Source organism: Leucopleurus acutus (assembly GCF_964270905.1).
Source record: "Leucopleurus acutus genome assembly, chromosome: 2".
Classification (NCBI taxonomy): Eukaryota; Metazoa; Chordata; class Mammalia; order Artiodactyla; family Delphinidae; genus Leucopleurus; species Leucopleurus acutus.
Window position 1 is genome coordinate 176,525,739 of NC_139143.1, and position 62,224 is coordinate 176,587,962.

Below are 62,224 nucleotides of genomic sequence, written 5' to 3' on the forward strand. Positions count from 1 at the left end.
GTTCATCCATGTTGTAGCAAGTATCTGAATCTCCTTCTTTCTTAAAGCTGTACAGCATCCCGTGGTATGGATATACCACATTTTGTTTATCCATTCATCCATCAGTGGACATTTGGGTTGCTTCCACATTTATGCTATTGTGAATAATGCTTCTATGAACTTGGGTGTACAAATATCTCTTCAAGACCCTGTTTTAATTCTTTGGGGTATATACCCAGAAGTGGAATTGCTGGATCATATGGTAGTTCTTTGCTCAACTTTTTGAGGAATCGCCATACTGCCTTCCACAGTGACTACACTATTTCACATTCCCACCCAGCAATGCCCAAGGGTTCCAACTTCTCCACATCCTTGCCAACACTTGTTATTTCTGGTTTTGGGATAGCAGCCATCCTGATGGGTATGAAGTGGTAACTTACTAGATCTTGATGAATGACTGCATGTGAGGAGTTGAGGCAGTAGGAGGATGAGGAAAAGGAGGAGAATGACTTCAGGGTTTGCAACTTGGTCAAATAAGTGGATGAAGATTCACCAGCTGAGCTGGGGGGCCTGGGAGGAGACACTGGCAGGAGGAAGAACTCGGGGGCCACAGAACTGAGGGTTCTGGTTGAATATTGGAGTCTGGAGGTCTGTGCTGAAAATTGTAAGTCACCAGCATATGATGTGAAGCCAGGAGCAATAACAAGATTACTTAGGAAATACGGGATACAGAAGAAAAGGGAGGCCCAGAACAGAGGCCTGGGGTCCCCACAAATGGAGAGAGAGTGGTAACAGTCTGAAAGATAGGAAAGCCAGGAAACCATTCTGAAGTTGCATAGCCTAGGATTAGATTCTGCTGTAAGCGACAGAAAACCCAATCAGCGGCTTAATCAAGATACAGGTTCTATTTCCTCCTACATAAAAAGAAGTTTGGAGGGAGGCAACCCACCATCATCAGAGACTCGGGCTCTTTCTGTCTCTTGCTCTGTGCTATTTTTAGCGCTGATTTCCACATTCAAGTTCGCTTCATCATCAAAAGATTGCTGCTGCAGCTCCAGCCATCATGTTCACACTCCAGAAGCAAGAAGGAGGAAGAAACAAGAGTAGGAAATTTGCCTCCTTGCTGATACTGCTCGGACTCTGTAAAACAGATTTCCTGGAAGCCCTTTCCCATCCTTTCCCATAGCTTCCACTTACACCTCATTGGCTACCCCAGGTGCAAGGGAGGCTGGGAAATGTGGCCTTTTAGCAGAGCACATTGCTTTCCAAAACAAAACCTGGCTTCTATTAGTAAAGAACCAGGGGAGAATGGCTCTAGGGGAGGCCATTGGCAGACTCTAAAACAGAAGGGGGCACTTTCCAGAAAGGAAAAAAAAATGGTAGGATGCATTAGCTGAGGCATAAAGGGTTAACCACTGGATTTAGCAATGAGGTTACTGATGTCCTTCTGCAGGATGACTTGGGAGGGTGGATGGCAATGCCTTGAAGCATGAAAGGGGGAAATGAAGGCATGTTACCTGACCACACTTGGGAGGTTCCAGGTGAAGGGATGAGCTTGGTACCTAGAGACAAGACATGGGATCAAGCGTCCTTTATCTTGAGATATGAGGACTTAAACATAATAATAGGCTACAAGGGCTGAGCCAGAGAAGTGGGGTGAAGGGGTCAAAGAGAATGGGAATTACTGAAGGTGCAAGGCCCCAGGGGAGATGGGAGAGAACAAGGGTCCAAAAGAGAGTGGGGGGAGCAGCCATCACCAGGCAGAAGGCCTCAACCTGGGGGCTAGAGGACAGAAGGTGAAGATGGTGTGGAGAGGGGTGAGGGGGTGGGAAATCAAGGACATTCCCACCAAGCCCTGGGGGTCTTGATGAGGCAACAGGCAAGATCACCCCTTCCATGTGAGAGGGCTGGAAACAGCCAGGGGCCCCGAGGAGGGTGATGAAGGCCAGGTGAGGTGATGAGGGCCTGGAGAGGGGACCACCCGCTCAAGAAAAGGGCCTGAAAGGAGGTGCTGAGGGCCCAGCTATGGCTGGAAACCATGCATCTGTAGCAGCTGTGACCCATCAGGCAGCGATTTTCTTCAGTGATGCTCAAGTAAGCAAGCAGCAGAGAGAGGAGGGGGGGGGTGATCAGGACCAGGGGCTCTGGGGGCAGATGGAGGCCTGGGGGAGGGAAAGGAAGGGCTCAGGAAGGTGCCAGCTCAGCGCAGCTGTCGGTGCAGGAGGACGGGAGCTGCTCAGCATCAGGGAGTGGAGCTCGGAGTAGGGATTCAGAGGAGGCAGTCCTGGGGGATGATGAGGCCCAGGGTGGCCACGGGGTGGGCAGGTGGAGGGAGTGGAGCCACTGGAGACAAGGCAGTCCAGGAACTGAGTGACTAGGTGCTAGACAGGCCATCCACAAAGTCACTAAAGTCACCCTGGATGACAGTAGGATGGAGTGGAGGGAAGGGCGTGAGCCAAGTCTTCAGGGAATGTGCAGGGTGGCAGGGAGGTCAGCGGGACAGCAGTGACAAGGATCCCAGCCTGCCAGAGAATGGCAGGGTTAGGAAGGCGTGTCCCCAAGGAAAGCTGGGTCCTATGAGGGGGAGGGAGCTGGTGTCAGGCTGAGAAGGTGGCGGAGCATCTGTGAGCTATAAAGACATCCAGGACCTGCACAGGGGCCAGAGGCCTGGGCAAGGATGGTGTCTATGGTGAGGGGAAGGAAGGCAAGAAAATGGGAGGATGAGACTGCATTATCCTACCATACAGATGAGAAAACAGAGGCCCAGAGAGAAGAGACTCACCCAGGGTCACACAGAAAGTGACTGAACTTGAACCGGACCCAGGCCTTTGCTCCGGCCACTCAAGCCTACACAGATCCCTTCACATCTCTAGGCCTCAGTTTCCCCATCCATCAAACAAGATCAGCAGGTGTGGTGGCTAGATCTCAGCCGCAACCCATGAAGATTTGGGGGTTACACAAAAGTTCTTGGGGTGAGAGATCCCCTTCTCCCAGCCCTGCCCATTTAACTGAGTCACCTCCGAAATGACAGAACTTCAAAACTTCCCCCAGCTCTGTGTTAGGTCATCAGGGGAACTGAGTCACAGGAAAGGTGGAGACTACAAGGAAGCTGTGGTTGATGCAGGTGAAATCGGGCTGCCACCAGGACCATCACACAGGTGCCCTCTCTCACAAGAGGTGGCATCACACCCACCCTTGGTAACCCACCTGTGTTGATCTGGCCACAACAAACCCTGTAGAGTGAAAGGGCCTCAACACCAAAGGCTTATTCCCCACCTCCCTGCCTGTCTTCATCCCACCCCAGTTCCTCTACAAGCCTCTGGAGCCATCCTCCCACGGCTTGCTTCTTGTCCCTCTCCTGCTGTAGTCTTCCATAGTGCCCCATTGCCTATATAAAAAATCAGGTTCTTACCTAGCATGCCAGGCCCTTGTGACTCAAACCCATTGCCCTCCACAGCAACACTATCCAAGAGTCCTCCACTCTAACCCATGCTTCTCAGCTCCAGGCCTGGGTCATGCCATTCCCCAGCCCCACCCCCATCCAATAGGGAATAGCGTTTCCTCTCTGCCGATCCAAGTCACACAAATATAAAAACAAAACCCCAATGTCACCATGTCCTTTAGGTTCACCGTGGCCTTAATTTCAAAATAAAATCATTCAAAGCCCTATGCCCCATACTTCAGAAAGCCCAAAGCCCTTCTTGATGTTCCTGGGACCTTGTGAGAGGGTTTAAGGTTCCTGTCTCCCTCCACTCCTAAATCTGCTCTTGGCCTGAGCCACGTCTCCACTGCATCCTGCTGTCTGCTGCCCCTCTCTGCTCCCGTGTGCAGCCTCTGCCATGACTCTTTCACCCCCAAAGGCCACGGACACAAGGCTGTGTGTGCAACAGAACCCACTGAAGGGTCAGGGAAAGAAGGGAGACTCCTGGACCTAACCAGCAACACCACCAAAGTGACCAGTTCACTGTTTGGGACATTCCAGGGCCCTCACTGCCAGCCCATTCCCTGACTCTGGCTGCTCCCACCTTCCCAAGCCCCTGTCTACCAAAGAGCCCACTGCTCATCCCCACCCAGCTTTGAGTCCTGGGCCTCCCAAAATCTCTCTCCAACGGCCCAGAGGTGACTCCCAAACTGCTCCTCGTTACACAGACCCACATCCTTCACTTTACAAGGAACTTCCTCTTCTAGACCAGGCCCGATGGGGGGTGGGGTGGGGAGACCCTGCCCTTTCATAACCAAAAAGGGCCTCTCAAGGGGTTTTGGCGCAGTGGTTAGGAATCTACCTGCCAATGCAGGGGACATGGGTTTGAGCCCCGGTCCGGGAAGATCCCACATGCCGCAGAGCAACTAAGCCCGCGCACCACAACCATTGAAGCCCGCACGCCTAGAGCCCATGCTCCGCAGCAAAGAAGCCACCACAATGAGAAGCCTGCGCACCGCAATGAAGAGTAGCCCCCGCTCACCACAACTGGAGACAAGCCCGCATGCAGCAACAAGACCCAACGCAGCCAAAAATAAATATGTAAATAAATTTATTTTGAAAAAAAACATTTAAGAAAGAAAAAAAGGGGGTTTTCTGAAGTGAAAGTGCAGCCTCCTTCTGTTACAGCCCCATCTCAAGTGAGGAGCAGCTGCCCTCAGTCCTTTATTTAAGTAGCAGTGTTCTTGTTTTCGTAGAATGGAATTTTAGAGTCAGAAGCAGGACCATCAAGTCCAAGGTCATCATTTAACAGATGAGAGGTCGACAGAGACCCAGGGGTCAGGATCCCACCCAAAGAAAGCCCAGCAATTCAATGCCAAGCCTGGGGCAGAACCTAGTTCTCTGATTCCAGGTCTGGGGCTTCTCTGCTCCCCACACCACCTGCTCCTTCATATCCAGTACAAAGCAGGGAGGTGGGCAGGAGGGACCTGACATTTACTGAGCACCTACTATGTGCCAGGCACTTTATGTGCATTATGTCATTTAATCCCCACATCTACTCTTGAAATGGGAAATGCTATTATCCCCATTTTACAGATGAGCAAACTGACACCTGAAGAGGAAGCCCATGGTCAGTTGCCCAAGGTTCACCAGCTCAGAATTGGAATTAAACCAAAGCCAACTCTTTAGGAAACTGACCAAGCTTGGTCTGAAGCAGGGTTCTTATTCTTTACCACAATAAAAGCAAACACTGGTGGACTCTTTGCTTGTGCCAAGCACCCGTATAAAATTTTACATGATTCATCCTTGTTTACTCTTCACAATAATCCCGGGATGCACGTAGGATTATTCCCATTTTACACACAAGGAAACTGAGACTCAGAGAGGTAAGGTGACATGTCCAAGCTCTCACAGCTGATTAGGGGCAGAGGTAGATTCAAACTTAGATCCACCTGGCTCCAAGCCTATGTTCTTTCCATTTCTCTTCCCCCAGGGCCCTCACCACCCCCTTTCTGCTGTGGAAGGACAGGCGTGGACACAAAGGCCTGTGTCTGCCTCTCTCCTCGGCCTCGAACTAGCTTTAGGGCCTTTTTTCCCCCCCACTCGTGGATTCACTTCTGGGCACCAGAATGTGGCTATGGTCATGGTGCCAGCCTAGAAGGGGCAGTGCCCCCTTCCCTCCCCTGCGCCCCACCATCCCCACTCCCAGGTCTCAGCAAAAAGGACTAGGTTTGGGGTTAGGAGGCCCCTCTGGGTAAAGTCCTGGCTGCTTGGCCCAGGCAGCCCCTGGAGTTGGACACTGGGCACCACTCAGGGACTGAACAGCTGAGCCCTGTGGTCCCATCCAGGGCCAAGATGGGATCCCCCTCCGTCCAGACACTCTCACCACCACCTTCTCCTCCCCACTGGAGCCCTGACTCTCAGCTCCTCTATCCCAGGAGTTCGTAGATTTGTAGGGTGTGTGCATTGAATGCCAGCCACAGACTCCCCTTTGGCTTCCTTAAGCTTGAAGGGTATTTACTGGGGGTTGTGGAGAGCTCACAGAGTGGCAGGCAGGCTGGAGAACCAGGTCCAGACCCAAGTCAGGAGAAGAGGGCTTGGGTCTGTCCAGCAGTCCCAGCAGCATCTCATGATGTCCCACTGGCTCTGAATGAACCAAACCCTGTGGCTGAGGGAACACGATGACCAGGCTGGCTTAGGCAACTCACACGTTCCACCCCTAAGGGGGAAGAGTCACACAAGACAGTGGACTGAGAGGACAGGGGAGAATGCCCAGGGATCCTGGGTGCTGTAGGCATTGTTTCTTCCATCCACATAGACTAGAGGCTTCTCTGGCTTGGCACTGTGCCTCTCACATCATACTAATTGTTCCCCTAGAGCAGGAAGGGCCATGTTTCCACGTTAGAGGGAGGGAGAGAGGAGGGAGGGAGGATGGAAGGTGCACTTTTAAGCACTGATTATGCGTTTAACCCAGTGCTGGCCTCTTTCACACAGGGTATCCCTGCAAGTAAGGGAGGGTGATCCCAGGAGAGCAAACAGCCTGTGCAAAGGTACGGAGGCGTGACACAGTGAGACTGCAGAGTGGCTCAGGACTGAAGCCAGGGAGGTGAGGCAGGGGACGAGGCCGGAGAGGTGGACCAGGGTCTGACTGGGAAGGGCCTGGAACACCAGGCCAAAAAACTGGCCTCTCACTAAAGACTGGGCAGCCACTGGGGCTTGGCGTGTTCTCCTCCCTCCCAGTGGGGCCCAGAGTCCAGCCACCCCACAAAATAAGACCCTCCTACGAAGTGCTCCTGCCTGGGCCATGGTGAGAACTCCCCATCACCCAGGTTCAGACCCTCCTCCTGGTGAGGCCTTCATCCGGATACAGCCTATGCCCATGCCTAGTGGGGCTGAACAGACAAGTGAGGAGATTAAGCAACAAAAGACAGGAGCCCAGATGCCACCTGGGCAGCCTGTCTGCAGAAGGGCAGGAAGAGAGTGCTGAGCACAGATGAAAAGACAACAATGTTGATTTTTAAACTACTTTTATAAAGTTAAAAGTGAGCTGCAAAGCAAAATAATCACTGCTTTTTTAGCTAAAGACATACAACATTGTTCTTAGTTTTAACTCAACTAAGATGATTCTTTGCCTGGTGGCCACAGATGTGTTGTATGATTCGATCGGTGTGTTAACAATCACCAGCCCCGAATCTCTCTGCAATTGATCTGTACAGACGCCCACATGTCTCCATAGATTTGCCATCTCTTGGTCCAGTCAGTCCAAGATGCCTGCGACCTGTGAATACGCTACTGAGGCGTACACAGCCTGACCCACTAGGGCAGGACAATCAAGCCTTGGGGTCTGGAGTGAGTGGGATTGGGGTGGGTCTTAAGGAGAGGCCTCAGGACATATCTAGAGAAGGTGAATGACCAGGGAACAACCTGGACTCCAATCACAGCTCCACTTACAAGCCATGAAAACCTGGCCAAAGCACCTCACCTTTCTGAGTTTCAACTTCCTCATCTGTAAAATGGAGCTAACAACATTGACCCCTCAGAATTGTTGTAAATGTTAAGAAATCGGATGCAAAGGCGCCTAGCAAGACACAGCACACACAGTAGATCCATAGAATGTGGCCACTTTCCGGTCCTTAATCAATCCTGCCGGTTAGTTGAATCCATTCTCTTGCCTTCCCAGAATGCCCACCCCCAGCCCGCCCCAGGCCCCGTCCTCAAAGCCTGTGGGAAGATAACATTCCCTTATAAGGTGACTCCTGGAGCAGGGCTCATTAGATGGGTCCGACCAGCCTCAGAAGAAGACACGCCCAGGGCCCCAGCCTGGAGCCCATGGCATGAGGTGCGATGGCTGCCAGATGATGACCTACCCTGAGTCACAGCAAGAAACAAAGCCTGAAACTTCCCCTGGCAACAGCCCCACCACCAGGTGAGCCCATTTATCGGCAGCATCTCGGCAGAGCCAGCGCCGCCAGCGCTGCCAGGGCCGGCAGGGCACTTGATGAAAACCTAAGTCTGAACCTGCTAGGCCTCATAGGAAGCAGAGCCGCTGGGCTCCACTCCCTAGGCAGGGCCACGTGGGGCTCCAGAGATGCCGGAGGCCATTACAGATGGCAAAGGGCCCCACCATTCCATTCATTCAAAGGGGCTCTGATGGCAGCCACCATGCAGCTCACTCATCCTCTGGCCACTCTGCCTTCTCTCTCATCAGGACCAAGATTGCCCCCGGCCCTTCTCTCCTCTTACTCACCCACCAGAGGTCACAAACTGCTGGGGGTGGGGGGGAGGCCAGGTTGCAGATGGGTTCTGTGGATAAACGCATGGGCTCTGGAACCAGACTTGCCTGGGTATGCATCTTGCTCTGACCCTATCTAGCTCGGGTCCTTGGGTGAGTTACACAGCCTCTCCATGCCTGTTTCCTCATCTGCAAAACAAGATAAATTCCTCATAGAGTTGTTGTGAGGAAAAGGAGCTTAGAGCAACCCATAGTAAGTACTACCCAATTTTGCCTTTGAAGTTGAGCCAACATTTTAAAATAAGGCTATTTCACAGAAAAATCCAGATTTCGGGCTTTTCTTGAAAAAAATCAAGGGACTTCCCTGGTGGTGCAGTAGTTAAAACTCCACGCTCCCAATGCAGGGGGCCCGGGTTCGATCCCTGATCAAGAAACTAGATCAAACATGCACGCCGCAACTAAGAGTTTGCATGCCACAATTAAGGAGCCTGAGTGAGGCAGCTAAGCAGCCGGTGAGCTGCAACTAAGGAGCTCACAAACTGCAATTAAGGAGCTGGTGAGCCACAATTAAGGAGCCCTCAAGCCACAACTAAGGAGCCCGCCTGCTGCAACTAAGGAGCCTGCAGGCCACAACTAAGACCCAGCACAACCAAATAAATAAATAAATAAACATTCTTTAAAAAGAAAGGAAAAGAAAAATCAAAAATTTGGGAAGACACATTCCTGCAAGGCACCAAGTGGCATTCCTTTTGGACCACTGGTTTTCACCTCTGGTGATACCTTAGAACCACAGAATCACCTGGGCAGCTATTAAAATATTTTGCTGTCCAGGCCCCACCCTGGACCAATGAAGTCATATTCTCCAGGGATGGGGTCCAGGAATCGTATTTTGTAAAAGTGCCCCTGGTGTTTCTAGTGGCTAGTCTAGTTTGTTTTAGGCAGACTGTGGACTTTCCAGTTGGCCATGGAGACATTTGTTCTTCATCATTTCACTGGTTTGTTTTAATTAGAGAGCAATGGTTGGATCCCTGCCCTTTTAAAAATGGGAAATAGAAGCAGACCCACAAAGCCATAAGATCTCTCTCACATCTGACCAACTTAGCTCACTCATGTGCCCGCCTGGCCCCCAAAAGCAGCAGCCTGTGACCCTGGTCTCTGCTCTCTCCTTGGCCAGCCTCATCCCACTTGTAACCTCAAGACAGGCAACTTCCAAGTCCTCATCTCTAATCCAACCTCACCACATCAGGAACTCTTGCTTTTTAGTGGCTTCAACCGCTTTCCTGCCTTCTTTCCCAGTAAACTTCTATTCATTCTCCATGGCCCTGCTCAAGGGCCACCTCCCCTAAGAAGCCCTCCTCAATTTTCCAGGCAGAGTTGAAGTTTTCTTGCCAGGCAGAGTTGAAGTTTTCTTCCTCTAAGTCCCAGAAGTATATTGTATATCTCACTATCTGTACACTGAGTCCCAGTCTTCATTCCTTAGGGGTCTGATCCCACTAGACTGAGGGCTTCTCAAGAGTGGGATCTTATCTGGAGCCCTAAGACCTAGCTCGGGACCTGGTTTCCTGACCTCTCAGCCTCTTCTTTCACACAGCTTCCCTCCCTCATGACCCCCCTTTGCACAGCCCCTCGTGGCCTCTCAGCCTCTCTCCATATCTCCTCCAGCTTCAGATCCCCCTTCTGGCTGCCTCGGTCTCTCCTCATCTCGAAGCTCAGGTCTGGGATCTGCTCAGGCCAGTTTAGCTCTTCTCACTGAGTCACAATGAGATTCTGGCCCTGGATTGGCTGCCTTTGGCTCAGGACCCATTCCTGTCCAACGAACTGTGGCTGGGGGGGTCATGAGGTGCAAATGTGGACTCCTTGAGCAGGGGTGGGGATGGGACAGCTTCCTCTCCCAGGGGGTGGTAGCCACTGCAGGCACAGTGATGGCCATGCAAAGTATGCTTCCCCTGCAGGGCCTCAGGCTCCCCATCTGCTGACACCTTCGGTGATCCCACTCCTCTCTGCTCTCTTCCCTCCCCTCCTTTTGCTCCTCCCCAGTCACCTCTCACATCTCCAGGCTCCCTGTCCATCCAGTGACAGCTCGCCATGCACCATGCCTGTCTCCGCCTCCTCCTCACCTCGTGAATGAACCCGTCCAGGGTGACTTCAGAGGAAGTCTGGGGTAGGTTTTCCACATTAAACACAGGAAGCTCAGTTAAATATGAAGTTCAGATACACAATAATTATTTAGTATAATATGTATGTCCCAAATAGTGCATGAGACATACTTAGACTACAAAAAAAAAAAAAAAAGGATTTGTTGTTTGTCTGAAATTCAAATTTAAGGAGATGTCCTATATTTTTATGTGCTAAACCTGGCAACTCTAAAATGAGTCCCCACGGTGAGGTGGGTCCCAGTGGAATTCTCACCCCGCCAGGGGTGAGATACACCTCGGCTGAATTACACTGAATGTGCCCTTTCGAGAAGCAGGACTCTCTGGGGTGATGACAGCCGGATGAGTCTCAGAATCCCAGCACCACCTCTCCCATGCGTCCGTTGGGACCCCTGAACGGCTTAAGGAAACGGGGAGTCTTCGGCTCCTGTCACTGAGGAGTCCAGGGGCGGGCTGGCTCTGTGAGGCCTCAGCAGAGCCCAAACCGCCCTCCAAGGACCCAGCTCCTCCCGCTCCAGTTCAGCTCCCCTCTCCTGCGTGCTGGCCCTGTTCAGAGGCAAGTTCGCCCTCAGAACTTATCACTTTCGGCCACTACAGACCTCCACGCCTCTTCAGGTTTAAATCCTCCAAGTCACGGTGGGTGGCTCCTTCCCAGAAGCCCCAGCGATACTCCCGTTGCTTCTCATTGGCTCTGATTGGGTCACTTCCCCATCCCCGAACCAATCAGTGTGGCCAGGGAAATCCAGTGCTCTGATTGGCCAGATCTGAGTCACAGGCCACCTTTGGAGCCAGTGGGAGCAACCAGTCTCCCGGAGGTTTATCAGGGTGCAGTCCTGCAGGGAGGAAGAATGGGTCTTGGAGGCAGGAAGGACAGATGACCACTGCGGTCCTGCAATACACACCCTCGCCTCATCACACCCTCACAGCTGTGATTGTAACATTCTCAAGAGGAGCACGCCTTTTCCATATAAACGTTTTCCCAGATTTTACATTTAGTATTGATTAGACGATAAACCACCTAATGGTTTTTTAACATGTGAATTCACAAATTCCTTGAGACTAATTTGTATTTTATTCATCATAAAATACAAATAAAATTTGTATTTTATTCATTGTATTTATAGCATCATTATATATGTATGTATTCAGCCTGCAGACAATGCCTGACAATGCACTACGACTTTGAGGACACCCTTCACAATTACCCAGTCTGCCTCCCCAAGATTGGACCCACAGAGTGCATCGCTAGAGCCTTGTGGGAAATCACCCAGCCTGTGTTTGACGAGGCTTCTCAATGAATGACAGACTCTTCTCCCACCTTGCTGCAGACCCTTCAGCAGGTGTATCACTGAAGACTCGTTGGTTGTAAACAACAGAAATGAATCTTGCTAGCTTCAGCAAAAGGAAAAATATTGGAAGGCTGCTACTGGGAGTTCACAGGATCCACAGGGGGCCAGAGCACCAGGCTTGGGAACCAAGGATACTGCAGAAGTTAGATAGCAAAAGGTACATCGGGTTCACGACTGGAATAGTATGGTGAGGATCCTGACACAGAGATAGATGGACCAGCCTCTTCTGCTCAAGATTCCATCTCAGTAAAGGAGCTTTTGTTTAGCCCACCTTTGGCTAGGGAAGGTGGGACCCCTGCCATAATTCCAGGAAAAGAAACCAGAGTGCTGGCCTGCAGGGGAGGAGATGCTGACAGCCAGAAGCAAGGAATATTCCCTGCAAGGATGATACTCCCTTCAGGTGATTTAGATTGGGATACACCCTCCTCAATCAGGAGTGTGGCTGTCAATTATTTTGCTATTAGCGTTGCCACCACTTTTGGTTTTTTTTTTTTTCTTTCTTTCTTTTTGGTTATTCTGGAAGCATTCATTTGGATTTTTCCCTGCTCTGGTTTTCTTTATGTTTCCATAATCTTTCGGCTCCTGGGTGGTCTGGTTTCCAACAGGCAGCAGTGTCAGCTGGTTCTCACAGAGCCCATGTGCTCATGGAGGAAATGTGGCCTGAGCTGATGTCACCACACCCACAGAAAGGAAGTGACAGCCACACAAGGTGGAGAAATGTATGTGTTGTATCCGTAAGGGTGACTTTGGTTACTAGGAACAGAAAACTCAATTCAAACAGCCATAAATAATAAAGGCAATTTATTGGCTCACATGTTTTGAAAAGTCCTTCAGGAAAGGCTTGATCCAGCAGTTTAACAGTGCTAGCAAGGACTCAGTTTCCTTCTCTTACTCAACTTGCCTTTTTCAAAACTGGCTTCCCTTACCGTCCCAGGACACCTCCCAGCAGTTCCCAAGAAAAAGATCGCTTCATTTGTGATCAGTAGGGTATCAGAGAAGCATCTTTGTTCCAGAATTCCCAGCAAAAGTCCTAAGGTTCGCTCTGATGTGACAGGTCTAGATCACATGCCCAGCACAAAACCAATCACTGAGCCAGGGGGTTGAAATGCCCTTGTTGCCTTAGCCCTGCTCCTGCCTAGCACCAGCAGTGGAATAAGTCCCTGCAACTACATGGCTCCCCAAACCACAATCAAGGTTATCTGGGAGGGCAGGGGGGTGCTGGGAAAGCTACGCACTTGGCCCATTGCATTGGGCAGCCACCTGTTGGGTTGGCCAAAAAATTCATTCAGGTTTTTCCATAAGATGTTACGGAAAAACCCAAACGAAATTTTGGCCAACCCAATACATGGGAGTTAGTTGATTAATCATCATAATTGCAGCTCCCATCATGAACTGCATTAAGCACTTCACATGCATGAGTTATGTGATCACAGAATCCTGGGAGGTGGCCTTTTAATCCTATTTTGCAGAGAAGGAAGCAGGTTAAGTGAAGTGACTTGAAGCATCGTAGCTGGTATGAGTCAGAGACAAGATATGAACCCAAAATCTATCTGATCCCCCAATCCATTCTCCTAACCTGTACCCCATCTTCCTCTCAATAATGTGGAAGTCACTGCTGGGGACTCCAAAAAGGGAGCACACTTATTTAACAGGGCTTAACTGAGCACCTATTATGTGTCAGGCATCCTGCCAGCCTCTGAGTACTCAGAGGTCAGAGAGGTATGATCTCTACTTTCTGTGAGGTTCATGGCCTAGAAAGAGAGACAGGCACAAACCTATAATGACAACCCAATGGGAAGCACTATTTATTGCTATGGTGGGCATTTCACATACATTATCTCATTGAATCCTTAAATACACTCTGGGAAAGATGGTCTTATCACTTCTGGATTCCTGAATTAGCAGGGGGACAGTAAGGTTAAGTCACTTCAGGTCACTCAGCTGCCTGGGCAACTCTACCTGGTCTCACTTTCTGGAAGCTGAGGGGTCACTCACAAAGGTCAGATCAGCAAGAAGACAGCCATGACGGGTACAAGTTCACTGAGAATTCGTGGCCTGGAGGAGGGGAGATGTGCTGTGGATTGGGGTAGGCTGGAGAGGAACACATTTTTCTGAGCATGGAGAGTAAGGGTACAAATTCAAGGTCCCCAGGCTGGCACTGGTGCCGGCCCCTTCCCCCGCAGGCTCTGGGGATTTGTTTTTGCAATATTCCCACCTCTGGGAATTCCCATCCCAGAATCTCAAACCTGCTTGACTCTCTCAATATTGCTCAAACCCCAAGGTTAGCATAAGAGAATTTTAATAGCTACAATTTACACCCCTTCTCGGTGCCAAGACTTCACCTGTCTTGTGATCACCCTGCAAGGTAGGAATGTAGACATCACTTTACAAGCAAAGGAAATTGAGTCCTAGAGACAGAGGTCAGAAGTCATGGGGCCAGAATACACCCCCCAGGCCTGACTTCAGGGTCCTTGCTCGTCCTGAGATGTTGAAGTTCCTCAGGCTGTACATATCCTGGCCGGCAGGGGCGGAGGAGGCTGTGTTCATCCCGAGTCACCCTCCTGTAGGCTTCTCTCTGTCCAGCCCTCTGGCTTGGGCTCCTAGCTATGGACATTCTAGAAGCCTCAGGCACCTCATTGCAGATGTTCCCTCAACAGGGAGCTGGGTTCCTCAGACCTCTCTAAACCTGCCACTCATTTCTCAAAGCCGTCATGGAAGAGAGAATTGCAGAGAAAAAAACATGGAGAAGAAGAACACGGGTTTTGAAGACAGGCAGACTTGAGTCAGAATCCAGGCTCGGCCGCTCACATGCTGTGTGACCTCGAGCAAGTCATTTCCTGTCTCTGAGCCTCCGTTTTCAGAGCCAGTTAAATGAGAGCTGATAATCCCCACTCCATAGGTTTCTGTGTAAGCCAGGAACCTAGAAGCCGTCCTTCCAATGTTTATCTCTTCCCACCCCTCCACCATTCAATCAGTTCCCCAATTCTATTAATTTTACCTCCAGAATGTATTTCAAATTCATCCTGTCTCCTATGTCACTTCCTTCACTTAAGCTACCATCGCCTCCTCCCTGGATGACTGCTGTTGCCAACTGTCTCTCGGTGCCTACTTGCCCCCTTCAGTCCATTCTCCATAGTGTAGCCAAAGAGATCTTTATAGAACATATATTCTGTGATGCCAGCCCAAGTTACAACTCTCCAAGGGCTTCCCATGGCTCTCAAGGAAACGCCAAAATTCCTACTGTTGCCTCCACAGAGAGGCCCACATGGGCTGACTGCTAACATACTCATTCATCTCTTGCTCTCTCCCCAGGACTCTCTGCACCCAACCTCACAGCTGTTCAGCTCCTTCTGTCTCAAACACTCTTCCCCATTCTATGTCAGTTAATTCCCGCTTCTGTGTCAAACCCCTATTCAAAGGCTAATTACTCCAGGAAGCCTTCCTTGATTTCTCAGACCAGATCAGATTCCCTCATTTACTGATCTCACCCTGTACTTCTTTGTGACACCAATCACAATTACAATTATATAAGTATTGGTTACATTGGTCCTTGAATGTCTGTCCTCTCAGTCATGGACACATTATTTTTGCCTCTTGCTCAAGAGAACGCCCCCCACCAGTTGTCTCAGAAGTGGGTCCGAAATTAGATTGGCTATGTGGGTGTTGCTAGGGAAGGGGAAGCTGTAGGGATCCTGGTTGGGGCAGGCATCTTCAGGGTCCCATCAAGAATGCTTGGGTGAGGGGCTTCCTTGGTGGCGCAGTCGTTAAGAATCCTCCTGCCAATGCAGGGGACACAGGTTCGATCCCTGGTCCGGGAAGATCCCACATTCCGTGGAGCAACTAAGCCCGTTTGCCACAACTACTGAGCCTGCGCTCTAGAGCCCACGAGCCACAACTACTGAGTCCACGTGCTGCAACTACTGAAGCCCGCACGCCTAGAGCCCGTGCTCCGCAACAAGAGAAGCCGCCGCAATGAGAAGCCCGCGCACCGAAACAAAGAGTAGTCCCGGCTCGCTGCAACTAGAAAAAGCCCACGTGCAGCAACGAAGACCCAACATAGTCAAAAATAAATAAATAAATAAATTTATTTTTTAAAAAAAGGAATGCTCAGGGTGACTGAAGCCCCAGGCAGAGAAGGTACAAGCGAGAGATGGAGACAGAGCAGTTGAGCCTGAAGTGTTCTTTTGCCCTAGAGCCAGCAGCGTGGGAAAGTCTTCCTGACCACAGGATGCCCTCCCCCGCTGTGTTTTGTTTTGTTTTGCTTTGCTTGAGCTGGTTTCACCTTGCAAATAACGGATGAGAGGAAACCAATATATGGCGCTTTCTAGACTGAAGCTCCATGGAGGTGAAGACTGTGAGCTTGGCAACTTCAGGGCTGTACCCCAAGCTCAGAGCCGGCTTGATTACCGTTTGTTGGATGAGAAATGAAATAGCAAGTAGACAGCCCATAGTGTGGGACAGAAAGGAGGAGTGATGATTAAGAACGGTGATGTACATATTTACAGATGAAATATTTGATGTCTGAGATTTGATTCAAAACAATCTGTGAAGAGTGGAGAGTGGGGCAGAGTACAGATGAAACAAGACTGGTCACGTATTGATGACTGTTGAAGGAGGGAAATGGAAACAGCAATTGTCTGTACTTTGGTGTCGTTTTTACATTCTATAGCAAAAAGTTTTTTTTTAAATGAAAAAAAAATAAAACAGAATGAATCAGCATTGAAAGGCTGCTTACTGTAAAAAAAAAAAAAAAAAAAGAAAGGAAGAAAGAAGGAAAGGAGATGTACACAGATAACCAACAAGGACCTACTGTAACTATACTCAATATTTTGTAATAACCTATAAGGGAAAAGAATCTGAAAAAGAAAATAAATGTATGTGTGTGTGTGTGTAACTGAATCACTGTGCTGTAAATCAACTATACTTCAATAAACTTTAAAAAGGAAAAAAGAAAGAAAGGTGATGTCCTCTTTCTCTCCTGTCACACAGATGCTGCCAGGTTGACCAGAGCAGAGCCTCCCTGATGTCCCGACTCCAGGACCCTCCTCCCTGGGGAGCAGACAATGCCAGCCCCCAAGCCAGCCCAGCCAGGGCCAGCTTCTGTGACAGCAGACTCGTCCTAGGCCCTCCCTTTGGTGCCCTCCACCTCAGTCTCAGAGCAGGAGGCCTCTGGTTTCCCTCCTTCACTTACCAGAACACTCCAGAGCTGACCTATCACCCAGGTGCACACCCAGGTAGCCAAGGCAACTGTTTACCCTCTGCCCTTAGAAACCACCTCCAGCTTGTGGCAGTAGGCACGCAACACAGCTGCCCTCTGCCCACAGCCTGGCCGAACAAGCAAAGGTGTTTCTTGCTGGGGCTGGCATTGCCAGGCTGGGTTTCTTACCCATCCACACGCCCTACTGCTCCTGTCCGCCCTGGCTCCCCGCAGCCCCAGGGCACCACACACTCACCTTCTGGTCTGTCTGGGAGCCGAGGGGAGCGAGAGTCAGAACTCACCTCTTCCTGTTCCTCCAGCCACACGGCCCAAGGCATCAGCAAACATCAGGCAGACGGAGGAGATCAAGCCCTTGGGCTCTGGAGTCACAGAGCCCTGGGTCCAAATGCCCCTGTCCACCTGCTGCCTTGTGACCTCAAGCCAGGTACTTCATCTCTCTGAGCCTCCGTTTCTCCCTGTGTAGCATGAGGATAATACCTGTAACCACCCTTTGGGCTGTTGTGACAATGAAATTGGCTTAGTGCCTGGCGTGTGACTAAACACTGACTGACTGGAGGGGCTCCGTTCCAGGGGCTCAGCCCTGTCCTGGGGGGATGCTGTGCTGGGAGAGTCCTGCCTCACGCCATGGCAAGTCCTGTTTTAGGGGCGGCCACCTGGCTGGAAGACAACCAGCGGGTTTGAGCTGGTGCCTCATTTGTGTAGCCAGTACCCTGTATTAACTTGACTTTTGTTTATTTGGGGGGAGGCTCTGGGATGTCCGACGGTGGTTTGGGGGTCTGAAGAGCTCCCAAGTTGTCCCTGGACACTGCTGATGCCCTGCTGGTCCCAGTCCTGCTGTGTGATGGGGACCCGCCCCCCCCCTTGCCCTCTTGAGGATCTTCAGAGCCATACCCACCTCCTTCCCCATCACCCTGTCACCACTCCAGAAACACAGCACATGCACCCACCCAATATCCCCAGAGTGCTACTCTTTCCTAAAAAATCTGTTCCCCAGGCTGTGAACACTAGCTTTGGAGTCAGCAAGTGAGGATGTTCTGCTGGCTGTGTGGCCTTGGACAAGTCACCTGGCCTCTCTGAGCACCCTAGGATGGGGAAAACATTGCCTAACCCCCTGGACACTGTGAGGATTAAACGTGGAAACTTAAGGAAGCTCTGGACATGGCAGACCCTACGTAAATGATGAACATACGTGGCAAGGAAATGACACGTATTGGCATCCCCCCACCCTTCCCTTGCTTGCTGTCTAAGGAGGGGGCAGGCTTAAAGCAGAGAAGCCGGGGGTGAAGTAAGAAGAAGGTGAGGCCGCTGCCATGCCCTGAGTGGCCCTGGAATATGAGTGAGCACAAGACGAAGCTTTGCAACTTTCCAGTCATGGCCTGGGCCCTTCTCTTCCCACCCTGGTTTCAGTGTGTGGACACCTCAGCCCGCATGTCCAAACTCTGTCCCATGCCCCTCAGACATCTGCTCCACGGCCACCTCGGCCTAGCAGGGCTCACACCCACAGTGCAGTCCACCCTCGGGGGAATAGGCCTGGGGAAGGGGCCCACACAGACCCTGGAAGCAGGCTCAGGCCTCTTCAAGCACGGCAGGGGTTCCAGCATCCGGAAGGTGGTCTACAGGGGGATGTATCAACAGTATGAGCTCTGGGTGGGCACATCCCCTTGGTGCCTCACTCTGTGGGATGCAGTGCAGGCAACAGAGGACCAGATCAGGGTCCAGGAGCAAGGCCAGCACCTCACTTGCCTACATGTAAGGGCGGTTAGGAACTGACTTCAGCCCTGCCCTTGCGACATTTAGAGTCTAGCAGAGAAAATAGACGTTAAGCAAGGAATTCTATGAAAGCGGGACCCTGATTCGGATGCCTGAAAGGAGAGAGAGCCTGGCTTCACTTGTGGGGGGTAGGGGGTACACCCTCTGCTACCCTCACTGAGGGCCTAAGGCCCCTCCTGCTGCACAGCCCCTTCCCAAGACCCTCAAGGCAGGATGTAGGGGAGCCACAGCCGCAGCTCAGCGCCAGTCCTGCTGTGCTCGGGGCCCTTCGGCAGACCAGGATCCCCGGGCCTGTGTTTCCCGAGGGATGGCCTCCAGACCTGCTGCAGATTCCTGCTCACTCCAGACCCACAGAATCAGATTCTCTGGGGCAGGACCCAAGTCTGTATAGTTAACAAGCACCCTGGGGCTCTGGTGCTCCTTGAAATTTGAGAACCACTGTTGGAGGGAACATACCCCATTTGTGCATTTATTCAGCATCCTTTGATTGAGCACCTACTGTGGGCCTGACACTGTGCTAGGTACTGAAGATACATCTGTGAACAGACACAGCCCCTGACCTTGGAGCTGACATCCAGGTGGGGGAGACAGTAAGACAAATCAATATATGATGAGATCATCCAGGCAGTGGTAAATACTGTGAAGACAATAAAACAGGGGCAGAGCAGACAGGGAAGGCCTCCTGGAGGAGGTGACATTTGACCTGAGACCTGAAGGACTCAAAGCCAGATCTGTCTGCGTCCACACCTTAACCACTTTGCAGCACTGTCTCCCTTGGCTGGTCAGCCCCCCAACTCTCAGAAGCCAGGAAAAGCAAGGATGATGATGGAAAGAAGAGCACGCTCCACCCTTAGAGAAAAACCTTCACAAACTCAGCGTGGAGGGAAGTGGTGATATAATGCCCACCACATATAAATAGGCCCGACCGCTCCAGAGTCACCCTGGAAGCCTGCGGTCAGTTTGGACTTTGCTTAAGGCCGAGCTCCCTGCCACCAGGAGCCCAAAACGGCTGAACAAACTTCGAGCTTCACATGGGGCCGACCCTCGATGAGTTCAAGGCCAGAGCACTTCCCCAAAGTCAAAACCGCAACTGGAAGGCACAGAAAAAGTCTTCTGAGGAGGCCCCGCCTGGTGCAAGGGCTCTGGTCAGCCTTCCCAAAGGCCGCGTGGAGTAGGAAAGAGAGAAGCTAGAAATGTTCCTCCCCAAGTTCCAAAATCTCTGCCCTGCCCAGGTGCCACCATGCCTGAAATATCACCATGAGAACTGGGGATTCGGGTTAAGCATTGACCTGCATCCTCACTCCCGGAAGAAGAGATGCGTTTAGCCGCTGAGACGGCGGGTGCAAGAGGAGGGACTCTGTGGGGTTTAGTTGTGCTGACTGTGTCTCGAATTTTCCTTGACCGTTCTGATGTCAGATCATTTGTTCCCATGTCCCATGGGAACTAGCTAGTGTCTTGTTGGGAAGTAGAATCATCCTGGGAGTTCCATAGGAGAAGGGGCCCTGGGAAGGGCATCTGGAGCCCCGGTTCTCAGTTCTGGCTCTGCCACTTGGGCTAGTCTCCCTTCCTGTCCTTGGGCCTCAGTTTCCTTACGGTGGGGACCGTGGCCTAAATCAAGCGCAGGCACCCCAGGCTGATTCTCTTCCCTGAGAAGGGAAGAGGGCTCCAGAATGAAGGTGGTGGAGGTCCTGAATAGGGGAAGGACCCTGGGAGGAAGAATGAGGTGTCAGGAAGCAACACGCTGACTCCCCAGTGCCATTGCCACCTGCTGCCCAGCGGCCCACTTCCTGCCCCCTTCCTGTCCTTGGGCCCCCAGGGAGCTTGACCCAGAGCAGACCTGAGCCCACACTCCAGCCAGGGTAGCAGCCAACGGCAAGCCCCAGGGCAAGGTGGCCTCCTGTGGGCACGAGGAGAGGCTTTGGCAAAGCTGCCTGGGCCATCACATGTACTTGACTGGCAGTGGAGAGAGCGACCAGCACAGAGGCCTGAGTACTGTTTGTGCAAGAAAGAGCACAGGAGGTGGGGCTGTTGGGACCTGGGCTGGAATCTTCACTCCATCTTTTATTCACTCTGTGGCCTTGACCAGACCCTTGGCCTCTAAGCCTCAGTTGCACCATCTGTAGAGTGGGGTTAATGATCCCCCTTAAAGCCCATGCGAAGCTCCCAAGAAATTATGCACCTACTCTGCTAACCTCAGCACGTGGCACACAGTAGGAGTTTTAGAAAAGAAAAATTCCCTTCCTCTTATAAATGTAAGTTGAACTGTGCCCTCGATCCTGGTTCTTAACATTTAACCCCAGGGACTAAGCTCCCTCAACAAGAGGAACTGGATTTAGTTCAAAAATAAATCACCACCATCACCCTCATTCTTGCTACCAAACCTCTGCACATTTGTTACCAAGTGAGGTCCTGTCCAGTGCACAGTGTTACCACCATTGATAGTGACTACCATTATTGCACACCTACTATGTGCCAGGCACTTCTGTCACTATCCCAACACATTCCCATAACAACCCTTCAAGCTGAGGAAAATCCCATTTTACAGATGTGAAAACTGAGGCTCAGAGATGTGAAGTTTCTGCTCAGGGACCACAAGGAGGTGAAAAGGAACTCAAGCCCCACTGTCTGCCTGTAAAGCCCATGCATTTACCACTAGGCTACACTGCCTCTCAGGCTGAGGGAAGCCTCCTCTCTCAGTACTGCAGCAAGGGCTGCTAGGGAGACCCCGGAGGAAATAGCAAGGCTTGAGTGGCTCCCCTAACCATTCAGCATGTGATAATTTCACTAAAAACTCAATTTCCGTCCATCAAGGGCTCCTCCTCCTTTTTTTCAAAGTAAGACCTGTGTTTCAAGGTGGACCCCAGGGCTGCTTTGAACCCTGGAGGGGTCAAGAATGGAGCTGTGGTGGTGGGAGCACATTTCTAGAATGATCACATTTGCCAAACCCAAAATGGACCTGTGAGGCCTGCCGAGGACAAGGTCCCCACGTCTGTGCATTTGGGGCCATTCTGGCACTCAGGGTCCCAGGGTCACTGCAGCCAAATTCCCATGATGCCTCAGCTCTCTCTGGGAAAGTGCAGTTGTGCCTACAGGTTGTGACTCAGTCGACACATGTGTGGGCCAGTCACGGTGATTAGGGCTCTGTGGTCTCTCCGGCCCCCTGGACACCCTCGCTGAGCCTGGGAGCAGGTCAGGCAAGTCTTCTTGGAGGAGGGAGGGTTGAGCAGGCCATGGTGGACAGAGAGGTTTGGGGCAGGTAGAGAGAAGGATGCGTCTTCTCCAAAGAGGCATCCTGGCACAAAGGAGGTCTGCTTCATAGCCAAGCAGACCTGGGTGTGAATCCTTAGATGGACAGATGGATGGGTGGATGGATGGATGTACAAATGGATGGATGGAGGGACAGACAGATGGATGGACAGATGGGAGGATGGATTGGTAGGTGAATGAATGGGTAGATGAATGGACAGATGGACGGATGGACAGACAGACAGATGAATGGCTGGATAAATAAAAGAAGGAAGGAAAAAGGATCAGTTGATTAATTCCAAGGCTGCAGTCTCTCTTGCTGTCCCATAACTTCCCCACCCCAGAACCCATCAATCAGGATACACAGGTTATGTCACAGTAACAGACAACTCCAAAACCTCAATGGCTCCAAACAGCACAGGTTTAGTTCCTGTTCACACTACATGCTTGTGGGTTGGTGGGGGCTCTGCCCCATCTTGCCCTCACTCAGGAACCAAGCCGCCACCACCCTCCTAGTCTCTGGTTGCTGTCACATTTCATTGGCCAAAGCCTGTCACACCATCATCCCTAACTTTAAGGGAATGGACAGTGCATTCCTACCACGGATCCGGAAAGAGGTAAACCTGCATATTTGTCAACAGCTCTAAGGCCACCACACATGCTGTGCCCCACTCCAGCTGCCTAGGGTCACTGTCCCCAGGGTCAGTGGGATGGAGACCAGGTGGGGCGGGGGGAAACAGAGAACAAAGACCCTGGCCCCGTCTCCCTGGACATCTTCACTCCTCGGCCCCTCAGCCCTGCCTGCATTGGAAGGCGGATTCTCAACCACTGGACCACCAGGGAAGTCCCTGAATTGATTTATTCTTGATTTCATTTCAGCAGGTGCCGGCCAACTCCAGGGCCAGCACTGTGGGTGACTAGATGACAAAGTTCCTCTGTCCTAGGAGGAATCCAAACACATCCGCTAAAGGTGCAGGAGAACAGGAGGTCCCAGGTCGTGCCAGATACTGGATGCTTGTCTGTGTATCACTTGTTCACTGACTTATAGCCCATCTCCCCCACAAGGCTATGAGCTCCATGGACACAGGGACCCTCTAAATCCCCGGCATCTGACACGTGGCTTATCTTCACCGAGCATTTATTGACTCGATAGAGGATCTTGCAGATCCCAGATCTGTTCTTCCTGGCAGTCCCTTCCCTTGAGCCTCAGGCTCCTTATCTGTAAGATGGCAGGTTGGGAAAATAAACTCAGAAAACAAAGGACTTAGATAACTTAGTCTGCAAAGTTCCCGGGTCATCACAAGCCTGCAGTGGGCATGGCTGTTGTCATCATTGTTATCATTATTACTAAGTGCTATAATAATGTAGTGATGGGAGAGATCTCTCCGGGGCTCAGAGAGCTGGGGGAGAGCTCTAGCCCCGCCCACAGCTAGCCCTGAAATACCACTCACATTGCGGTCCACTGCCACGCCCACAAGTCCATTTCAGCCTCCCAGACCGTGGCTCTTCTCATCTTTTAAATGAGGAAACTGAGGGTCAGATTGATGAGAGAATTCACCCAGGTCACAGAGCACCTAAGAGGTTTGACCCCGGGAGAGAGCATTTCCTGAGTGTGTGCAGTGGACCTGTCACTGCCAGGAGAGACACTTCCTTTGCCTTATTTTATCACCCCATCTTACAGATGAGGAAACTCAGACTCGCAGAGGTAATGGGCTTGCCTGAGGTCCACAGTCAGTTAGGAACAAAGGAGCACCTCCTGCCCCTGCCCAGGGCCTCAGCCTCAGAGCTCCAACCCTCAAGAGACTAGGATCTGAGCAGTGCCCTGGCCACCCTCTGCTGCTCCCAGAAGTGCCCTCCGTCTGCACCTTGATCTCCACACCCACGATGCCAGGAAACCCCAGCAGGGCGGCCGAGCTGCCGGGTATTTATAGCGGACATGCAGAAAAGCTGCCACCCCCATCTGTTTACCCACACAACGCTCTTCTAGCTGGACGCTTTCAGCCCCGCCAGCCACAGACAGACCCTCACCGCCGCCTCATCTATTTTTTCCTCCCCACTTAATTTTGCATCATCCCAGCTTCCAAAATAAACTTCCCCAAACCAGCCGGGCTCATTCTGGCCCAGAGCCCCTAACGGAGAGCCCCCTGCAGCCCCAGCCTTCACATCAGCCCACAGGGCAGAGCCACCAAACCCAACCCGGCCCCTCGGCTGCCTCTGGCCTTGATTTAGAAGCAGCTGCCCCTGCCCCGGCGGGTTTCTGACACTCCAGGGCCGGGTGTCTGCATTTGTGGGGATGCCAGCTGGGCATCTGCGTGCATGGTTCCTGGCTGGAGGCCAAGGGTGCCGCCCTTGCCCCCAAAACTGCCCCCTCATAAACTCACATGTACACACACACACGTGTACACACGTGCACACACTCACACATGCATACGGTGTCCTGCAAGCTGCAGTCTCCTCCAGGGCATCCCTCACGTGTTGGTGGCCTCCTCCCTCTCTATCCTTGCCCTGACCCCTGCTGACCTCTTCCAGCTTCATCACAGGACCCACCCACTTCTCCATCTCTGCCCACCCACCACTCTGAACTTGTTTCATTCCTCCGACACATCATGCCATCTCACCTCCAGACCTTTGCATCTGCTATTCCCTTAGCCTAGAATACTTTTCCTCTCACCCTTTGCTAAACTAACCTTACTACCCCTTCAGGCCTGAACTTAGATATCACCTCAGCCAGGAGGTCTCCCCTGGCCAGCAGTAGGGGAGCACACACAAGCAAACCAGCTCTCTCATCCCCAGGAGAAAATGCTCCTTCCCCTCGGGATCTGAGAGAGTCATTTAGTCCATCCCCCTGTGGCAGAAACCAGGGATATCTCAGTCATTCCAGAATTACAATTCCAACTTTATGAAACTCCTTTTCAGGTGAACAATTCAAAAGACCATTTATTTCTTCTGAGTTTTTTGCAAGGCCTGAGGATAGGAAAGGAACTAATGTCTGTGAGGTATATCTAAGCCCATTTTTTGGATGAAGAAACTGAGCCTTAGGGAATTGCACTTCATTTATTCATTCAGCACTTATTAACTGAGCTCTCACCACGTGCCAGGCACACAGTGGCACTAAGAACACAGCAGGGAGCGAGACAGGCATGATCCCCACCCTCTTGGAAATCATAATCCCCTGGAAGAGACACATTACACAGATAATATTACACAGAACTGTTTAATAACCATTGTGATTAGGCTGATAGGGCTTCAAAGGAAAAGTCCAGGGGGTTGAGAGAATATATGTAACCAGGAGACCAAGGAAGCCTTCTCAGACACGATGTGTACGCCAAGACCTGAAAGGAATGAGCCCAGTAAAAGGCAAGTTGAGGAGCATTCCAGCAGGGGAAACAGCACATGCAAAGGCCTGGAGGGGAGAAGGAGGAAAAAAATAGACGGCTTGCTGAAAGCCACACAGCCAGTAAGGGACAAGCCTAAGTCAGATCCCAAGGCTAGCTGACCCCAGGGCCTTTGTTCATGCCTCCCCAACATGAGGGCAGATTGATGCTGAAGGAAAACAGCACGGGAGCTGCCTCCTTTACTGCCTCCTTGTCCAGAAAGTTGGATTTCAGATGTGAGCATGACACAGAGATTAGTATCACTTATTCTGCTAGAGAATGTTTGAGAAAATTAAGTCCTCTATGAAGACATCTTAGCCACCCATTTTTTTTAAGCCCTAATAAAAACAAGTCAAGAAAATAAACATTCCAGAGCAACTAGGCACCACATGCAGAAATCCTTAGCTGTCAGGTACATTCCCTGTTACCATGACCTTAACAGAATGTCTCCTCTAACTTACCTTGGATAGTTCTCTACAAATCAGACATTTTTTCTGAGACTCCAGGATTACAGGTATCCAAGGACTTGTAGGTAATGTGAATTGAGAAACAGTGAAGTTCATACTGCCCACCCCCAAGTTCCCTTCAGGCCAATGAGCTGCTTTACAGTTCCGCAATGTGCAAGGGAGGGGTCCCACGGGGCCTTCCCACCCCTGAAGAGTTTGCTTCCTGGGTTGGGTCCTAAGAGCAGCTTCAACACAAACTCAGATTCAAACTTCTGGCACAAGGCAGCGCACTAACGAAGCTTCCACGTTCCCCAGATGCCGCTTGGCTTCCCGAAGGTACCAGCATCACTTCTAGCTCAAGCTATTTTCACGAGTCAAGCAGAAGGTGCAGCCTCGAGAAGTGTTTTCGCCCCAGCCCTGTTTCTGGAAGGAAAGAGCAAGCTCCCAGCTGACTCAGTAAGGTGGGGTCGGGGCCCAAAGGAGCAGACCAGAGAACGAAGGCAGAGGGGAAGCAGCTTCCGGAATTTAGTCCAGATGGGAAGAGTGACCAGGGCAAGAACGCTGTGGGGGACCAGAAACACAACTTAAGGCTGGGTCTGTGTACAAGACCCCAGGCCTGCCAGCCAGGGAATGCAGGGGGACCCCAGGATGACGGGTAAAGGAGAATGCCCTCTGCCCTGATCGCTAAGGACCCCCATCCTGCAGGTGCGTGGAGAAGGTATGCACAACTTCTCCTGGGCAGGAGCTGAGGGCACAGCAAAGTTAGAACCACTCTGGGGAGAAATGACTACCACTTCCTTCAAGTATAGGATTTAGATTCCTGGAATCACATGGTATTTTGGTTTGTTTTTCTTCTCAGCTCTAGAAGAGACTGGAGAATGGAGAGATTAAGAAATTCCAGGGTTTCACTATGGAGAACTGTATGGAGGTTCCTTAGAAAACTATACGTAGAATTACCATATGACCCAGCAATCCCACTACTGGGCATATACCCAGAGAAAACCATAACTCAAAAAGACACATGCACCCCAATGTTCATTGCAGCACTATTTACAATAGCCAGGTCATGGAAGCAACCTAAATGTCCATCGACAGACAAATGGATAAAGAAGATGTGGTACATATGTACAATGGAATATTACTCAGCCATAAAAAAGAACGAAATTGGGTCAACTGTAGAGATATGGATGGACCTAGAGACTGTCACCGAGAGTGAAGCAAGTCAGAAAGAAAAAAACAAATATCGTATATTAATGCATATATGTGGAATCTAGAAAAATGGTACAGATGAACTGGTTTTCAGGGCAGAAATGGAGACACAGATGTAGAGAACAAAAGTATGGACACCAAGGGGGGAAAGTGGGGCGGGGGGATGAATTGGGAGATTGGGATTGACATACATACACTGATATGTATAAAAGGGATAACTGATAAGAATCTGCTGTATAAAAAATAAATAAAATAAAATTCAAAACAAAACAAATTCCAGGGTTCCAGGTAGAGAAAATGGGCTTGACCTAAAGCAGGAAAGACCGCAGTTAGACATGAGATAGGAATAGCTGACCATCCGAGTGACAGCATCCTGGAATGAACTCCCAACAGCAGTTCTTCGTCCCTGAGAGCGGAATGTAGAAAGACCTGCCCAGACTGGTGAGGCCCAATCAGAGAGGCCCAGCTTTCCTGAGTCTGACGACCCCTCCTGCAGAGCCAAAGATTCCATAGTGGGTGTATTTGCTGTCTACGGTGATGGTGAAATAGCAAAAAGCAACCATAAGTGTGTTAACGCTTGTCTATGACTTTGCATTTTGTTCATCACAAAATCATCTACAAGCATCAAACAATTAATTGTACAGCCCAGCACTATCTATGAAGTCTTCTGTCCCCACTCCTCCAAAAAACACAGACAAATGGAAAAAAAAAAAAAAAAGCTGAATCTATTCAGCCTTTCAAGAGCGGATATACAGGGATGGAGGAGCACATTAACTTACAGAACATCCAGCCAAAGCAGAATGGGGACCCTCTACAGATCAAACAACCTGATGTCTCCAACGATCAAGGCCAGAAACATAAACACGGCGGGGGGGCGGGGGGATAAGGGGGCATGCCCTGGATTAAGAAAAATGAAGAAATGTAACAACTCAATATCATAGCTAGATATTTGACCTTGTCTGAGCCCTGATTAGATGGACAATCTGTAAACAGATATTTTTGAAACTATTGGGGACATTTGATTGGGATGTGAGCATTAATTTCATTAGGGGAGATAATAGCATTGTGGCTATGTAAGAAAATGGTAGTGTATTTTTGACAGTGGTGTACTGGTAAATGTTTAACAACCGGCTCTCGGGGGGTGGGGGTGTGGAGGGAGCCCTGGTTTGTAGCTTTTGTCAATTTCCATGGTGTAAATACTCCCACCACAGATGATTTCAAGCTACCAACATGACATCACTGAACGCCAAGTTGAGAAGAGACCACACAACCAGCTCTCAGCAGCCAGAACCAGCTGGCTCCAGCACTCCACTGGTTTCAGAGATCCAAACTGAAGTGTGTGCAGGAGACGTGACAAGGCATCTGGAATGTGTTCGGAAATAATGCCCTAAAGAAAAAGAGAAACAAACAACAACAACAAAAGAGTAGATGAAGCAAACGGAACAAAATATTGATAGTGGCTGAATCTGGGTGATGCATACATGGGAGTTTGTTATACTACAGTTTTCTTCTATTTGAACGTTATCATAATAGAACATTTAAGACTACAATCATCTTATATATAAGCGAGAGAGCTTTATTCCAAGACTTCTAGGTATGCACGCTGACTCCTGGACTCCTACCCTAACTCCACACCCCCCGGGGATCTGAAGATAAAGAATGGGAACCACAGGCATTGACATCACATGCCTAAATCCATCTATCAATCCATCAACAGGTAATAAGCAAGATGTCTCCATGGACCCTGTGCTAGGCTGAGGGTGGAAGGAGAGCCCCCAGAAGAGAAAAGTGACACAGGGCCTGATTGGAAGTCCTGGCTTGTACCGTCTGCTGACAGAGTGGGCAACTTAACCCAACTCTCTGAGCCCCTATTTCCTCGTTGGCAAAATAAGGGTATGAGTAACCTATGGTGAGAATTAAATTGCAATTCGTAGGCACAACTCCTGACATGATCCCTGACACACAGTAGGATGCTCAGGAAATACTGGCTTCCTTCCTTCCGCTAGGGCTCTGCTGAGGTGCTGCAGGAACACGCGTGAGCCGTTAAAGATGTGCAGAGCTCACTTTCTTCATCAGAGAATGTCGGTGTCCTGTTGCCAAATCTCCCCATTTTTCAAGAGAAGCTGGGGATCCTGCTTCTTATGTGAAATCTCCCAATCTTGAAATGTTGTCAACAAATTCATATATTTAAAAACCTTGGGCAGGCCAAGCAAAACACACCTGCAGACCACTGGAGTGTGACTTCTGATTTAAACCATAGAACAAGATGAAGAGCTAACCTTCACTGAAGCTGGGCCCTGGGCGTAGAAGGCTTTACACACAGAATCACACTGATTCCTCACAATATCCCTTATGATCCCCAGTGTACAGATGAGGAAACTGAGGCTAAGCTTGGTGAAGAGTTCTGGCAGGGCTGGAAACAAATATAGGTCTTCCTGAGAACTCGAAGTTCCAGTTTACCCCCTCTCTAGATTCCTAGAAGGGTCTTTAGGAAGCAAACGCCAGGTCCCAGAGAGGGGCAGGGAACTGCCCAGGGCCACACAGACACACCTGGCTGGCTGAGACTGACCAGGTTTCCTGTGCTGTTCTGGAACAGGGCCCCAGGGCAGACAGCTCTAGAAAAGGTGACAGTGACGATCCAGCCAGCCAAGCCTGAGATGGTGCAGGAAAGGCACCCTCTACTTTTTTTTTTTTTTTTTTTTTTTTGCTGTACGCGGGCCTCTCACTGTTGTGGCCCCTCCCGCTGCGGAGCACAGGCTCCGGACACGCAGGCTCAGCGGCCATGGCTCACGGGCCCAGCCACTCCGCAGCACGTGGGATCTTCCCGGACCGGGGCACGAACCCGCGTCCCTTGCATCGGCAGGCTGACTCCCAACCACTGCGCCACCAGGGAAGCCCCACCCTCTACTTTTTATCTCCTGGAACAATGTATGTATAGGCTTAAGAATGCTCTAGACCACAAGCCTAGGCCCTTGGTTTCTCCATCTCAAAAACCTGGGAAGTTGGACAGGAAATCCCAGTCATCAGCTGTTCCACTCCTCAGTGCTTCTAAGACTGGGCTGGAGACACAGCCAACCACCCTGCTTTGGACTAATTCACCCAGAGCTGGCAATAATTTAGACATGCAGTATGTGATTCTTTCTGATTAAAAACTTGGCCAGGTTTCCTGTCCTTGGTGAATTTTCATAGTTTTACTAATAAAGAAGGAGAATCCACTCCAAAAAAGGGCCACTCCAGGAGAAAATGGAACCCTCCTACACTGTTGGTGGGAATGTAAACTGATGCAGCCACTATGGAAAACAGTATGGAAGTTCCTTAAAAAACTAAAAATAGAGTTGCTATGTGATCCAGCAATCCCACTCCTTGGTATATATCCGGAGAAAACTGTAATTCTAAAAGAAACAGGCACCCCAATGTCCATAGCAGCACTATTTACAATAGCCAAGACTTGGAAGCAACCTAAATGTCCATCAACAGATGAATGGATAAAGCTGTGGTATATATCTACAATGGAGTACTACTTGTCCATAAAAAAGAATGAAATCATGCCATTTGCAGCAACATGGATGGACCTAGAGATTATCATACTAAGTGAAGTAAGTCAGAAAGAGGAAGACAAATACCATATGAGATCACTCATATGTGGAATCTAAAATATGACACAAAGGAACTTATTTACGAAACAGAAACAGACTCACAGACACAGAAAACAAACTTACCAAAGGGGAAGAGCGGGAGGGATAAGTTAGGAGTTTGGGTTTAGCAGATACAAACTACTATATGTAAAATAGATAAACAACAGGTCCTACTGTATAGCACAGGGAACTATATTCAATATCCTGTAATAAACCATAATGGAAAAGAATATGTACATATATGTATAACTCGTCACATTGTAAATCAACTATACGCCAATTAAAAAAAAAGAAGACACTCCAAAAGTTAAGGAATCGTTTCCTTCAACCAAGGAACAGGAAACAACCAATACACGTTCAGATTCCATTTGTGTGGGGCACTCAACACACTGGACACAGAGAGGAGCTACAGACGGGGAGACCCCACCTCAGTCCTAGAGGATTTACAGAAAGTGCCAGGAGGAGCCTAGAGAAACCCATGACTTTCCCCTTCTGGACCCAGACATTAATCCTTACATGTGGAAGAATCCTGTCTACTAAACAATGTAGTGGGTCATTCAGCACCCAGAACACCTGTGTCCAAACCTTGGCTGTGCCACTTACTATAAGCAAGCCATTTTACCCCTCTGTGCCTCAGTTCCTCCATACGTAAAATGGGAGTAACAACAATAATGCCGATTCAGAGGGTCACTGATAGATCTTAAAAGCAATTTAGAGCAGCACCTGGGTTTCACCACGTGTAAATGGAAATAACAACAGCACCTACTTCCTAGGGCTGTGGCCAGGATGAAATGAGTTCACATGAGCAAATCATCTGGAACAGTGGCTGGCACACAGAAAGCACTAGCTACACGGTTGCTATTATTATATGAAAGAGCTATTGATGATTGAACTTTTTATTAATTTGTATTTATATCTTCACAATTGAGTCGCTCTTGAAAGTTAGAAGAGCATTTTCTCAAAGAGACTTTCACATTAAGACTTTCCACTGACTCAGACCAAAGGACTCTCCTCTCCCTTATCACGATCAGGGCGTGCCTTTCTGGCCGGGGCCCTCAGTTCCCTCCCTCCCTCCCTCCCGGGCTCATCTCTTTCCAGCTCACAGGACTCACACCCACTGCTTCACTTGTGTCTCCCAGCAGCCCCAGGAGAAGGTGAGTCAGGTAACATTGTCCCCACCTGATGGTACAGACACTGGAGGTCCAGCAGCTCCCCAAATGTCAGGGGCATGTGCTGAGGGACAGGGACCCAAACACCAGAGCCCCAGGCACCAGGCAGCACTGGGTACACCACTGTCCTTGGGCAAGTCACTTCTCTAACCCTCATTTCCTCATCTGTAAAATTGAGAAAAGAACAGTACCTTCTTCCTCGATTTCTCGTGAGGATTGAATGAGCGACAGCATGTAAAGCATTTAGAACAATGCCTAGCACATGAGGGCTCAATATTTTAGCAAAACAAGACATCCTAGTTTGCCTGGCACAGTCCTACTTTATGCCTGATACCCCAGCAAATCTTCCAGTTAGAGTCACCAGTCACTCTCAAAAATGTCCTGGTTTGGAAGAAAATTATATGGCCACCCTAAAATAATTGCCCATTGCTGTTTAAATTATTATTATTATTTTATTATTATTATTATTTTCCACCATACCACGCTGAGACTCTAAGAGTAAATATGTTGGCTCAAAGTAGTTCTGTAATTCAGTACTGATCTTAGGTGAAAGTGGTCCCTGCCCTGGGGACCCCAAACTCTGGTCCTCCAGCTAAGCTCTCACCACAGGGAGGAGAGACGATGGGGCCAAAGGGACGTGTCATCTGGAGACTGTGGCCCCTCTGGGCCACACTCTGGGTGCCCAGGACCCTGAGATTCCCTGCCCAGATGGCCCTAAGCCCAATTCCAAGACCTGGGTGGTGCAGATCAACCCCTGAGGTCAGATGGCACCGCAGATATGCCCTGCCCTGTGGCCGAGGGGTGGCCAGGGGCAGCTCTCTTGGAGGTGGGGTGGGGTGGTCCGAGCTTGTGTGTGCAGGCTGAGATGTTCACACGTGTGTGCACAGGGCCCCTGCACCACCATGCTCCAGTGCAGGCTCTGAGAAGTCTGAGAATTCTACATTCAGAGCTAGCCTTCCAGGTTGTTATGAAAGTGTGCTTGTCAAGGTAGGAGAATAGAACATATTTTATTTCACATTTTGTTAGCTTGATTTATAACTTGCAAATATTTAGACATATGGTATGTGAACCTCCACCTGTACTCTTGACTCAGCCCCACAAATCCCTGCCACCTTCTGCCCACTCTCAACACCGAATGGTTACTGAGTCCCTCCTCTGTGCTGAGCCCAGGGGACTCCACAGAGTGAAGGGCACCCTCCTGGCACCCAAACGTGACCATCTACGTGGGAGCAAACCTCTTGCCTCTAAAACAGTGAAGAGCACAGTGTCAGGGGTGAGGGTGTGAGCCTGGTCTACGGCTCTGCCCCAACCCGAGTGAGGTGGGCAGCTCCCTGCCCCTCTCTGGGCCTTAGTTTCCCCCATTTAGACAAGAGATCTCTCCAGCCCCGAGAGGCTCTGGTACCCAGGCTAAGGTAGGGTGAGGAAGGACACAATTAGATCAGGGACCTGGAGAGGGCGTGACCTGGGGATGGGCAAATAGCTTTCACCGGTCAGTAAGGTATGGAACTGAGCACTTCGCACTAGGGAGGCACAGGCTGCAGCCCATTTCATTTCATTCATTCATTCCACAAACATTGCAGCCACCCACGCTGTGCCAGGTAGGGGCTGATCTGCCGGATCTGGAAGGATAAATAAAACAGACACACAGAAAACACAAACGCAAAGCAAGACTTGGCGAGTGTGCTAAAAAGAGACCTTCCCTAATCTCTTCCATCCTCACAACCCCCAGGTCTTATGTCCATTTCTTGGAGGAGAAAAGGGGGACTGGAGAGGTAAGGGGCTCGGTCAAGACCCTGCTGCTTAGGGCGCGCCCAGATCTTGTGGCCAGCCAGAAGCGAGGTTTCGGATTCCGGCAGTCTCCGGCCACTGTCCCAAGCTGCCCGAAGCTGGGGAGGCCCCGTCCAGCTCCCGGAAGGCTGGAGGGAGGTGAGCGCCAGGGAGGGGCTGGGCCAGAGGACGCTCCGGCCGGGAGGCAGGGAGGGGCCTGGCGGGGGGCGGCCGGGCGGCACCGAACTCCCTGGTGCGCAGCCCGGGTGCGCAGCTCCTGGCGCCCGGGGCGCAAGCGGCTGGGTGCGCGCGAGCGGCAGCCGCGCTCGGGCCAGTCCGCCACGGTCGGGCCGGGGTCGGGTTCCGAGGCGCCGGCGGGGGGCGAGGCGGGGCGGAGAGGGCGGCGCTGCAGTGCCCGTAGCGGCGGGCTGGGGGAGCTGTGCCCGCCTGTCCCCCAGGCTCGGGCGGGGACCAGGCAGCTGGGTCGCCTCGCCTCTAGCCCGGCCGAGCTAGGCGACGCGCAGCCAGGCGTGCCTGGAGCGGACTCCGGCCCCAGGTCCTCTCGGGCGCCCGGCCGGGGAGGCCCCCGGAGAAGCCAGTCCCGCGGGCCAGGGCGGCCGCGGCCGCCGCCGCTCCGGCCCGCCCCCGGGGGGTGTCCCGGGCCGCTGGGCCCGCCCAGGTAACCCCATCCTCGGCCCGCCCCCGGCCCGCCCCCCCGGCCGCCCGCCTCCCTCCGCCGCCGTCGCCGCATCCCGGCTCTGGGGCGGCGCTGACAGTCTGGTCCGCGCCGGGCAGCGGGCGCAGCAGCGGGCAGGGCTGCCGGCAGGCACGGAGGCAGAGCCCCGCCGCGCGCGCGCCCCGGCCCGCGCCCGGCGCCGCGCCCCAGCCCGCCCGCGGGGCGCCCACCTGCCGCCCCGACGGGAGGCCCCCAGCGGCCGCAGCCGCTGCCCGGGGCCGGGCGCCCGCGGCGGCACCATGAGTCCCCGCTCGTGCCTGCGTTCGCTGCGCCTCCTGGTCTTCGCCGTCTTCTCGGCCGCCGCGAGCAACTGGCTGTAAGTCGGGCCGGGACCCGGCTGGGCCGGGCGGGGGCCGGGCGGGGCGGGGCGGCGCAGGCCCCGGGGGCAGCGGTCGGTGCCAGGCAGCGCGGGGCAGCGGGCGCGGGGGCGCCCGGCAGGTGTCTCGGCCGCGGGACGCGAGGCTCGTTCGCCCTCTGCACTGCCCCCGACACCGCCCGGGCCTCCCTCCGGACACCCCTCTGCCCGCGTTCCAGCCCAGAGGCTGCAAGGGTGGCGGCGGCTTCCGCACCCCTAGGCGGCCTCGGGAGCCCGAGAGCGCAAGGGGTGCGAGAGCGAGACCGCGGCCGGCGTGGGGTGCCGGGCGCGGGGCGCAGGCCAGGCGGGGCTGACAGGTCGTCGAGGAAGCCCATTACGGGGAAGAACCCTGACTCCTAATAACAGGTTAATCCCCAGAAGTACAGGGGCTAGTTCCCCGCGCCGACCTGCCCCGCGCGGCGCTGCGGGCTGGGCTGGAGGCGTGCAGAGACCTGTTTCTGCTTGGGGGGCGGGAGCCGGGAGAGAAGGAGGGAAGGGACGGGACGCCCGGCATCCGAGAGACCGCAGCCGACGCTGGACGGCCTTGGTTCTCCCTGGGGCAGGAAGAAACTCCGTCCAGACCTTAAAGAGCACGGCAGCCCTCCACCTCCCTCAGTCTCACCTAAGGAGGGAGGGGTAGTGACCGCTGATGACCTGTCTGTTTCTCCTTGACTGGGCCTGGCTCAGGGGACTCCCTGGGAAGATTGGCTCGGGGGGTGGGGGTATTCTAAAGGATGAGCTTCCATGAGTGGGTGAACAGGGAAGCAGGAGGACCCTGGACCCCTTCTTCATCTCCCTCAGTGACCATTCCCCCAGTCCCAGGCTTAACCCTGGTCCCAATTCCTTCTGCCCAGAGCTCTGCCCCCATCGGCTGTGGGCAGCCAGTGGGGAGCCAAGCTCCAATATTGATCTGAAAAGCATGAGGTGGGAAGGGGGATCGCCAACAGCGTAGCTGGGGTTTCCATGGAGACAGCAGGAGAGGAAAAAAAATTCTCTCTGCATCAAGACCAAAGAACAAATATCTCCCATGAAATTGCCCCGAGTGTCCAATGGCTGTTGCTATGAGGTCATTGCAGCCTCCAGGGCCCCGCAGGCTGGAAGGAGTGTGTTCGTTGGGGTCAGAGCCACCCAGGGCTTGGGGGACGGAGGTGATGTGGAATTCTCCCAGCTGTTCTGAGAGCAAGAGTGAGCGACTCCAAGGCAGGCTGAAGTGGCTGCTGCGGAGCTTTTGTTTTTCTTGGAGACTGAATTCGATTAACACTTCAGGGGCAGTGGCAAAGTGTACAGAAACCAGGGCACCACCACCTCCCTCCCACTACCCCCAGTAGGCCATCCCCCTGAGAGGGGCCTGGGTCGCAGAGCCGAGGAGGGGAGCTGATTTGGACTTGGGGAAGCCTGGGGTCCCTGGAGTTGACTCTGGAAAGCATGGGTTCAGAGCCGGGGTCTCCAAAGGGAGCATGAGCGAGAACTGGGTGTGACCAGCCCAGGGCTGAAGGCTGCTCAAAGGCAGAGGAGGAAGCAGCAGTTCAAGGGTCTGACCCGGGCCGTCGGGAAAGAGCACGACATCCACAGTGCAAAGTCCTTCAAGAGCATCTAGCGTTTTGGCTCATTTTACAGATGAGGAAACTGAGGCCCCGGGAGGGGAAGCTACATGCTCAAACTCAGAGCTGAGAACTGAACCCAGGTGCTCTGACTCCCAGCCAGTGACACACGCCCTTCCCTGAAGCCGTCCCAAGGTTGAGCCAGTGTGGCCCAGGTGGTGTCACCACCCACCCTCAGCCACATCCCAGCCCGAAATCCCAGCCAGGGAGGCAGCCCCAGCTTTGGGTCACGCAAACCATGGGGAATTCCAGCAGCTCAGTTCTCGTGCTGCGCTGTGGCGGGGGGGGGGGGGGGCGGGGTGAGGAGGGGCAGCCTTCTCGAGAGAAGAGAGGTTGGCAAACCTGTTCTCTGCAGCCGTGATGGTTCAGGTTGCCACGAAGCAGGTCTCCGGATGACCCAGCTCACTCCTGCTCCACCCTGGGCTTCGAGCCAAGGGTCTCTCTGCTCAGCCCAAGGCAGGAAGAACAAGGGGCTTCCCAGGACGCTGCCAAACCAGACAGGCTATGATGGAGAAGAGATCTCTGGGCACATTCCAAGACAGGGTCCATCCCCAGGCCAGGGACTAGTCCAGCTCTGGGGGAAATAGATGTCACAGCCTGGTCTCCAAGAGGAAGACAAGATAAAAGCAGATCACGAATGAACCATGAACCACGAACACGCTGTTGCTGTCAGAGGAGAGAGTTGAGTGTGAGCTGGAGCGGTCATGGAGGGGACTTGGCCTGGAGGTTGTAGAATCATGACAATAATGATGATAGCCGCTCCCCCTGTACTAGCTAAATCCTGACAACATCTGAATCCCATTTTACATATGAGAAAATTGGGGATCACAGAGGTAATTGCCCCAAGTCACCTAGCTAGTAAATGACAGAGGCATCTGACCCAAAAGCTACCTCTAGAAGGAAAAGCTTCTGGCGGGCAGATGTCCATCCGGGCATGGTAGCTGGCACTGTGTCTTTTCAAGTGTGGGCCACGCTGGAGGTCTGGCCCCAAGAGGATGGCTGGCAGCGCTCTCAGAGGGGCAGGGCCTGGGTGTCCACTCCCCTTGCAATACCTGCAGTCAGGCTTCCGTCCAGGGTCGGCTGGCTGGCCGGCTGCAAGAGCCAGTGCTATCTGTTGTCTCCGAAGGGCGGGTGGCCTGGAGGGGAGGCCAGGTGTCCCGCTGCGTGCAGCTGTTGGGCAGGATGGAGCTTGGAGATGGGAGGGCTGTGCAGCCTGAGGCCTGGGCAAGCCCAGAGAAGCTGGAAGCTGTTGATTAGACTTGTGTCTGGCACCAGGAGTGAGTCGACAGCTTGTAGCAGCTCCCACCGAGGGAGGGCTGGAGGGATAAAAACAGTCCCTCGGTGAAAGGCCCGGACTCTGCCGCAGACCTGGGCTCATAAATGTCTCTGAATGTTCCCCCCGGCACTGGGGCTATGCTGGAAGTCGGGAGACCAGGGTTCCAGTCCCAGCTTGGTCCCCAGTGCTGGGCGGCCTTGGATGGGCCTCTTTTTCCCTCTGGGCCACAATCCTCAGCAGATTCTTCTGAACCCCAGATGGAAGTACTGGAAGAGTTAGAGAATAGATAAACTAAAGTTTCATCATTGTGGGTTTCCTGAAGAAAGGCAGTGATGCGCTATGCTGGGGCCCCAGCGGAGGCCCAGTAGGCGAGGGCAGGGGGCCTGTGCTCCACTCAAAGGTAGTCCAGCAGAGTGGCTAGGACAGATGGTCTGCCACTGACAAGAGTAGTGACCTTGGACATGTTACTCAACCTCTCTGAGCCTCGGGTTCCTCATCTGTAAAACGGTACCCATGCTTGGGGGTGATGAGGCCAGAGAGAGCCCGTGCATGTGGCATGCTGAGAACAGTGCCAGGCACAGCGATAGAAACTGCAGCCATGGCTGCTGCAGGATGTGGAGGGCAGCTGTCACTGAACTGGGGGAGCTGTGCCCCTGGTTACAGAGATGATGGAGGGAACGGGCCTTCAGGCTGCTGCCCCCAAGCGCCATCTACCCAAAACTGTGTTGTCCAGACCCTGTGATCTTACACAGGTCACACAGGGAGGATCCTAGGCTGCTGTCTCCCTGCTCTTCAGCCAGGGCCCCTGCAAGAGCCTCACAGAGCCAGGGAGACCAGCCGGGCTCCCGGGCAAATCCTGCCAGCCAGAGGAGTTGCTGCTGGGAGTGCCCTTCGGTGCCCCTGGGGGAGGCATCTCCCTGCGCACTGGATCTGACTCCCCGCAGGTGTGCACCTCCGTCTCCGGGCCAAGCTCCCACGTGCCTGCTCACGCAGCAGAGGTGTGTAACTGCCCTGCCCGTGAGCAGAGTGAGGCCTGGCACTCTGGGTGCAACTTGCTGGACCAGGTGTGGGCAGAGCCAGCCAAGATGTGCAGAGCCAGCCCCACAGGTAAAGGTGTGGTCCGTCTCCCCCAAGAAGTGTCAGCCTAGTCTCCAGCTATAAAGGATCCCTCGCTCCCTTCTAAACAGCAAAAACCCACCCCCTTGGATCACCTCCCATGGCTCTGGGCATTGAATCGTAATCACTACACACGCACAGCTCTTTACAGTCTACACCAGGATTTCTCAGATCCACCATTGATATTGGGGCCTGTCCTGTGCACCGTAGGAAGTTTAGCAGCATCCCTGGCCTCTCTACCCGCTAGACACCAGTAGCACCCGCCCAACTAGGTGACCACCAAACATGTCCCCAGACATTGCCAAATGTCCCCCGGCTGAGAATCGGTGGCTGACAAAGCATTTTCACAGCCATTTCCCTGTAAGAACCACATAACCTCTCCCCCTCCCCCTTAGAGGAGGGAGTCTGTATTGTCTTCAGCCCCACTTCAGAGGCCCAGAGGTGCAGTGACTTCCCCAAGGACATTCTGCACGTCAGAAGCAGGACTTGAACTTGCTCTCACATGTCCAGATCTCATGGTTTTTATCCCCTGCCTATAGAACTGTCTCATATTGTATATAACCATAGTCTAATAATGTGGCTCCTTCTACAAGGTTAGAAACCTCTGGAGGCCGAGGCTGTGGCATCAGCACTGCTCAGCAGCCTCAGTGCCTGGCATATGTCTGGCATGTAGTAGGGGCTCAGTCAACATTTGATAAACAAACAAAGGACAGGCCTGTTCGCTCCAGAGGGTTGTAAGTTGCTGTCACATCGTGCCCCACTTTCAAAGACCTCGAGTGGGAGGGAGGCTCTGCTCTACTGCCTTGAGCCTCAGGTGATGCTAAGATGTGCCAAAGTGGGTGTCAGGACGTGTGGCTGTCACCTGGCAGATGCGCTGCCTTGGCCCGCAGCTCCCGGCCAGGCCACCCGCTCAGAGCCAGGCTAAGCGCTCGCTCCCCTCACCCTCCTCCCAGGGCCCCGGGACCAGGCTCTGCCCGAGGGGTTTGCTCAGGCAGCAGTCACGACCCAGCTGTCTGCTATGGCTTGACTTTCTTCCCTCAACCCTGGATTAGCAATTGAGCAACTCAGCATCTGACAAGACAGTGCTCCCCAAACCTGTTGAAACTCGCCCAACTCGGGCCCTATGGGTGCATTTGGAAAGCTGAGCAATTGTACCACGGCTCCTCCCCTTGTTCCTCCCTCTGGGAAGAAGGGCTTGGCCTGAGCCAACTGGGCACGGAGTTGGCCAGGGAGCCGCTGATGGGGGTGGGGGTTGCGTCACAGCTGCCCCCACCCCAGTCACCCCCCCGCTCCAAACGAGCTTGCAAGAGCTGCTCGGCAAACTCAGCTGGGAGGCGAAGCTGCGACCCCATGGTTGCTGTCCAGATTTCTACAGGAGTTGCCAGGTTTTATCTCTGAGTCCTGAACTGTGTCTTCTGTGATTCGGCCAAACCCGAGAGAAGGCACGCTCCCTGCCGTGACCCCCCCCAGCTCCCCCTTCCCTGCTCCAAACCCCTCTCCACCTCCCCCATCTCCTGGCAAACTTGAAACCAAACTCTGTTTTAAAAGTTCCCTGGCCAAGTCAGAACCCCCGCTGCAGAGGGGACCTGGTCTGAGAAGAGAGGCTGGGCGGGGAGGGTGGAAAGAGGGAGGGATGTGTCCTGGGAGGGAAGGAACCCCCTGACAGCTCGCAGTTCACGGGGGAACTTTGGAGCGGCCCATTGGAAGCAGCATGAAATTGCTGATGAACCTAGAGGGGCCTCTTCCCTGCTGTGACCCTGGAGGGTGCTTTCAGACCCTGTTTCTCACTCTGTTCACACACAAGTCATATCATCGCAGGGTTGGGTCCCAGGAACTCTTTGCCAAGGACTGGAGACAGCAGGGTATTCCTCTTGAGTCAGTGATGCCAAGCTGTCCTGGCGCCCCAGGCATAGAGGGCGGAATCACAGCCATCAGAGTCAGAGGGGTTCTCAGAAGTGATCAGCTTAGCCCCCTCCCAGGACACAGAGCCTCCAAGCAGGACAGTGAGTGCCTGGTAAGCCCTATTCAGTCATGTCAAGCACTTACTTGTCCAGACCTACGCTCCATCAGGCACTGTGCTAGGCACTTGGGGTCACAGAGCATATGAGTGGTAGAGCTGGAACTCTACCCCAGGTCTCCTGACTGTCTTCCCAGAACTTTCCCTGCAGCAGGTGAAAGCAGAGCTGCAGCCCATACACCTAGCCAGTCATCTCTGCTGGAGGTGATGAGAAACAAGGGAGGAACCAAGGTTTTCCCATCTGCCCTGTTGGGGTGGGCGTGCGGGCTCGGCCACAGGCTCTCCCAGGACTGGGCCGTTAGAAGAGGTGCACCAAGGCCAAGGAACTCGCTAGAAACCTGAAGCCACCAGAGAATGAGCCTCGCTCCAGGAAGCCAGCGCCGGCCCTGGACAGCTCGCGCAGCTTCCCCATCCCTCCCTGGTCCTCAACCCCAGGGCTCCCTCGGCCGAGCTAGGGAGGACAGTTCAATGGTTCCATGGCTCCAAGGGCAAGAAAGGCACCCTGAGGACGAGGGTTGGATGGGTCTTTGCAAGGGAGAAGCTCTCTGCTGGTAAATTAGGGGGGCAAGGCAAGGTGAGGAAGTGCCTTACATTTGACACCCACTCACCCCACAAGCACACCTGCCCCAGAGAGAGAAGAAAAATTCTCACCTCTGGCACAGCTCTGGAACCATCCAAGTTCAGGTCTGAGTGGCTACTTCCTGGCCCTGAGTCAGCCACCAGCACCCCTGGGAACAAATACTGTGAGAGGGGAAATGGGGGGGCTCCCAAATAAGAGGTGGGGGACAGGAAAGACATACAGGGAGCTGAAAATAATGGAAACTGGGATGTCAAGAGACGGAAAATACGGGCGCCGAGGCTTCTGCGGATGGGGAGTAAAGGGAGCTAGGGATCCCAGGAGACAGGTAGAGGGCGAATTAGCACCCTAAGGTACAGGAGTGGGGCCTTGGGCTCCAGAGGAGGCTGTCATTTCCCCCCAGCTGGGGAAATGCACTGGGGACAAGGAGAACGTGACCTGGGCATTGAGAACTCTAGAGTTATGCTACACCTGGGAAGAAGGTGGCGTGGACGCAGCACCCGCCACCCCACCACCACTGGGAATATCTCCAAGGCCAGCCCCTCCTCACTGGCTGCCCCTCCAGGGGGTTCAGGCCAGTGACAGCAACTCCTTCCATGGCCTGAGTAGCTGCAGAGACCACCGGCCCAGATGCTGTCCAGGCAGCCACATAACCCCTGAGACATTGCCCTCCCCAGCACCCCTCACTCCTGAAAGCAGCCCTGAAAGATGCCTTCACCATAGTTCAGAAGAGACATGGGGCTCTAGAAAGACTCATCAATCAAAGAAGAAGACCACCTTCCTCAAATCATTGTCCACTGATGCCAAACTCTCATGCCCTCGATGCCCTGGGCCATCTCTGGAGCCTGAGCAGCCAGCCCAGGCTTAGGAGCCAGTATGACCTGTTTTCAAATCCTGACCACCACTGACACGGCCTTGAACACATGGCTTTCTGAACCTCAGTTTCCTCATCTGTAAAATGGAGGGGATGGGGCTTCCTTGGTGGCACAGTCGTTAAGAATCCGCCTGCCAATGCAGGGGACGTGGGTTCGAGCCCTGGTCTGGGAAGATCCCACCTGCCGCGGAGCAACTAAGCCCGTGCGCCACAACTACTGAGCCTGCGCTCTAGAGCCCGTGAGCCACAACTACTGAAGCCCGCATGCCTGGAGCTTGTGCTCCACAACAAGGGAAGCCACCACAGTGAGAAGACCGCGTACCACAACAAAGAGTAGCCCCTGCTCACCGCAACTAGAGAAGGCCTGTGCGCAGCAACAAAGACCCAACACAGCCAAAAATAAATAAGTAAAATAAATAAATTTATTTTTTTTTAAATGGAGGGAATGATACCCACCTGGACAACCCTGCATGGATATATGGATATATATCCATATAAGGATATAGTAAAGGACGTGGCTGTTGTTTGAAGAGCACAAGTGACAAGGGACATGAGGTCCCTTTCTTCTAGTCATCTAGTCCCATGAACGGTTTCCAAGTCCCCTGGGCACATCTGAGCTAGTCCTAGATCCCCACTGTCCCTGCCCTCCTCACCCCAGTGTCCCCAGCTCCTAATCTCCTAACAGGACCATCCCTCCCCCCCATCCCATCCCTCATACTCCCAGTCCTTGGAGGATCCATCTGATGGGCCAGAATCGCTGGAAACACGTTCTCTAACTCTGCATACTCTGTCCGGAGACTATCAAGAATCTACAGTTGGGGGGGACTTCCCTGGTTGTCCAGTGGTTAAGAGTCCTCACTCCCACTGCAGGGGGCACGGGTTTGATCCCTGGTCAGGGAACTAGGATCCCGAATGCTGCGTGGCCAAAAAAAAAAGAAAATCGACAGTTGGGATCGAGGCTGAAGTGATCCACTGTGCCCATGGGCGTGTGCCCCGCCCTCTGGAGTGCTCAGCTGAAAAACAGGCTGGGAACCCAGGTGGAAGAGAGCTGATGGGACCAAGCCAAAGAAGACAAATAATTAGAACTGTCTGGGGTCCAGAAGAGGGTCCAGCTTAATGGACTATGACGAGGCTTTGAGAGGGCAGTGATGATGATGATGATGACAGTGATGATAAACATCTTAATGATGATTATGTAATACTGTTGCCAACAGGGGAAGAGTGCCTACTATTGTGACTATTTAATTCACTTAAGCCTCCTGAGATCAGAACTATTCTTCTCCCCATTCTAGAGGTGAAGACACTGAGGCTCAAAGATGTTCCCTCTCTTGCCTCAGTAACACAGAGATGGGACGCTGACCCAGACTGTCCATCTCTCCTGCACAGTGCACCACGCTGCCTGCCACGCGAAGGGATAAGAGTCTCCGGGACCGGGACACTGTAGGGAAGAGGACAGCAGGAGACTAAGACCACGGGTACAGAAACCCTCAAAGGTCTGAGGACAACTGGAGGTGTGGAAGGCTCCTAGGGAACGAGGCGCTCCCCACCTGCCAGGAGCACACAGTCCCGGATGGGTCTGGGTCCCTCTCACCCTCACCCGGCCACGCCTCCCCAGGCCACGCCTCCCCAGGCGGCTCTCGGCTCATCAGGGGCTCATTTCCTTCCGGCTCCTCCTCCTGCCGCTTGGCCTCCTTACCCCCTGGTGTCGCCGGCAGGCACGACCGCTCCTGAGGAGGCTCTAAATGTGGCCCGGCCGGGTGGGGAAGCCAGAGGGAGGGGGTAGAGAGGCCTGGACTGGCGTCCCAGCCCCCACCTGGAGACCATGGGGCCAGGACCCACGACGCTGATCTGCTTGGCCTCCCAAACGCTCCAGCTATTTCCCGTCCCCTGTCCTCTTGACGCGCAGAGCGAGGGCTGGGCAGGAGTCGCGAAGAGGTGCGGATTTTCCTCTAGGAATTTGTATATTTTTTTAAAAAAGCAAGCAAACCTGGAAAAGCTTGGGACAAGCCCAGCTAATTTTAGTTTCTAATGAAAACAGCAGGTGGCCGAGAGGATCTGATCTCCCTGGCAGGGCCAGGGCCCTCCAGCCTCGCAGGCTGCAGGCACGGGCCAGGCGTGGGGAGGGCCTCCTGGGAGGAGCCTGAAGGACCGGAGCCCCCGCTGGAGAAGACGGGGCACGAGCTGCCTGGCAGCGAGGCGGCCCGGGGTTGGGGGCGGGGGGGTAACCTGATCGATGGCACGGCTGTGGCTGGAGTCCTGCGTGGCCGGGGCAGCGGGTAGCAAATGGCTAAGCCTGTGCTCAGCAGTGGCAAGAAGAAGCCTACATTGGGGTGATGCAACCAGAATGAGAGAAGAAGCAGGGATGGCCGAGGACCTCCACAGGCCCACCCAGCCCAACGCAGTCAGCGCCCCCACCCCCACCCCCACCCCCGCACACTCCCAGGCTCTTGGTCTCCTCCAGGAATGGCTTGTGCAGTTGACATTTGAGCCGGCCCAGCTCCAGGTCAGTAAGTGGCACGCGTGTCTCTGGAGGAAAGGTTGAGCCACCTGAGGGTGCAGAGAGGGGATTCCTGAGGCCCCTGGAACCAGCTGGGCCTTGCCCCTAAGGGTCTCCAAGTCGTCAGCAGAGCAAAAAGCCACAGAGCCTCCACTTTCTCCCCTCACCGCCCCGCCCCCAACCCTGAGCACTCTGCCAGGAGGGGAGCAGAGGGGACCTAGTCAGGACAGAGTCATCCATTTATGCTGCAAGCATGTATTGAGCACCTTCTAGGTGCCACTCCCTGTGCTAGGCATCGAGGAGGCCACAGACCGGACATGACACCGAGGGTGGTGTTAGCCCCCCGCAGCTGTCAAACAAGGCAGATCCACAACCAGCGTACAGGGGAAAGAGAGGTCCCAGTGTGAGCTGGGTTTGCATTCCAGCTTTGCCACTCACTAGCTGTGTGACTCTGGGGAGTCACTCCACCTCTCTGGGCCTCAGTTTGCTCATCTGTAAAATGAGGCCAGGCACCCTAACCAGATACCAGAACAAGCAAGCAGTGTGGGCAAGGGTGTCTGATGCCTGGGGTCCTAACTCTCCCCACTCCATTCCCAGTTCCATTTCCAGTTCTGATACCCAGCCCTTCCCAGGCAAGACCCTGGGATCTGAGAGAACCAGGGTGAGTTGGGGCCATGCCTCCTGTGGCACGGAAGGGGACAGCTGTGGAGCCAGATGAAGGCAGGGGCTGGGGGTGGTGGGCATTGGTGCCAACCTTGGGGGCAGGGACACTCCTCAGCGGAAGAGGGTTCTCAGCCTCTTCCTGGAAGCTGTCCCAGTGACTCACACCCATGGAGGCCAGCAGCTCACCCCTAAATCCCTATTACTGTTATTTCAGCCCGTGTCCCTCGTTGAGTCCCGAGCTTACGGGAGGCGGGGGTGGGTGGCCCCTCAGGTCCATCTCACGCCTCTTCAATGGCAGAGGCTCCGTCTGTCCGCCTGGCATGGGGCCAGGGGGACTTTGAGGCTTGAACCCATCCCCCGTCCCAGCGGACTCTGACACAGACCCATTCATTTATGGTGCCGTGAGGAGACAGGCTCCCAGTGAGGCGGGGACTTGCCCAAGGTCCCACAGTGGGTTGGTGGCTCAGCCAGGCCTCCCCAGCTTGTTCCTCCTGCCCAGAGAACCCCTGCTTTGAACACAGAAGCCAGGGCCCCAGCACAGCCCCACCTGGCCCCTTGGCAGGACACAGAGGGAGCAGAGGCTGAGATGGGGACAGGCCAGCTCTGTGCCCCCATGTCACAGAGGGAACAGGGGGCCCCACCTTCTCCTAGAGCCCAACCCTGGCATCTGAGCAGGAAAGGCTCCAGCTTTAGGCCCAGTTGCTAGTCCCCTCACCCGTGGCTTCCCAAACGTGTACCTGGCCCACGGCCAGTAGCCGGGCTCTTGGTGCCCCCTGCAGGCCAAGAGCGCCAGGTGGGACTAGCTCCGTAGCTGGTAGAGGTAGGGGATGCACCTAGGTAGGGCAGAGGAGCTGTCAGCCCCCTCCCCTTGCAGATGCACCCTCCCCAGACCCCCAGCCAGCTTCCCACCCTTGTCTCCCTTCTGAGAAGCTCAGGCTTCTGCCCAGGCCTCTTCGGGACACTACCAGCCTCTGTGCATCCTCTGGGCAGGACCTGGTAGAGGAGGCTGTGAGGCTCCCGGGAGGCAAGGAATTCAGGAAAAGTGAGGGGAGGTGGGACTGCCTCAGCCCAAGACCACCCACCTCCCACCAGCCCGAGCTGCCAGGGAAGGGTGAGATCCTCACAGCTACGGTGCACCCAAGATGCGCCGGCCGAGAGCCAGATGCACCAGCCACGTCAAATCACGTTAATTTCTCACAGCAGCCTGTGGGATCGCCAGAGCAAGAAAGCCAGACGCAGAGAGGCCCCACAGCTTTGAGGAGGAGAGAGGGTCCCAGAATCAGATTCCTTGGGACTTAGAAAGAAACATCCCCAGTGGTTACTCACAGACTTCCCCTAAAGTGCCCTCCAGGCCACTGCCAGCCTGGCTTCACAGCTGCTGCTGGGAACGTGTGAAAAGCCCAGATGCCCACCAAGCCCTGCCTGGAGCGGGGCCCAGATACCTGCACTTTCGGCAAACCCCACAAATGTTTCAATGCGCAGCCAGATATGAGAACCATCGCTCTGGTCCAGCCCACGTGCCTGACAAACAGAATCCAGCTGCTGATTGTACCCCCCCGGGGGTGCAGAGCTCAGCAACCCGCAGGCGGCCCACCAACTGCACCTTGGCCCACATCCTTAGGTCAAACGAACCCAGCTCTCAGCAGCCTCTGCCCACGGGTGACATTCAAGTCCTTGAGCCACATAAAAGAATATTGTCTCTACCAAAGGTTTTGAAGTCGGGCAAAACCAGGTTCAAGTCCTGGCTCTGCCTTTACTAGCTGTCTGACCTTGCACACAAAGCAACGTACTTAACTTGTCTGTGCCTCTGTTTCCTCCTCTATGATTGGGGGTTCATTGGCTTGCTGGGAGGATTAAATGCAATCATGTAAGTAAAGTCTTAGGCTTTACTGATTAAGGGCCGTACAAGTTAGCTATTCTTATTGTCATTGTCTTAAAAATCTCCCATATCTTACTAGGCTTTCTGCGTGCTTTTCTGTCTGGGTACCATGCATTTATTCATTCCTTCACTAAGTAAACAGATGTCGAGCGATTTCCTACCCCATTGCCTGAGGCCCCACGTAAGACCATCTTTCACATACAGGATCCCTTTAGCGCCTGACAACAGTTCCCTGACTTGGCCACAATCGGTGGTCTCCCCCTCATTACAGGTGGAAAAACTGAGTCCCAGAGAGCAGTGGCCTTTGTCCTTCTTCGGACAAGAAATCTATGCAGCTTCCCTGGTAGAGATGCACTGGCGTCTTCACCTCTAGCACCCAGAGAGCCATTGCCCCCCCCCCCCATCAAGCAGACCTGGGCTGCTGGGCTGGTTCACTGTGGTCCCTGGGGCAGTGGGACACTTGCTCCGCTTTTGTTCAGAGCCCCTGATCTGTGGGGCTGAGGCTGAGGGTAGAGCCAGGGTCTGAGTCTCCTGCTGGTAGGTGGTGGGAAGGCCCCTTTCCTCCTCTGAGCTTACCTGTAAAGTAAGGAGTCTGGACCAGACCACCTGTCAGGGAACATTCCTTAAGGCTGTGATTCCGTGCACCCTGCTGCTCCTCCCAGAATCTGGAAGGCAGCTCCAGGCAGCCCTGCCTGCCCTGGGAGGTGGCAGGTGCATCTCCCACTGAAGAGCGGGGAAAGGGAGGCAGGGGAAGGAGAGGAGGCCTTCCAGAGTCACTACTCAGCTCTCCTTCCACCATTAGGCTGCTACTTGTGTGCCTACTATGTGCACTGGGCCCTGGCCAGGGATGCTGGGATGGGGTGAGGGGACAGGTTGAGGGGCAGTGGTTGGAACACAAGCCTCAGGGTCATCCAGACCCGGGCTCCAATCCAGGTCTGCCCCTACAAGTTGGGTGACCTTGATGGTCATCTCACTGCTCTGAAACATGCCTGGCACTTAGTAGGTGTTCTGTTAATGCATACCCTTCCCTCGAGAGAAAAACCAGTTTCTTCCTCACAGGGTCTTTCCCTAGCTCTGCTCCCACCCCGGTGAGTATTTTTGTGTCTTACTCCTGGCCCCCTTGCCTCCTGGCCCAGCTTGCGAAGTGGCCGTCACTAGGGACTTCCCTGGTGGTCTAGTGGTTAAGACGCCATGCTTCCAATGCAGGGGGCGCGGGTTCGAACCCTGATCGGGGAACTAAGATCCCGCATGCCACGCAGCACGGCCAAAAACAAAAAAACAAAGTGGCCTTCATTAGACAGGGCAGAGCCTTCCAGGGCCCTCATGGAGGGGGTCGGCAGGGGAAAGGCCCATGGGGTTTGGAGGGGTTTGAAGCTTGGCTCTGACACTTGCTACCTGGGTCATCTTGGGCATGGTAACCTCGGGCATGGTAACCTCTTAGCCTTTATTTTGGAATCCATAAGATGGTCGTAATAATTGTCACCTCATAGATTTGGGGTGAGCTGGCAACAGGAAGAAGGGCCTGCCGCCGAGCACAGCACATGGTAGGTGTCCAACAACAGTAGTGCTGTCTGTACTCTGCTGAAAGAGATGCAGTAAAGCCCCTTCCCACGTATGCCTGGCCCCAGAGCGCCTCGACACAAGCTCTCTCATCTGGATTGTATATCCTCACTATAACCCTGTGTGGCGGGGCAAGCATTGGTGCCCCGTTCTCTGGCTAGAAGGACTCCAGGGGCGGAGGGGAGAGCACGGCACACTGTTTTCAAAGCCCCCTCCCCCAGCACTATCCCCAGCCCCCCAGCCCTCACTGCCCTTATTGTCCTAAGTGCTACAGTAGTGACGCTGGTCTCTGCCTGGTGGCCCTGGGATATGGCTGGCAGTGAGGATCATGACCTTGTAGCCAGAGGTGGGCTTAGGTCACTGGGGTCTCTGCCTTGGGAGGGAAAGAGACACACCAGGGCAGACAGTGGCTCCAGCCTCCCATCTAGAGGGCATTTCGACACGAAGGGCTCAGAGCCCATGGGCGAGGTCTAGGGTAATATCGGGGCACAGATGCCAGTGCAGGGGCCACCCAGGCAGGGAGGGATCCCACGGGGGTCTGTCAGCCGCCCTCCCAGTGCTCTCCCTGCTTTGGCTAACTTGAGATGGAGGCCTTGTGCAAGACAGCACTTCCCCCCTTCTGGCCCCGGGAACCAGGCAGGATGGCTGTCACTGGATCCAGAGAGAAGCCAACCTCCAGGACCCATCCCTGGTACGAACTGGCTCCCAGAGACTTGGGCAGGGCGTGGTCTCAGACGGGGCGTGGAAGGAGGAGGGAAGGGGCTCAGCCTCACGTCCCATCCCCATCCCCAACCCCCCTCTCCCCAGGTACCTGGCCAAGCTGTCATCAGTGGGGAGCATCTCAGAGGAGGAGACGTGCGAGAAGCTCAAGGGCCTGATCCAGAGGCAGGTGCAGATGTGCAAGCGGAACCTGGAGGTGATGGACTCGGTGCGCCGCGGCGCCCAGCTCGCCATTGAGGAGTGCCAGTACCAGTTCCGGAACCGGCGCTGGAACTGCTCCACGCTCGACTCGCTGCCTGTTTTCGGCAAGGTGGTGACGCAAGGTGAGGGAGGGGCTCGCGGAGGTGCTGGGGACCCCGGAAGGGGCCACTGTTTCCTGGGGTGGGGAATCATGTGCTCACGAGTGGCCTGACGGGGCCATCACTCATCACAGGATGCAGATGGAGGCATGGGAGCGGGCGGGACCCAGCGGGCGGCGGTCCCCTGCGGGAGGGCCGACGGAGGAGGATGCCGTTCTCTGGCTGTGCAGCACAATACGGTGTGCCGTGTTTTCAGTCCTGGAGCCACCATTCCTGTTTTAGAGTCAGAAACTGAGGCTCAGGCAGGGGAAAAGACGGAGTTGCCCGGGGCTCCTCAGAGGGTGAACAGCAGAAAAGAATTCAGACCTGGGCTTCCAGCCCCCCAGCCCTGTGCTATTTTTACCTCAGCACTGGTCTCACCTATGCAAGCGCATCTCGTTCGTCCGTACCTTTGACGAACCCTGTTGAGCCTCACTTGCCCAGCCCTGAGACCCCGGGAAGAGCAGCACCCAGATCCTGTCCTCCTGGGCTCACAGTTGAGGCAACAGTGACACTTCAGTAGGGGCAGTGGCTCTCACACCTGTAGCACCAGCTAGGGACCAGACACTGGTTAAGTGCTTTAAGTGATAGTAACTCATCTGGCCCTTGGAGATGGGCTTCCGTATTGCAAATGACGAAACTGAGGCACACAGAGGTTAGGTAACTCGCCCAAGGTCACAGAACCAAAAGGTGGCCAAGCCAGGACTTGAGCCCGTGCAGTCCAGCTCCAGGGTCTTGCTCTTACCCAGGATGAGAGGGGACACAGGAGCCTCGGGAGCACAAGGGTGGACCTCTGCCCCAGCCAGGGCGGGTGCTCAGGGAAAGCTTTCCCGAGGAGTGGGTCCTCGGCTGACACCAGCAATATGAGAAGGCATCAAGCCAGAGGAAGATGGGCCAGGGCACAGAGAACGTTCCATGCAACTGGAAGTCTCCTCAAGAGGTCACCGGGTCAAGCCGCTGCCCTCGAGGGAGCGCTCTAAACCAGCTGCCTCTTTTACTACTTCCTGAGTGTGAAACTGACACTAGTCCACAGACCCCTTGACTTGCTCAGGCAGCAGAAAAGCGTTCCTGGGCCAACCTTTGTCTTGGCACCTGTGGTCCTGGACAGCGAGGGCTGCTGGGCTTGTGGCAAAACCATTTGGATGTTGTTGGAAACCAACTGGGATAGAAATTTGGAAGCCATTCTCCTGGGAGTTGGCAGGGGCCAAAAAGGCACGATTATGCTTGGCATGACTGAACATTGCTGCTTCGGAGAAGAAGCAAAGGCCCAGTGAGTGGCCTGGGAGCAGAGGCCCTCCCGGGACCACGGTGCCCCTGCCGAGGACCCAGGGCTGTCTGTCTGATGAGGCCCAGACACTAGGCTCAAACAGCAGACCCTGGGCACAGGAAGCCCCTGGCACACAGTAGGTGTTCCGTGTTTTAGGTGGACTGATGAATAGACCGGCAGGGTTACATGTGCCCGGCCCTGCATACCCCCGTGCCTTTGCACATGCCATTTCGCCACCCCCAAACACCCAACCCTCTTTCTCCACCAGCTCAGCAGCTCCCTCCTCCAGTCTGCCCAGCTCCTGCAAGCAGGTGGTTGCTTTTTCCACTGGGCTCCAAAGCTCTTGGTTCATGCTGGGGTTTTTCCCCCTTTTTTTGGTAATTGTTTTGATATAGTTTCAAACTTACAGAAAAGTTGCAAAAATAGTACAAGGAATTCCCATATACTCTTTTTTAAAAAATCTCTATGTGATGGGTTTATTCAGTCAGCTACTTTCATTTTCTTCTTTTTAAAATGAGGTATAATTGACATATTGTATTAGTTTCAGGTGTACAATATAACGATTCAGTAAGTCTAGTTAACATCCATCACCACACAGTTGCAAACATTTTTTTTCTTGTGGTGAGAACTTTCAAGATCTACTTTCTTAGCAACTTTCAAATATGCAATACAGTATTATTAACTGCGGTCACTACGCTGTACATCACCTCCTCATGATGTATTTATTTTATAACTGGAAGTTGGTACTTGGTGACCCCTTCACCCATTTTGCCCAGCCCCCATCCCTGCTTCTGCCTCTGGCACCACCAGTTTGTTCTCTGAATATATGAGTTCAGTTTTTCCTGTGAAGAATTGCCGTATACTCTTTACCTAGATTCACCAGCTGTTTACATTTTAACCCATTTGACTTACCAATTTCTCTCTCTCCTTTCTCTCTCACTCTCTCTCTCCCTTAATACACACACGTGTACACACACACTTCTGTCTAAACCATTTGTGTCCACGTGGCTTTCATTACACCTTTCACACTGAACTGTGATGCCTGTCTCCCCCACCCCACTCTCCCATCCCTAAACCTTGAACTCTTCCAAGGCAAGGGTAATGTCTCATTTACCAGTTTCCCAGCGTGTGGCAGAGCCTGGCATGGAGGAGACAGTCAAGGGATGTCATCCAGTGGCAGAGAGCAAGTCGGGGCAAGGACTCAAGGGGCAGAAGAGGGGAGGCATGGGTCAGTGCGGCCTGATGCAGGTGAGGGACCCCGTCAAGAAGTGCTTTCCTCACCTGTGTTTGCACCAGGAACCAGGGAGGGGGCCAGCCCCGGCTCATCAAGTTCAGGGAGATGCTGAGAATCCTACCAGGCTTGGCTGGAACCTGCTGTGGACTAAAGTCCAAGCGACTTGGTCAAGCGTCCAGTCTCCTCGGGGCTGAGTCAGGGCATGCACTCGCCAAGCCAGCCACATGCGAGGCAAGGGCAGTCGTGTCTGGAGGAGTCTGAACTCTTCCCATTCGTCCATCCCCTCACTTTTGCATTTTCTGTTTTCTTCCCTAGTAAAATTCCTCCTGGAAAAGTCTCAATTTATCTCCACTGAACAAGAGACGGGACTTGTCCCTCCCGAGGCCACAGTACTGCTCTTGGGGGGTCCAGGGTTGATGAGGCCATGCAGGGAGCACGGGCAGCATGACCTTGGGGGAGGGACCTCACTCCTCCGAGCCTCGGTCTCCTCACCTGTCAGTAGGACCTGCACGTGTGCTTACCTCATAGGGGCATCACCATTTAGGGTGGACCTTGACCCCAGAAAAGCCACCCGTGCTCACCAGCTGCTGTGATTTGGGGCAGCAGCCGGCTGGGCAGGCCCTTCTCACAGCCCCCAGGTTTAGGGGTTGGGGGGCTAGGCCAGTGCCCGCATTCATGGGCTGCCTGGCTGGGGTCCTGACCTCAGACCTGGAAAGGTAATAGCTCACAGATCCCTCCAGGAGCCAGGCCATACTTGGAGGAGAAAAGGAGCCCCATTTGTCGAGGGCCTCCTTGGTGCCGCCTTGCATCTGACCACCCTCACAAGTCGGAGTGTGTAGTATTGTTCCCACATTACAGCTGAGATAGGAGGCCCGGCAGAGGGTGTGATGCACCTAGATCCGGGGCCTGACGGCTCTTGGCATGAGTTCCCGGGCAAGGTCCATCCCCTGTCCTAGCCTCAGCGTCCTCCTCCCTGGATGGGGGGTGGTGGGGCAACCCCAGGCCCCAGCTCCTGGACTTCCCATCAGGGTTCAAAGATGATGTCTCCAAAGGCCTGCCTGACTCCCAGGGCACCTGGGGGTGGGAGCAGCTCTCTTACGGCCAGCACTGCCCGAGGCCGTACAGCTTCAACCCGCACCCCCTCCCCTCCCAGGCAGTGGAGACCCCCTGCTCCTGGCCTACAGAGGCAAGACTGACGGTGACATAATGGTGACTGGTGAGGACATGTGTAAGTCAGGGCCAAACTGTGCTCTAGGCTGAGAATCTGCCAGAAATTTGGTGAAGGGGGCTTCGGGGGCAGCCAGGAATGGGGCAGCCAGTGGTTCTTGGCCGAGCAGGCGTGCAGGGCCAGACGTGGGATGATGGCCTCTGTGCCGTTTGGTCACTGCTTAATCCCTGTGCCTGGGGCAGCACCTGCACGAGGTAGGTAACTGATAAGTATTCGTGGAATGAACGACGAGGGTTTGAGGGTGGGAGGGAGAGGCCAGGGAGTCTGGCGGAAGTTCAGTGTGGCCGTGAGCAGGATGTGCTGGGGTCTCGGGGTGGGCCGGCCCGAGCAGCACGGGGAGAGGCGCGGAAGGCAGTGCAGACGCCTCTGCGCCTGCTTCCCTCCATCTGTAGACAACGCTGAGCCTTCCCCTGCCTTCTCACACCTTGCTCTGCGAGCTTGATCGTGTCCCTGTCCCGAGAGGGGACCCCTCTGGGCTCTGACTGCCATGTCGGGAGGCGATGTGGTGCACTGGTCGTAGCCGAGTGAGGATTCAGCCCCGGCAGTGTTTGCAGTCCCCGCGTGTCTAACCTCAGGGCACCTGACTGACGGGAACTTCAGGCTGGATCTAAGAAGCAGATGCTTTTCAGTCCTGGGCTGTGACTCCCTAACACCCGTGCTCTCACCTTTGTCTTCAATGTTGGCATCACTTTGGACCCAATGAGGGTGACAACATGCCTTTCTTCTGGGGACCTCGCGGGCCAGCTTTTGGTGCCATCCGATACATCACAGGAGGTCTGGGGAGGGGTTACCCCAGAGACACTTTGCACTGGGGGTTCCTTGAGGACAGACTCACCTCCATCTCCCTCATGCTGGCATAGGGCCTGGCTCACAGCAGGTGGCTAATAAACGTCTGGTGAGGGAGGAGGTGTCTCTGCGCTAAGGAAGCTTTTAGCCCAATGGCAAATATGTGGACAAGTGGCCCTCAGGGGGTAAGTGCCCTACCGGTATTTGTTAGCGAATGAATAAAATGGCATTAATCACCCAACAATAACATTCACAGTAGCTACTATGTCTCAAGCTCCTACTCCAGGCCAGGGGCTAAGCACTTCCCATGTTTTACATCATTAGATTTCCATACCCACCTGAAGAGGCCAGAACTATTGTCAGCCCCATTCTATGGACATAACAACTGAAATCACACACTTAGGAAGTGGCAGAACCAGGACTAGATCTCAGGCCTGCCAGGCTGAGCATCCACTCTCCTCCCGATACCCACCTCTGTCTCCAGGGAGCTGGGAAAGGCCTGTTCTTGCCAGCTCTGTACTGGGCTCGAGGGGGGCAGAGGAGGTGGTGAGGGACAGCGTGGCCCCTGGAGCTTCCAGTCTGGCTGCAGACAAGCACACAAGACACTTAGAAGATGAAACAGTCTGAGTCCAACTCTGACTGCGCAGGGAGGGCAAGCCAGGCCAGCCAGAGCACCTGGGCTCCCAGGAATCCATGATGGTAGGAGGGATGCGCAGAAGTACCAGGGCCTGGCCTGCTGGGCCAGCGTTACTTTCCCCCTGTTAGAACCGGGAAAGGTCACTACACTAGTAAAGAGTCTTAACACGGCTTTGTCCAGCTCCAAAGCCTTTACTCTTTCCCCTGCCCTATATTGTCTCTTAAATCCAAAGAGGCTTCCTGGAGGTGGTTTCAAGAAAAGGTGAGCCTTTGCAGACAAGAGAGCAAAGGAAATTGGAAAGGCAGGCTGGGGGGGCAGGGATGGGGAGATGACAAGGGCAGTGCCTTTCTCAGAGGGCCGTGCCTCTCCTGCCCCACCTCCGGAGGACTCCCGCTGGGTCTGCTTTGGAAACATGTAAGTTATGCTCGGAATGACACTGCCATCAGGACACCTGCCTGATGCCCCGGGGATCCCCACGCCCGTGGCTTCCTTTCTAGCCCAACTCAGCCTCATCTCTTTCTCCTCCAAACACTCCTTCCTGCTCAAATGTCCTTCCATCCAGCATCTGGGGAGACAGCGCATGTGATGTGCTCAGAAGAGCACTGGCCTCGAGTGAGGCAGGCCGCGGTTCCAATTCCCTCTTGGCCACCGACTGGCTGAGGGACCCCAGACAAGCCCCTGAGCCTCACTTTTTCCTCCACAGAGCAGAGCTGGAGAGAGCTGGTTGCTCAGGTCGCCATGAGCTCATGGAAAGGCCCTGGTACATCGCAGGCTCTCAGAAAGGGTAGTTATCACTGTCCCCAGGACAACTCTGAATTCCCGGCCCCAGGCAGCCTTAGCACCTTGGAAAAGATGGCAGTGACGTGGGACCTAGAGGACGCTCAGGATTTAGACCAATGGAGCCAGGGAAGAAGAAAGAGCAGGAAGAAAGGAGTTGGGTGTGGAATGGGGCAAATGGCATTATGGAAAAGGCAGAAGGCTGTAGGGCAGCTGCTAGCACCTTCGAGAGCTCTGCCTTTCCCTCGCCCGGCTCTGCTGTCCCAGGAGGACAAAGTCCTCCCCCTGCAGCTGGAACAGGCAAACCCCCAGACCAGGGAGCAGTTATCGACCAGGTCGCTGGGGAACTCCCCTCTGCCACCCTCACAGCCACACCACAATCCTTTTTCTGTGTCTCAGCGGTCTCTGCCAGGCGCCCCACTGGTGAGCAAGGCTCCAGCCGGGCAGAGGGGATGAGCCAGGAGGGGCCACAGCCCTGGAGTCAAGGGATCGTGACCCAGGGCCAGTCATAAAAGGCTGGAGGAAACGCTGCCATCGGCTCTCGGGACACAGTGGCTCAGCCACATTCTTCAGGCCTTCTGGGGCCTCCTGTGCTGAGCACAGGCCCACTGCTCACCATCCCCCTGTGAAGAACACACAAAAGGAACTGGACATGTCCCACAGCTCGTGGCTTCACACATGGAGGTGGGAAGAGATGGGCTGTATATTCCTGGGGGCTCCAGGCTCTGGGCTCCAGGCGGCAGGATCATGTCAAGGTTGAAACTCTGGAGCTAGGCTGCCTGAGTCCGAATTCTGGCTCCACCACTTCCTGGCTGGGTGTCCTTGGACAGGTGTTCACGGCTCAGTGCCTCAGTTTCCTTATCTGTAAAATGGGGAGTAAAAGTGTCTACTTCGCAGGGGTGTTGTGAAGAGTATATAAATTACGTCAAGTGCTCAGACAGTGCCCAGCACAGAGTGAGCTCTCTCTAAGCTTTAGCTCATCTTATTATCTTCCTTCCAGAACCTCTTCCTTCAAGCCCAAGTGGAGAGAACTATAGCGCCCTTGCTCCCGAGGCCAGGACAAGGGGGCCTGTAGTCCTGGCAGATGGGTGTTGGTTGGGGATGAGGCAGGGGTCTCCCTGAGCCACCTCACAGGGAGCCCTGCACCCAAGGCTACTAGCGCTCAGGGGAGGAGGTGGGCCGAGAGCTTGGGGCAGGCCAGGGGCTGCCTGAGGGCCCAGAGCAGCAGAGGAGAAAGGAACATGCCAGGCCAGGAGCTGGGGCCACCCTGCCAGTCCCATCCACCCTACTATCTCCTGCTTTCCCTTCCCCCTTGGTCTTTGGGGCAAAGATTTGTGCTGGTTCAGGCCTGGAAATACCAGAAATACCAGAAACTAAAGTCGTCTCTCTTTGGGCGGCCACAGCGCAAAACCAACCAACATGATCCTGCTATTAACCTCGATTAACTTGGAGAGGATTCCATCTCAGGCTGTCGAGGCCCCCGTGGCTCCAGCCAGGCCCCCTCATGCCGGCCCAGAGCGTCCAGGCCAGGGCAGAGGGTGGGCCGTAGAAAGTGGGTGGCGAGCAGTATCCCCAGCTCAAGGGCCGAACCGAGAACAGGGCGTCCTGGGCCATGGGGGCCTGAGCTGCCCCCAACCCCAGCGCTCGGCCTCCACTGCCTGTCCACAGACACGGGCACAGAGGAGGTGATTGTTTCTGTCTGACCACGGCGACTGCTCCCCAGGGCAGCCGAGAGCACCGGCCTGGGTGTCACAGAGGTAATTGCCAACCACGAGGCCAAAGCCTCCCCCCTTTGCTCCTGTGGACACAGACACTCCAGCAAGAGACAGAAGGACAGTCACGGGCACACAGAGGCCCTCACAGGGCCCAGAGAGGAGCAGGGCCCGTCTGGTCACACACCCAGCCAGCCGTGTGCACACGCACCACACACACACACACACACGCAACACACACAAAGACACTCCCTCCCACCACCCACACCCCCAGAAAGGGTCTACATAGCAGCTACACCCCCTGAGGCACAGTTCCTAGGAGGATAAAAACACCCATTCAGGCAAGAGACAGGGCAGCCACCAACACAGAACCACCAAGAAGTCATGGGGCGGAAGGGAAAGACAGGCAGCAGAGGCAGACAGCCCAGAGTTTGAGTCCTGGTTCTATCACTTGCTGACTGGACGACTGCGACCCACTTCCCCTCCCCAAACCCGCACTGTGCCATCTGTGAACTGGGCACAGATAAAGCTTCCGATGGTAGAGGGCATCCCCTCTTCAGCAGTGATCCTGGTAAGCGGTGGGGCCATTGTCATTACGGTTTACTCTTAGAGGTATAAGGAAGCAAGGTGGTCTCAGAAATGGGCCCAGCCTCAGCAGGAAGGGCTGGGGCAGGTTCCTCGGGCGGGGGACCCCATCAGAGCCTAGAGGGGCCAGCTGGGGAACAGGCACAAAAAGAGCTGGGTTGACAGGCCAGCCTGCTACTTCTGTAGCCTTGGTAAGTTAATTCACCTCTCCCATGCCTGTCTTGTCTCTCATAAAATGACGTTAACATCACTAACCTCCCGGAGAGGTTGTGAGAACAGTAACTGACGGTGCTCAGAGCACTGAAGCTGGACCATCTGGCTGCTCAACCACATGCTGTGTGGCCTGGGACAAGTTGGCTAATCCCTCTGAAAGCGGGGATAATAATTATACTCACCTGACGGGTGCGGGGAGGATGAATGACCAGCACACGTGAAGGCCGCAGGGCAGTGTCCAGCGTGTGTAAGTATGTTGGCCATGGGTGGGTAAGAATAAGCAGCAGCTCGGCGTGACTCCTGCCCCACGGGAGTCAGCCTGCCTTGCTCTCTCCCTGGGCCTCCGTCGTTCAGGAGCCCCATCTACGCCTCTCCTCTAAAAAGGAGGGTGCCGGGAGGAGCACTGGGACCCAGCCCTGCCCTCCCTCTGCCTCCCTCCCACAGGGACTCGGGAGGCGGCCTTCGTGTACGCCATCTCTTCGGCAGGTGTGGCCTTTGCGGTGACGCGGGCGTGCAGCAGTGGGGAGCTGGAAAAGTGCGGCTGTGACCGGACGGTACACGGGGTCAGCCCACAGGGTAAGTGCGGGCGGTGGGGAGGGCATGCGGGGCAGGGGCAGGGGCAGGGGCCGGGGCCCAGGCCCTCACTCACCCGCGGACCCCGCATGCCCACCCCACGCAGGCTTCCAGTGGTCGGGATGCTCGGACAACATCGCCTACGGCGTGGCCTTCTCACAGTCATTTGTGGACGTGCGGGAGAGGAGCAAGGGGGCCTCGTCCAGCCGGGCCCTCATGAACCTCCACAACAACGAGGCCGGCAGGAAGGTAGTGCGCGCGGCCCCAGCACCCTCACGGCCGGCCGGGAAAGGGCGGGCTCGGCAATGTCCCCAGACGCTCTCCCCCGCCCACCTGCCCCTCAGAAAACACTTGTTGGGCTCTGGCCGGCACCAGGCACCTCCTATGGGGCGGGGGGCACGGGGAGGGAGCGGACAGGTAAGCGGGCGTCACAGAACAGTGTGAGCGGCCCCCAGTGTAGCACACACGTCCCCCAACACGCCCCCGCCCACACATATATGTGCACACAGGTGTGTCTCCATCCCTCTTTGTCACGCACACACCCCCCAATAAGTAGCAGGGTTAGGATTTCTCCATGTCACTGCGAAGACCGTGTGCTTAACTACAATACCATCTGCTATCTCAGTACCTACTCTTCAAGGTTCCTGTGCAGGTTCAATGCAGCCATCTTCTTCCCCAACACGTCACTTTTCACTGTTTCGTATGACACTGCCCTTTAACATGTCTCTCCTCCATCAACTCCGAGTGCCCCAAGGGCAAGGACAGTATCTTTGTTCCCAACACAGCTTACCAGGCCACCGTGGCATACAGCAGGAGCTTAATACAGAGGAAGCATGACCGTACATCCTTCTCCGATTCTGCGCCATGCCCCCGTCCCTGCCCCCGCTCATCCGCCCCCCAGCCGCCCCTCCCCGGCCTCCCCTGACATCTCCTGATGGCCCCTCTCCCCTCCCCGCCCCCCGCAGGCTATCCTGACTCACATGCGGGTGGAGTGCAAGTGCCACGGGGTGTCGGGCTCCTGCGAGGTAAAGACGTGCTGGCGAGCCGTGCCGCCCTTCCGCCAGGTGGGCCACGCGCTGAAGGAGAAGTTTGACGGCGCCACGGAGGTGGAGCCACGCCGTGTGGGCTCCTCCAGGGCGCTGGTGCCGCGCAATGCGCAGTTCAAGCCGCACACAGATGAGGACCTGGTGTACTTGGAGCCCAGCCCGGACTTCTGCGAGCAGGACATGCGCAGCGGCGTGCTGGGCACGAGGGGCCGCACGTGCAACAAGACGTCCAAGGCCATCGACGGCTGCGAGCTGCTGTGCTGCGGCCGCGGCTTCCACACAGCACAGGTAGAGCTGGCCGAGCGCTGCAGCTGCAAATTCCACTGGTGCTGCTTCGTCAAGTGCCGGCAGTGCCAGCGGCTCGTGGAGCTGCACACGTGCCGGTGACCGCCGCCCAGCCCTGTGCCCAGCAACCACCTAGTGGCCCAGGGAAGGCCGATAATTTAAACAGTCCCGCACCACCCACCCCAAAAGATACTGGTTGTATTTTTTGCTTTGGTTTGGTTTTTGGGTCCTCATGTTATTTATTGCTGGAACCAGGCAGGCGACCCCAAGGGCACCAACTGGGGCCTCCCTGAAGCCTGGGCCTTTGTGGCTGCCACTGACCAAAGGGACTTTGCTCATGCCTCTGGCTGCCCACATGTGGCCACTGCTGACCACTCACTTGTTATCTGTACGTTTTTCCACTTGCAGACTTAAGGTGGGTAACGAAGTGTCGCAGCCACATGCCTACTGACCCTGCCATCTAGGGAAAGGGGCAGCCCTATGGCAGGGGATGGTGCCAGCCTGACGGCAGTTGCACCCCACACTTACACACGGACCCCGGGCAGCTTCAGCCTGGTAGCTTTGTCTCTCAAGCCCCGTGGAAAAGGAATGGGCAGACACCAGGTCCAGGGCAGAAGGTTAATTTCAGGCCTCCATGAGCAGCCGGAGGTTCAGTCTCTGTGGAACCCTCCAGGCAAGAACAGCAGATGAGGTGAGAGCCAGTGAAGGCTGCAGTGCCCCCACCCCTAGCCCAGCCGCCAGGCCTCCCCTCAGAGAGGGGGACCCTCACTCCCTGGTCCCTCCCAGGCAGGAATACGGCTGCGTCCTGCATCAGAGACCCCAGCTGGGCCTTCACAGTGACGCCGTGAGCGTCGCTCCACGGTGCTGCTCCTCTGTGAAACTAAGAATGGAAACGCCACACGCACACAGGAGAGGGCCACGTGAAAAAGCCATCTCCCAACTTTTACTTCACTCCCTTAACTGAATCTATTGAGCAAATACTGTTCTAGGCCCTGTACTGGGCCATCTCACTGGATGACCACAGCAATCCTGGGAGGCCAACAAGACAGGGATGCATGCCTGTGCCCATTTTACAGGAGAAAGGGCAAGGCTCAGCTGGGTCCCAGAGCCAGTAGAGGCAGAGGCAGAGCCAGAAGAGCCCCCCAGCCAAGGCTCCTCCTGGACTCCTGTACCCAGAGGCCCAGAAACTGTAGGTCCCCCTGGGTCTGAGCCTCAGGGATGGGGCTCCAGCTGGAGGAAAAGGGGCCGGGAAGCAGCAGGAACCACAGACCACAGGCTGAGCCAGAGCCCACTTGGTTCCCAAGGGAGGGCAGAGCAGGCTCTGAGGGAAGAGGTGGACAGTGGGAAGGCTGACGAAGTGAGGTCTCAGCAGCGGAGGGTACCGAGGGTACTGAAGCAGAGCCCCCAGAGCCAGCACCAGCAGCCCGGGCCTGGCCCTGTGCACCAGCCAAACCATCAGGAGCCCAGCCCAAACTTCTGTGCGCAGGACCTGCACACAGCAAGCCCTGGCCTGACCCAACTGCTTCTCAGGTGGGCTCCCAACCACCAGAGGACCTCACTCTGAGCCCTCTCTCCAGGCTGCACCCACCCTGGGGCTTTCAGCTCCTGGTTTGAGGTCTTAAGCTCCAGGCTCCAGGTTCTCAGACTCCAAGTTCTCGGCTCCAGGGTTCAGCATCTGAATTCAAGGTCCCAGATCCAGAATACGGGCTCCAGCCTGTAGACGCTCTCCCCCAGGCCTTGCGGTTTGTGCCTCCTGGTGTTGGCTCCCTCACGAAGACAGGGTCAACACCCTCGGCCCCCAGCCAAGCTCTCTGCTCATGTCCATCCAAGAAGAAGGCCAAAACCAAGTGAGAGGCTGGACCCACATTCAAATGTGGGGATAATCTCGGGGCAGGCGGGCTCTGATGTGGATGAAAGCTGAGCCGACTGTGTCCCCACAGCTGCCCAGCTGGGCTCACTGCTCCTCTGGCGGGCTCTGTTCAGCTGTCTGCTCAGAGCCAGGCAAAATACTATCCCTCACTGGCAGAGGCCCGACCCACACAAAGGAAGCAGTGGAGACCCCTCCCCCACCCCTAAGTCCTGTCCCCAGAGCCAGGGCACTAGCAGATTCAGGCTGGACGCTGGTGTGACGGGCACTGCCCCAGGAAGAGGAAGGATCTGCGCTTATTCATAGGCCTCACCTTTCCACCTACCAGGGGGCTCCT

At 54.4% G+C, this 62,224-nt stretch overlaps 1 protein-coding gene across 1 annotated transcript; it reads left to right on the top strand.

Annotated features, from left to right (window-relative positions):
- Positions 1 to 34,441: 34,441 nt before the first annotated feature.
- WNT4 (Wnt family member 4) lies at positions 34,442 to 60,122 on the top strand (the record flags this gene model as incomplete). The annotated part of the gene is made up of 5 exons (XM_082856697.1): positions 34,442 to 34,520; positions 49,427 to 49,662; positions 58,561 to 58,692; positions 58,796 to 58,938; positions 59,655 to 60,122. Exons 1-5 carry the CDS (start codon positions 34,444 to 34,446, stop codon positions 60,120 to 60,122), a joined length of 1,056 nt encoding a protein of 351 aa, XP_082712823.1. The 5' UTR covers positions 34,442 to 34,443.
- Positions 60,123 to 62,224: the final 2,102 nt, after the last annotated feature.